Source organism: Eucyclogobius newberryi, unplaced genomic scaffold (genome assembly GCF_026437365.1).
Source record: "Eucyclogobius newberryi isolate DKJ021-1_F unplaced genomic scaffold, fEucNew1.0.hap1 SCAF_18, whole genome shotgun sequence".
NCBI classification, from domain to species: domain Eukaryota; kingdom Metazoa; phylum Chordata; class Actinopteri; order Gobiiformes; family Gobiidae; genus Eucyclogobius; species Eucyclogobius newberryi.
Genome location: NW_027315812.1, coordinates 15,235,490 through 15,296,437, shown reverse-complemented (window position 1 = coordinate 15,296,437; position 60,948 = coordinate 15,235,490). Strand labels below are relative to the sequence as shown.

General features: G+C 39.6%; 1 protein-coding gene across 1 annotated transcript; it reads right to left on the bottom strand.

Annotated features, from left to right (window-relative positions):
- Positions 1-2,013: 2,013 nt before the first annotated feature.
- Positions 2,014-43,412, bottom strand: pmfbp1 (polyamine modulated factor 1 binding protein 1). The gene is made up of 14 exons (XM_072451341.1): positions 43,022-43,412; positions 30,178-30,345; positions 28,080-28,310; positions 27,348-27,554; positions 25,656-25,757; positions 25,446-25,522; positions 25,067-25,211; positions 23,723-23,936; positions 17,068-17,143; positions 14,787-14,898; positions 4,429-4,538; positions 4,012-4,086; positions 3,153-3,246; positions 2,014-2,841 (listed from the first exon to the last, which is right to left on the bottom strand). The coding sequence occupies exons 2-14, from the start codon at positions 30,343-30,345 to the stop codon at positions 2,794-2,796; spliced, it is 1,659 nt and encodes a 552-aa protein (XP_072307442.1). The 5' UTR covers positions 43,022-43,412; the 3' UTR covers positions 2,014-2,793.
- Between the last annotated feature and the right edge of the window lie 17,536 nt (positions 43,413-60,948).

Below are 60,948 nucleotides of genomic sequence, written 5' to 3'. Positions count from 1 at the left end.
TCCCTTCGGCGGGCAAACAGAAAACTTCAAGTCCATAAAGAAGATTCCTGACATGATTTAAAGACTTTGGTAGTGGATAATGTGGTCTTCGGCACATCATGAACCATCACTGCTACAGAGACAACTGAGATTTATGCTCTTCTAGTTCAGAGGCGGTGAGGCGCGGGGAGCTTGGCATGACGCCTGTGTAAACATGTGTTTCTGTGTTTACACGCTAACATGGATGTGTGTAATTAGCATCTAACCCAATCAGGCTGTGGATAATTACAGTCATTAGTGTCAAAGCCAAGATGCCATGCTCTCTAACCCAGGCAATAAACTACTACACTGCGCCGCCGCTGCTGATGCTGCCGCTGCTGCTTCCCCGTTTCCCCCTACGATCTCGCTCTCATCTTTCTTATTTATTGCTTTGGTTTTGCTGTAAATTTTATGCAAGACTTGAGCCTCTCCTCACGCAGCTGGCTTTTTCTTATCTCCATTGGCGTATGTGTGTTTGTAGAAATCCTCCGCTGTGATCACGGGCTGCTCTTAATTGGAGACACGTCGTTAGTGGTGCGACTGATGAAGCCTAATGCCTAATGAGCAGCCCCAGATGGCTCGTGTCAGCCAGTCACCCAGTCAGTTTGGTGCTGCCAGCTAAACAGGCATTCGTCTCCACTTCTTCCACTTACTTTGGAATCCTCGCGATGTTAGTCGTGTTTTCAGGTGGGGGAGAGTTCACGCTGATCGCTTGATTCAATCTGAGGTTAGTTTAGTCGAGGTGGTGGAAAAATTTAAGCGATTTTGGTACTTGTGGTAAGCGGTTGTTGTTGTTCTGCATTTGAAAAGTATGTGGAAGTTAGCGGATTTATGCCACAGTGGATTTGAAACATTATTTTGTTTCTTTAAATGTCATTAGCTGCATGACTGATGAACAGTTTCGGAAGACGCTTGGTTATAAGAAGTACAAACTGTTCAAGCAATAAGACCAGTGGGCTCTATATTTTGAATTCTATATATGCAACATTACAAATAATTCAAGCTGATAAACTAACCAACACTGAGCTACGATAACAAAGAATAGTATGACCTCCTGAATGAAGAAAAACATATTTTTTTGTTTTTATGTTCTGCCCTTTCTGTCCAAGGTATAGAGATTATGATTGAATGTCAAAAACTTCCCATTATTTGCAGCTTTTGCTACAATATAAAAAAGTAAACACAAGAGCTCTGGAACAACCCAATAAGCTGCTGGATCAACTGGTACATACATGCATCACACTGAAGTATAATGAGTACTTTGATGTTTTAACATTAAACTAACTGAAATTTCTATGAGGTATGACGACACAACCCCAATCTCTTAGACAATAAAGACTGTTATAAGAGACCAGACTCCTATGACTGCGAAGTAGCTTCTACCTACTGTTCAGAATCTGCTTTATAATAGTTTCTTACGTTTGTGCTACTTTTGAAAACGCCAGGCCCGCTCCCTCTCCCTCTTCGTCTAACCTTTATGTTGCTCATTGACGCATGGTAACGTCATGAAGTCATGACACTGAGGCAGCCATAGAACAGTAGGCCAAGTAATGATAATAGATCTCTTTAGTAAAGGCACTAATGACAAAACCTAAATGGCATGTTGATTTCTGTCGGTGATAGTGGCAGTGGAAAGACACACTGGTGATATCCTTTTTGCCAAGAGTAATGAGATTATTCACTCGATATATAAAAGATCTTATGACATATCTTTCACCATATAGATGTATCATTTTCATACATATGGCATTTTGGGTCAGATGTGTTTGCAGGGCACGGGGGTTGCAATAATGAAATGAAATAAATTAGGAATTCTGGTAATAAAGAAATGAGAGAACGGATGGGGAGTCACTATGAAGCAGCTTTCATTCACTGTTTTTTTATCTCATTCTGTGTTATTATATTCGCTCAATCAAAACCCCTGTTATGCATGCATCTATATGAACTGCCTTTCTGGCTATGTCCCGTGCTCTCTTTCCCTCTCTCTCCCTCTCTCTCCCTCTCTCTCCCTCTCTCTCGCTCATTCCCAATTATGAAGGAAAGACAAAGAAAAGCGATTCATCTTTCTGTCGCGGCCCCTTAATGATATCATTAAAATGACTGACAGCTTTGAATAGCATTGAAAGCCTTTCCGAGTCAAAACAAATCTGATGCATTTTGGAAACAGAGCTGGGTGGTTTGAGAGGGGAGGGGTCCTGGGACGGGCGTGTGTATGTAAAACGTGACGAGGTGCGAAGGAGGGCGGGGGTATGAGGTTGTTCATGCGGGGGGACCTCAAGGGGTCAAATGAGGAGTGCAACGCTGGAGGCAGGTGCCCCATCACACCAGCAGTCTACTCTGCTTTGTCACTCCCGTCCTACGAACGCCCATTCCCATCTGTGCCACATTCATTTTCGTTGCCTTAATGAACATAATAAATATATCTCCTCTCTATTGATGAATGCTATTTGACAGCCATGGGGGAGGCGATGCAGAAGAGGATGGGCCCTTGATTGGAGTGTAATCATTGTTAAAGGCACAGCGTGAGTCACATATTCAGATTGAGGAGGAAACACTGTGCGCACACATACACACAGGTGGCCAAACCCACGGGGCGTCTCATTCACAAGTTGGCACTTCCCGCTGTTATTATCATCATCAGCTTTGTTTGGGCGAGATTGTGTGTGAAAGAGCGAAGCACGGTGGCCAACGTTTTTGTTAACATCTGAATGCTTAACTCCGTTCAGCGGGTGGGGCGAGGAGTGCGTGCTCGGACGGGTGGGCACACAGGATCACTCACGTTCTGTCATCACACCGGCAAGATCTCTGCTCTTCAAACTGGGCCTGCGACGAAAAACGTAGATGATTGAATTCACGGTCAAGGATTTCTAGTTGTAAAATTCCAGGAATAATTGCAGTAGAAGCCGTTGTAGTATATTAGTAGTACTAGTTGCTTTTACTACTTAATTAATAAGCAGTATTACTGATTACTTGAGTACATTTTAGCCCAAAACATAGTCTCTAAACAAAGAAAGAATTGGAAAAATAGTCATGGCGGTAAAGGATGACGCACTAGTTACTGTTATCTTCATTTGAAATAAATCCTGCCATGTTTATTTTCTCTTCCTATTCTATAGAAGTATCTGTCCTTGCACCTTTAAGTGCTTCATGTCTCGCTCCTTCTCAGCTGCCTCTTCTTTCACCCTCTGCAGCTCGGCCTTAAGTGTGTCATTGGCCTCCTGGAGATGTCTGAAGGGAAATAGAGGCACATTGTATATTATATTCTTGTTAACAAGGTCTGTCCTACAAAATGTATCTCAACAATGAGCCTTACAATCACAAGCATTGTCCCTGTAACTCGCCAATCCATACGTGCATATAAGGGGAAACTAGTATAGTGTGCAATATTTGCAGAACATTGCTTATCTATGTTTACAATAGTGACTACTTAATTCAGTTAGTGTAATGCTATGTTTATTGAAGCATTTAATTCACGGATGCCATTTTTAACCATGTAACAAACTCTTTATGTTGTGAGATACCATATTACCCCTCCCGAAAAGTGTTCCTTCTCCACACCTTCCCATTACCAATAATACTTCATTTAGCACAAATGCACTGATTTCAAAGCTTTACAAGTAAATGTAAGGTTCATCCTCCTAAAATGTACATGAGTACTTCACTCTGGTTAAAGTAGAAGTATCAGTTCTTAATGACTTTCTGTCCCTGAGTGGGGCTAGATGAAGCTTGGCACTGCAGAGCAGAAGGCCAGAAGATAGTTTGTACTTTGATATGAGCAAAGACGTCTGAGTGATAATGCATTAACGTTATTATAGAAACTAGAATACTCCTGTGGATTCTTCATGCAACAACAAAGACAGATATTAAAAACAACTATGCAAGGTCAGAAAAGGTATGTGTAAAATTGCTATCAATTATGTGAACTATTCTATGCAGCTTCCTGGTTAAGATCAAAAGTTATAGTGCATCAAAGACAGAAGTGAATATACTCACTCCATCTCCGCAGTGACCATACTAAGAGCCGTGCTCTGGGCTTTCATCTGGGCAGCCACACGCTCATTGGCCGTTCTGACAGAAAAAGGGGAAACACATTCTTTACAGTATGCTTTGTAAAGCAGAAGTTACAAACTACATGTATTTGTTCAAAAGAATGGGGAAAGTAACAATACATTCATTCATAAGCCACCAATTATCAATACTCGATAGTAGACAACTATCGAGTATTTATTTTTATATGTATATGTATTTATTTTATTGGACCCAAAAGTTTGACACTTGAAATTAAATAGATAAATCATAACAAATGTTTAAATTTAGTAAATATAATATAAGATTTATGTTAACTAAAGAACAACTGCTTGATATAACCACCAAATTAAAAGTGAGAAATGCCTATTACAGTAGACTTACTTTTGTTGTGTGATCCACTGGTCTATGTTTGTCATCACCAGCCGGCTCTCTCTGCGAACGTTTTCATTGTTGTTCCTTACAGTGTCTAGCTCCGATCGCAGTAAGTCTACCTACAGGCAACATCACCCCATTAATGCAAAAATATGTCTTTCCAAACAACAACTTCCCATTTAAAAGCAAGCATAAACACTATTTTATTAGATACAGATTTTATTTCACATGGATGTATAAGTCCGCCCTACACACTATCCCATGCTGGTTATAAATGTGCGAACTAAAAAGGTTAAAACAGAATAAGTGCGGCTCAAATCAATAGGCGGCAAAGTGAGGGTGAAAATGAATGTCATAAATAGAGCATATAATACAGGGGCAAAATTAGGTAAATTGAGAATAATGCAGGATGGAGGAGATGGCCTTTGCAGACGGGGTATAACCAGATGAATGGATGGCGTATAAAGAAAAGAGATGGTGACTTCTAGCTTTATGGGGCCACGTGCAGCATGCTTCATAAGGGCCCTTAGTTTGATTTTCTTTTAATTGGGATTCCTAGTGCTTTAAAGGTGCACTTGGTAACTTTTCTGCTGGATCCTGCTCATCTCAACATGGATAGACAATATCATTGCTTTGCCAACATTTGCAAATAAAAATGCTGGCAAAACATGCATTATTTCAGTCGCCTCTCCACAGATCTGATCAGTAACTTGGCCCAGTGGTGTCACACTTTTTACAACATAGTTCACTACTAACTAAGAAACTAGATTGCATGGTTTAAGTAAGAAATAAACTATAAAAAGCCTTATTGGATAAAGGATAACAAGGCTATTATTTGGACAACTACAGTCCGTTTATGACAAATATGTATTCATTTTTTTAATCATAATCAACAAATAGAATACAAAAATAATGATCAGTTATGGATAGTGGTTGGTGAAGTTGTTTTTATTGAGCAAACCATAAACGGGAAGGTGATGTGGGGGGTTGGTAGTAGCAGGTCGAGGTGAAGATTGAGGAGTATAGTGAGATTTGTGTGTGTGTTGTGAAAAGTGAGAGGGGCTGGCACCGGACAAACTGCTGACTTTTCCATTCGGGGTCTTATCACGGGGACCTTTCCGGGCCTCAACTCTCGGGACCCTGACACATTACTCTTATCGCCATGGTAACACCTTGATATACTTTTACCATCTCCCCACAAAGCTTTGAGCAGCCGCTTAAAAAAAGTTTCCAATATGTGAGGCATGATTTGAAGTGTCCCAAAATGGCATGTGATTAACCTAAAATGAAAAAAATATCAACTGCTGCGTGCGATAAATTATGAGCATGTGACCTTTGAATGCTGCCTACAGTATATACCAATGCCAATAAATTTCATGTTGATATAAATCTGGGACTAAATATTGGGTAGATATGGTATCTTTATACAGTGTTGCATTTAATGTCTAGTGTGACTTTGGCGATAATTTCCAAACTGACAAATTTATAGCTCCCTAACTGCATGTGGCAAGCCTAAATACCCGTTCATGGCGGTTATCCCAAAGTGAAATGTGAAAATAACATATTTTAGTTTCCAATTTGGGAGAAAATGAAGGACTGCGTTGTGTACTTTTGGTGGTTAGTGTTTTTTTTCTTTCTACCATCTGTTGTAGCACTTTCTGAGCGAGCTTGCTATCAAGATCACAGTCATTTAACGTATATACTGTACACAAACATTTGTTGCCTTACTATGTGTACAGTTGGTGAGATGCATAAGTAAGTAAGTAAAATGTATTATACAGTAAAAAAAAATTCAAGATAATCCTATCCCCTGTGATTGTCAAATAAAAAAATTAAATAAAAAAATTAAATGCTTTTAATATTTTAGTCAAATGCTTTTCTCTCACTCTGGTAAGGAATCTGCCAAACCCGATGTAATTGCTTGGCCTGGAATGTTCCACAGTATGCTATTAAACATATCGTCAATGCATTTATTCAGTTACAAGCGGTTTCTATAGCACAAAGTACCTTGAGAAAGAAGGAAAAAAAAGCATTTGTACTGTGAGTGGGGTCTTGTGACCCCACTCTATGTGTAACTATGTGTCTTCATTGGGACACATAGTTAATGCCAGACAATGAGACATTCCAGGCAAAGGAATACAGATAAGCAGCTGGTGGAGAAAAATTATATATAAAGAACTTTTGAGATTATTACGATGTCTAATTCTCTGGATTCCAAGGTAAAAAAAAAAAAAAAAAGCCTATTTAATTTAGTCAACTTTTAATTTGTACCATTTTACTGAAAGTTTCCACCTGAAGTACTCACAACAAATGCTTTCCTTGTTGTTCACATCACTTGTTTTTCATGCAATACTGTTATGTGCATTGAATAAAGTGATGGAACCTAGCCAGTGACACATAATCAATAATTAAAATAGCAAGTCCACTTTTAATTGGATTCCTCGGAAGCAGTGTCCGCATTTGAACAAACAAAGCAATCAAGAAGTACTGTGAGAATGAGAAATTAGATCAAGGATCTCATTCAATTCTGAATCTTTAACTGAGTCAAAGCATCAATTGTAATTATATTTGTCAATATGAAATACATTTGGTGAATCCCTTGTTGAATTCATTTCTGTTTTCCAAATACAAATCATCATTCCAAAGCAGCCCGCATTGTAAATTAACTGGCCCAAACTACACATTAAAGACAACACCGATATTAATTATATACACCAAAATGAAATCATTCCAATCAAATACTGCACCCACAATGCATCTGGGCACACTTAGGAACGTACACACGACGGCTGGATCTGTGGCATGGCGTAATGACAGTAATTACCTGTGGTCTCATATTAACATGTCCCTCCTGACTGTGTGACTGGCTCGCTGGCTGCAGCATGTAAATCGCTGTGCTAGTCCGATGTTGTGATTAGGACTAAATTACACCCCATCAGCCCGTTTCCACTGGTGTCAGGGGAGCCAGAGAGGGGCAGAAGACAGGAGGCGGGGGGCGCTGACAAGAGGGGGACATTTGCAGAAAGAAAGGTAAAAGGAGGGGGGGAGGCGGAGCGGCACACCTGCTTAACATTTAGATTGGTTTTGTAGCACAAATATTTTAGCAGATGATGGGGGGTAAAGGGGCCAACAAAACGCATTTGGGAGCGCACTTAAAACCGAGTTTAGTGATACGGCCGGACCTAGGAGTTGATTACTGAGCTGCTGGTAAAAAATTTGAAATAGTTTCAGCGGCAGCAGGGACAAAAGTGATCATTTTGATTATTCCATCACGCAAGGCAGAAAATGTGCAGTCCATATTCACCGACAATAGACTAGCGCACTTTCTCAGAGCTTATACATCTAAATGAACTTTCATGACATACCACGCGGTCTACCTGCAGAGAGAAAAATGATTTTGAGGACTTTAGCAGTTAATGGATTTTCCATCTTTGCTGTTCTCCATAGAGCGGCGGACAGGCATCACATTTCACATTAACTGTACGGTTTCACTAAAACAGACCAAGGTCATGGGATAAGCATAATTCAACTTTCGTTTTTTGGGGTGAAGCCAGGAGCATTTAAAATAATAATCTGTGACTCATTTTCTTTTGATGCTGACTGAACTTTGCAGAGGGGGCCATTGGGACAGTGCCAGTCCTAATATTACAATGAAAGTGAACGGCATGTGGCACAAAAACTCCAAATCAATACGCAAAACGCAGCATTCTATGGAAGTATATTGAAAAATGTATGATTTTGAATATATGCATCTGTATGGTCAACTACAGAGTTAACAAATGTCTGTATACAGTATATTTAGATTAATTTATGTCAATATCGCCCACCCCTGTCGTGTTTTGTGTCCTAATGATATTTTGCATGTTTCATATTGCATTTACTTGGGTGGTTTATTGTAAAGCACTTATTCTGTTACTCGAGTAATATCAAATCAAATGCCAATATTTGACATACACAGTGGGAAACACAAATGTTGCTCTTGCTTATAGGCAAACATTTGGCCCACTCTTCCCACCTCTAGAACTAAATAAAATAAATGTCTTGTCTAAAAAACATCATCAGCAGAGTGGAAAAGCTGATAAGAGCCATTACGCTGTTGCACTCAGCCCATCAGAGCACATCCCCTCATCAAATTAATGAACACATTTATTGTTAAACATGATTTCATACAAAATTCATTCATTCTGTCTAATTAAAAGGCTCAACAGGCCTGACAGCACTTAAATATGCATACTTATCACTCACAGGCCTCTGAATTAAAGATCTATACTGCACTGTTGCATGGATGTCTATGGGGCCAGTGGAGATGAGGTCCTCTTCTTCCTTTGGACCTAATGGTGATAATCGCGGCATGACCTGACATTAAAAGCGCGCATGTCTGTGTAGTCGTGTGTGCGTGGCTGTGTGCATATGTGCACGTGTTTGTGCGTCTCTCTCTAATGGTGATGATGATGACATGTTCCCCATTAGACCAGTCAGTGGGCCACAGCAGATCTAGCATATTAATGATGCTGATGATGGCTTCTTTAATTACCTTGGTCTGCTGCAGCGCGGCCTCACTCAGTCCTCTCATCTCAGACACTCTTCTTCCTACGCATGCTGCCGGCTTGTTTACCCGCCATTATTGAAGTTATCTTTTGCATTTAGCCTCCACAAGCGTAAAATGACATGGACTTTTGAGCTGCGCAGACAGAGTTTTAGACAAATGAAATGCATGAAGAAATACGGGCGGGGCATCTGGCATAACGATGATAGCCAACCCACTGAAGGTCACAAAGTCACATTTCTTACAGACAGTCCACCACCTGCTTGTCTCCATGGAGATAGATATGTTTAATGTCATTCTGTGGAACATTCCAAGCAAAGCTGTGATAGAACCTCCACCAGAAAAGTTACATGATGCAACTTAGAGAAGATGAGAGGATTTATATTAGAAAATGATATCAATTTGAGGCAGAGGGACTTAGATTTTAATATAAATTTCATGAACTTCTTAGACTTGTCATTATACAATATCAAATCAAATAAAATGTGCTATTGTCAATGATTGAATGATTGTAATGTGAAGTTCTACATCGAAATGTCTTTTAAATTGAGGAAATGCATTCTTTGACTTTCATTCAAAAATAATCTTTTAAGTTTTCTCTTTTTATTGTTGATCATAACGCTTTGAGCTAACTAGTTCCTTTACTTGAAGATTTCTTAAAGAGGAATCTTCAATAGACCGGCTTCACAAAGCTCTTTTAAAAAGCCTGTTACGGGGGCAGTTGAGGTGAGATGATTAAAAACTTTACCTTGAATGCTGGCTTTTCACATACTTTTATGCATTCCCCCATGCTAAATGAGAGCCTGATTTGGTTTACAAAGACAATTTTATGACACTGAATGCTTTAGATCAAGGCCATACTTAATTTTTATCGAAAGTGAAGTGGTTGAACCTTGAACATGCATATAATGAATTTAATGGGCATTTTTGATGAAAATTATGAATGTTCAGACCCCAACGGAAAACTGATGATGATGCCACAAGAAACAAATGTTGGAAATTTCACACGTGCATGTCAACAAATTTAAAGGCGCAATGGACGATTTTTCGGCGATTTGAGAACGCAGGCAGAAGTACCCATGCGCAGTCCTCCGTGTGGACTGATACAACACACACGTGCGTTTGTTTATTAGCGCAACGGAGCGCATCGCATCGCTCGTCTCCCGTAGATTTCTGTCCACTTCTGCGTCAGCTCAAACTGTCTTTCTCCGTCTTCATTTTGCCCCGTACACTGAGGGAACTATATTATGATAGATCCATGCGCTTAGGCACGCGGAAACGTGGGGAAGAGCCTGACGCGGCTGGAGGTGAGCGGTAGGTGCGTTTTATGATTGATACGTGGCAGGACAAATAATTTATCCACGCCACGAGGAAATATGATAAAAATTGCTGAAAAAAATCGTCCATACCTCCTTTAACTATTTTGCAAACGTGAAATCAGATGAGTAGTTTATTTGAGGAATCGTAAGTACCGGTAGATTAATTGACTTTCAAGCATTTCATTTGAACAAAATAACTTACTTGTGGTCACAACACTCCAGGGTAAAGAGAGTTCTGCATCAGGATCTGGCAGAAAACCTAACCAAACCCAAATGTATCAAGTTTAAATCTCTTGAAATCAAGTTAATTAATTAATTCTCTACCGCCCAAACTCACTGGGATAGGCTCCAGTCACCCATCCCAGTGACTTTGGGCTTTAGGCGGGGTACACCCTGGAGAGGGGCCAGCTCGTCACAAGGTTAACAGAACGACATAAGACAAACAGACAATTATAATTCTTGCATTCACTCATTTTACCGAACACAAGGAGAAAAGAAGGTGGCAGACCATCTAAAGGACAATTATTGCACTTTTAAATAACTAGAATCTAGACAATATTCTTGGGAAAAAAACTCAGAACTGATGACCTATGAAAAATAATACCGAAAGATTTTAAAATGATAAATATTGAATTGAAGAAAGAGAAAAATACAAGTAACAAAGGGGGTACTTTTCCACACAGAGGGACAATGAAACGCTGTTGCAGTGCAAACAATGGTCAGGTTGGCTGCATAACTCTCTGTGTGAATCTCAAATGAACCTCTGTGCTGTGGTTTAATGAGCTGTGTGGGATGACAATGGGGCCGCACATGCCTGAACATACATATGCACTCACTCACTGGACAAATACCGAGTCCATTCTACGCTTAAACAATCAGACCGTCGCGCTTCCTCTGCGTATTCATCACCAAAACAAATGAGCGTCATTTGGCCTTCCTCGTTTCCCCCTCATCAGACCTGTGAGAGTAAAAAATTGAGATCTGCTTTGGGTCATTCTTGGCTAATTAGGCTGGACACAAGGCTTTTAGCAGCTGTAATGAGTGGGACCAATGAAAGGACATGGCTTCAAATTAAAACAAACGTAGGAAATATAGATTAAGTCTAGAAGAGAAGCACATTTATTTAAGCAGTTTCACAGAAGAATCTGTTTTCATTTGACTTTCCTCTGTAATTAAAGAATAGATAAGTTAAAGTTAATCCTATAGGAAGCAAACTAAATATATACACATTTTCATTAGTTTAATTGCAGTAACAGTTATGGCTTTCAATTGATGATTTTTGAGTAAAGCAATAAAAATCCCCAATGAGACAAGCAGGCGGCGGACCCTCTACCTGAAAAGTGACATGCACATTTAAATTAAGTAAAGGCTTGGCACATTTCAATAAGTCTAGAGTGAATTTGCCCTGTTTTTAAACATATTTTCAGGCACATGTTAAGCCTGCCCTGAGGGCCTAATTAGTCATAGTTAGGTCATTACAAATGCTTCTTTTGCGACATGAATTTCGTTCTAGCCTGGCATTAGAAATATGTGACAAACTCAAAAGTGCTGACCCTTCTTCAACCCTTGTTGAATATAATCTAATAATTTGGAGTCTAATTGAAGTACAAATGTCCAATACATTATTTTTTTTTATTTTTGGGAAATAATTCTGGTTGGGGACTCATTGCAGCGGAATAAAATCACAATGCAATATTAAAATTCAATAGATGTGTCATTACATTAGGATATTTCTGCTATGATCTAATCAACAAGCCTGTTTCATGGACCATAGTTCACTTTTTCAATAGTTTGTTTAGATTTAAAGCCGCTGTCATTTATTGAAAACAAATTAATTCAGTGGTTACAAAAGATCTGTGGGACTAACTAAAAAAACACGGACCCCATTTGAACTTTCGCCATCAGAAAACTTAACTGCAAATTCTCATTAAAACTGTTTTAAATCTTTCAATCCATGCTTAAAGAGCTTCAAGTCAACACAGTGCTAATGACTGTGATTGTGTGTGTGGCCGAGAGGGAGGGGAGGGAGAGGGGAGACAGAAGAGAAAAGTGGAGATCTGATCACTGTTTGAAGCAACAGAAGTCACAAAAACATGTCTGGTGTTTACCACTATTTGTATTTGAACTGGACTCATGTGGAGGGACAGGCTGGAGCGATGGGGCGCGTGCATGCTAACACCAAATTGCAAACATTAAAATCTATTTTTCCCTAGATACTAAACACATTCAAAGACCGCCATTTTGCACAAACGCACTATATGCAGTAAGATGTACACGGCACAGCTATCTGAGGTTCACCTACTGTGCACCCAGGCAATTTGTAATATAGATTTCCTCTATAGGCCACTGTAGTGTACCATTTACCATTTCAAAACCTTTGATTTTTTCACCAGTGGATAATTCATCTTGCGCTGGTCAATAAGAGCGATTGGGACCTAATGAAGGAGTTATAGTCAGCCAGGACATCACACTGGTGTTTAACTACTCATCAAAATTATCGAAAAGTTCCTCTGATGTGGTGGGAAAGAAGCAAATGTGAAGTACATGCAGTATGCTGATGTAGGAAAAAACAAACACACCAACAAGCATACATGTTTGCACAATTGTCCAAATAATCATGAATGTAGTTGGTCCTTGAGTTCAACAGAATTTTGATTGATTACAGCTAATACAGAATACCTTATTGGTTAAGATTTACTCATTTTGTGTCTACAGTATCTAGCACTTTGATTTAATATTCATTTTATTCCATTTTTGTTGCCACTTTTGAGATAAGCTAGGTACTAATCACAGCAGTACTAGGTTTACTTATATATATATATATTTTTTTTTTCAAATAGTCGGCGTTAACGGTCGTACTGCCGTTCCTGTAAGCTGCAGCATGTCTCCTAATGCATGACTCAGTTTTGACAGAAACATCTCTGACATCATTGTTTGATCATGAAGTGTACTACCAAGGCAAGATGGCTCCAGCAAAAGGCCCAAAGATGAAAGAAAGCACTTTTCCACAGCTGAGAAACACTGGAGATGAAGAAATCTTTTTGAAAGCAGTGTCTTGGCTACTTGGCTACCTAACTGGCTAAAGTCGGTGTGTCTACTGGTCCTGGGTAATCACTGATGTCAAACCCTACTGCACTAATGTGAGGGGGGAGCAGTGCGAAGTGCCATGCATTATTCACAAGGCCCGACAGAAAGACAAAAAAGTAAGGTGAGAGAGTGGAGGACACATGGAGTAAAAAGGCTAGAAAAAACATGAGCGTCGGGGTGAGAGGGAAGCGGAACCAACTTTAAGACGGAATTGAGCAAAATGCAAAATCAAGATCCGAGTGGAAAGAGCACCATTGCGCAGTGAAGCTTAAGACAGAATTCAAAGTTTGTCGAATCTAAATGAACATCACTTGCCGTCCTGGCTTTACCCTTAATTATCCATTCTGCCTTTGTACGGCAGCGGCTCAGCTCTGACAACTCCACTCCCCCGAGAGAGCTGCCCCCCTCCGCTCCGCCAGCACCACCGACGAACCCCTCTCCCATCCCGAACATTAGGGAATAACAGGGAATATTACACCCCGAAATTAATGCTCCCAATCACCTTGCCAGGTTTAGGTTCCCGCAGCACACCTCCCCCTCCTCCCCCATTTGGACAAGATAATCCAGGCTCTAGTACGGGATATATGCCACTAATCATCAAAAAGGTACGGGAGCGAGGTGAGGGAGACCTTGGAGGAGAGAGAACAACACACCTTTATATGTCTATGGAGCAGGCCCAAAGCAAGGGGAACTTAAACCACTTTTATTGCACAATGACATTTAAATGACACTGCAAGGTATCGTCACTACATTATATAGTTACTTAACTTTTAATCTGGCATTACCATTAATTCAAAAATAAATTTTCATTGGAAATAAAACTATTTCGGGTGGATGAAATGTAATCATAGTTCATTTTTTATTAAAAACCGTAGTCTGGGTGCATCAAAAATTATGAATTTAAGCTATAGCAATTCTGGTCTAAATTTATGCTGCGGTTTACAAGTTCCTCAAAGCGCTTTACAATTATAGACCATTATTCCTTCACTCCCCACATTTGATGGTGGTGAGACTTTTGTAGCTGCGACCGACAGAGATGTGGCTGCCTTTTCTGAGTCACAGGCCTCTCTGCACCAGCACCAATCACTCACACAGTGGCAGTGAGTAAGAAATGGCTAGAGTGGCATGTTTCCATCTCTCTACCACTATTAATAAATGTGTAGCAATTTTGTAAAACAGTGTAAAATTACAATTACATCAAAATATGTGGTTCACTTTGTCACAGTTATACTCATTATACTCCAACAAACTCTGACTGATGCTTTGATTTCATAATAATATTTAAATACAGTTACATAAAATATTGATGTATTTAAACTTAATTTGTTTTTAATCTGTGGTTTTATCCGCGTGCAAATAATAAAAACATTTCTTCACATTGGTGATACTGGTGTGTATGTACTGGAGTTGTTTACCTGCTCCTGTGCTTCCTGTTTCTCTGTTTGTGCTCTGAGTGTGAGATCGACAGCCTCCTGAAGTTCCCTCTTCAGCTCGGCTCGCTCGGTCTTCAGCCTCAGCACCACTGACCTGTGGAGACAACATACAGACTTAGATCAAAAAAATATGTAGGTATTCAATTTACCAATCAGTACCTATAAAGAATCTCTGTAGGACTGGTGAAAGCATGTCTATAGATATAAATATTTTTCTATTGTTTAATAATGTCTTAAAATTTCGTTTATTTATGATATTCAATCGTTCAAATATCGATTTTTTTAAAATTACAAAACATATTTTGTGGACCGCCTTCGCCATTGACTGAGTATGTAATCAATGCCTCTGTGGTCAAAGGTTATAACAAACTGTTTATTATAATTTAAACTCTGGAGGGAGAAGCGTATTTACTTAGTATGCATTTATTGCTTATCCGCCTATTTAAACTCTTTTCCAGCTCACCTGAAACTGTAAATATCTTAAATAATACATAGACAAAAACAAATAGATTTAAGTATTTAATTTGCCCATCAATACTGAGAAAATGTGGTGCTGTGGGACTCGGTGTGGGACCAGAAAGTGTAAGCATGTGCGTATAAATGTGTGTGTGGCAGGCCAGCTAAGGGAATGTGAAGGGGATCAATATAAAAGGGTCTATTCCTGCCACGCACTGTGCTCCTGTGTGCTTGTGGGTTCAGCGAGTGTGTACGCACGTGCACGCCGGCCCGCGGTGTGCACGTGGGGCTGCCCTGGCTACAGCCGGATCAATACGACAAATGATTACCATTTCCACAAACCTCCCTGCACAGTCTCAGTGAGCCTCGACATCCCCTACAAACCCTTCACACACACAAGCACACCAACAAACTGTATAGATGTATATACAGCAAGCAAAACAAACCACCCCCTCTGCTGACCTATAGCTCCAATGAAAAATGTAAAAATGGGAAAAATCAAACTTTATGAATAGTAAAAATATTTGGGCCTTGAACACATTTTCTTGCACACATTTTATAACAAGTAAGCTATGAATGTTAATTGGCTTCTTATTAGTAACTGAGATGAAAAATGAATCCAAAAACACCTGTTAAACATCTAACACCTTTTTTATAATTGAAGTATTTTGGAGCGTTAATGAGGAAAGGAAGTAGGTAAAATAAGAACAAACAGGAAAGCTTGTTAAAATTATATGACCTATTGTCTTAAATCATGTTTTACAATATAGCCCTTAAAAAGCTAAATCTATTGCAAACCACATAAATTACAGCAGAAAAATATACCTCGACTGAGTACACTGGCTACATGTTTTAACAATAAACTAAATGAAGCCAGAACAATGGGAGAACTCAGCGGTCGTAAAAGCTGAGATTGAAGCTGCGAAAGTGAAGAGGAAAGAATATGTCTGATAGATAGGGCCACAGAGACCGAACATGATAGGATGGACAGAGCTGTGGAGAGAAGGCGGTGAAAAAGCCGAGGCATCCTGTGGAAACATGGGGATTTCCCAGTGCACACATGGAAGCCATCAGTGTGGTGTTGTTGCCTAAAAACCCTTTATGTCTTTGCACTTATTAGATAATACCCAGTTAACAGCAAACACCGAGATGTAATGTGCAGACTTGACTATTGTTTAACCACTTAAAATTAGCTGAAATGTCATAAAAGCTAATCATTGTGAGAGGAGGCTATAAAAGTTTGGAGCACGCCGAGTTCTAAATTGCCGGGTTGTGGATAAAAAATGTTCCATGGTTCAACTTGACCGAGAAACTCCCTAAAAAGAAAGAAAAAAAAGACGAAGGGAGAACGTTGCAGTCAGTGAAGTCATGAAGCCCAAAACCGCAAACCGCAAGTATGCAAAACAACAAAAAACAAAAACAGCCACTCAAACTGGGTGAGACGTGCTAGCTTATGTCATCACCGCAGCCTTGGGGTCAACAAGAGGTCTCACCCCTGAACTCTGAACTCCGGGACCCATAGCATCTGCTTCCAGACGATAAATCTTATGAAATGTCTTTAAAGGGCCATTCGTGCTGGTCACGATAACTGCTTTCACATCAACTAATACAAGAAAAATATGGCAGTATTCATCTGTATTATTCCTTTGCATGGTTCGGATTTTAAAGGGGCTGATCTGTTGAACACATGTTGAGTTAAACGGCCTACTGTACGCCAGAGAAAAATCTAAATGTTTTTGATTACAGCGCTTCCACTGGGGACAATGGGATAACAGGCAGAGAGCTTCAATCCCTGCCTTATTCTTACCTTATTTTCTCCTCTGCTAGTTTTTCCCTGCCCTCCATCCGCCTCGCCTCCTCTGCACGGGCTGCCAACTCCTCCACTAAGCAAAGACAGTAGAAGAAAAGAAGTTTAAAAAAAAAAAAGAACAGAAAGAAAGTGTAATCTAAAAAAAGCAACAGTTTGCCACAGTCTGGTTAAGATTCATTAGACCAATTTTAAATGCACACATCACAACATAAAAAGCAACCTTCCATTTGTGCTATTGTTAAAAAGGCCAATGGGTTAACTCTAGAATGCTGAGGAGATTTTGTTATTTATTGTATTCAAAGAAAGAAGGCTATATACATGTAAATGTAAGGTTTACACTGCACTTGGCATCCTCCAGCGGGCCAAGGTTAATAGAATGATTTACAAAACATGCATACACAGAGGTGATTATTGATTCTGTTCAAGTTCAGCATGAGTGGGAAAATATGAACAGCAAGTTGCCTTCAAAGAAAGACCAAAGAAAGTGGGCTACAGAGGCTGTGAAAGGCTTTCAGGGACGATGGAGGAAGGAGGACGCACATCGCACCGCTCTGCACCCAGGACGGGCAGCGGCAGCTCCTTTTGTTGGGAGACAAAAGAAGCGTTCCCCAGCTCAGTCAATAGATGGCACTCTTTACCTTGAGCAGGCTACTTGAGTTCATACTGCTGACTCTGGTCCCTCGATCACACTGCCTTTTCAGTCTTCCATTCCATCTACATGCAATAAAACCCCATTGTCCTACACTTACTGCTTTAGCACATTGAGCGGATGCATAATAAACGCTGGTCAGGTTTCTTGGTTTGCTTTGGTTTGCTTCGGTGGCCCATTTTTCAGGTTAAATTTTGAATGTAAAATGTTGTCTCCCTCTCTATTCTCTTTTCAATGTCTCTTCATAGCTCTCAAAACCTTTTCACCAAATTCAGTATTCATTGAATATAACATAAACTGTCAGCCATCGGTGGCCATGGCGAGTGAATATTGAGAAGTGCACACTGAATATGTAGCTGTGTTGAATATTTACGGGCCGGACCTTGGCTTTGTGTGCGTTGAGTGTGTGAAATAAAAAATACAGAAATGTTAAGAGTGCTACTGTAATGCTTTTAGAGAGGTGCGCCGTGTTGTGCTTGTGCATGGACAGATTGAATAAAGGAAGAGTAAAAACCAATACCAAAAGCAGAAGAATACGAAAAGAAAATCTACATGTAATGAAACCATGATTAATTTATGCTTTTGCAGCAGTCAAACTGTTTAAACTGAAGCCCAAGGAAAATTGAAGGCAAATCTGAAAATGCTAAATATTTAACGATGCAGAAACACTTTATTTGTGTGTGGACCTGCTCTACCTTGGCTTTTTCTCAACCTCAAGGTGAGAGTTTTCTATGTATCTCAATAATCAATACAGGCGAGATGTGAAAACTTGAGAGGTGGATCAAATTCACATTTAGGGCATTAGATTGAGGTGACCCCCATGACACCGCCCACCAGGGGAGGCAATTAGCCGCACGCACTGACTGGCTACACACATGGGCAAAGGTAGGCACACACACGCACTCACACAGCAGTGTAAAATTAAGTGGAAATGTAGACTGCTGGCTCCGTGACCTAGAATATGGGGACTTTCATGGTAAGACACACATAGTAATAGGAGCAGACAAGGGCATGCACATAGACAGCCGGGTTGAGTGAAGTCAAAGAGCACAAAAATGTGTAAAAAAGTTACAATATTGTGAATATTTAACTTTTTTTTAATTTATTTTTTACATACTATAGTGAAAGCATCCGGAAGGCAATGATGGGTTGAATTGCAATAACATCTCGTGGAGGGCAACACTGAGAACAATTTATATTTTAAAATGTTGTGGGATTTCCAGATAACAATGAGAAGATATTGAGTCATTTCAACAGTCTTGTTCGATGTACAGGTTAAGGTTTAGTCATCAGACAAATGTGAGAAGACTAGAAAATTACAGACAAAAGTGACGAAATAAGTTTGTTTTGTCCATCCATCCATCCATTTTCTAGCGCTTGTTCCCTTTTGGGGTCGCGGGTGACTGGAGCCTATCCCAGTGACTTCGGGCCTTAGGCGTTTTTTTTTTTATAGACAATGCAGCCAATATTCAAATGTTGCATATCTTTAAAACAACAATCACATACTGTCCACCTCTCATAACCTCTTAGTGAAACCAGAGATACACTATATTTGATACTTAACATCTAAAACGGGGCTTAATATCTGTCAGATAGAGGGGCAAAACATGAACGCAGTACACTAAAGTTCTTCTAATATGACTTCTACATTTGATACAATGATAATGAAATAGAAATATTGCGCAGCCCAAGTTTAAAAGGCCTTTATGGCTCATGTTGTGACCATAATCTCAAATCCTGAACTTCTACTTTGACTTTCTTGACCCGTTTAAAACAGATTCACAACTTGAGGTACAACATCAGTCCATAATCCAACTTGGCCTGTCCCTCTCCACACATTGGCACTAGCTTCAAAGCACATCATACATTATCGGGGCTATAATCACTGATCTGGAGTCAGATTAGCCCATTCTCACAGCTAACCTTTAACATGAGAAGGATGAAAACCTGGCTAACCCTCAATCAGTGGTTGGGGCTAGACAGGGTCCTGCCTTGGCCCCTGTAACAGCTCCACATGGCTTCATATGGGTTTCCTTTGGCTTTGTTGGGGGATTGGTAAGCAGGCTAAGGTGTTCCTCTGAGACATCCCGCACCCTCCCTCGACTCCTTCGCTCGCCTTCTGAAGTTTTGTGGACTTACAACGCTTGCTTTTGGGTAAGAGCCAAAAGGTGTAGGAGCACAGACGCCCGCACATCATCACGAATAAAAATAAAGCAACACAACAGAGGCGGGCTGAGGAAAAACAAAGACTAACGCACACATGGAATCAAAAAGTGGTACGCGCAACCCCAACACACTCCCCTCTTGCTCTCTCCTCTTCTTTGCTTTATTTACAATCCTCTGGCAGCAGTACAAGGGCCCGGGGCTATAACACACGGCACCTAATGCTCAAACTGCCAGGTAATCTCATGTCTGACATCCCCCTTTGATAGAAACTGATCAATAGACTCTTGTAAAGGAGTCATTTTCTCTGATGTTTCTACCAACCACTTCTCTCTATCTCTGTCTCTCTTCCCTTTTCTCCTCCTTCTCTTTTATTAGCCATACATTTATAATTCATATTTCAGTGGGCTTGAGTTTGCTCTAAGACAAAAACGAGGGGAGGGGGGGCTTCTTTGTGTAATAAAGAACAATGCCTGTGAAATGATGGGGAGAAATGCCAGTGTTTGCTGCTGGTTCCGGTGAACAACAGTTTTGGGGATCGATAGAGTGTGAAATGGGATTATAGCTAGTAATAGAGGTGAATTGGAGGAGAGCGGCCTGTGCGCGTGTTCGTCCAGGGATCCAGCACTCACACACACATTAGCACAGTGCACACAGAGCTGTACAGGATAATGATTTCATAATCTTTAGGCAGATGCACATCAGCGGCACAGGGGGTGCTTATATCACATTTCTGTTTTTGTCAGTGGAAATATGGATATTAGGTTTTTGTTTATGCGCTTGTTTCAGTTGTTTCAGCGCAGTTATCAAATTCATTTTACATCAAGGCCAACCTCACAGCGCGTTTGACAAAGATGCACAATGATTTTGACTAAAATGTCATCTGAATATTTAAAGCACTGTCATTTACATTGACATCTGACAAGGTAAAAAAGCAGTTTTTAAACTAATAGACAAATATAATAGGTTTTATTGATGTAATAAAACAAAAATGAATCTCAACTAAAGCCATTTCCGATGCATAATTCTTTGTGGAAACATCTCTTATTATTCAAATGGCATATAACATCCATTGTATACAACTTTAAAGTCTTTGTATCGAGACAATAGAATTGACTTTTGAGATTAATCTTGGAACTCAATTTACACTAAATCATCTCTAAAGTTTCAACAATAATAGCACAAATCTGACAACCTATAGAAGAGAAGCTTCTATCTGAGAGTGACAGAATGTGACAGATTGAGTCATAGGTAAAGTTAAAGGACTTATATTCACTTGACTTTTAATCACCCTCTTCTTTACGTCTCGTCATGCCTCCTGACACGGCCTGATTGAATCCAGCTGCCTCTCGACGCTTCAGGATTCTTTTATGACACTTCCCCAGATTCTTGCCCTTGTCTTTGTGCTTGACACTTGACAAGCTCATGTACAGGCCGTAGAGAGCAACCTCCACGACACATTTACCACACGCTCCAGCAGTCTACTTTCTTCCATTGTTCATTAAGGCTGGTAACAGTGAGAATTAATTATCTTCATCAAAACTTGTATCAGAAAACATGATTGTATAAAAGAAACAAACATTTTTTGTGGTTAAAATGTAATTTCTTTGTAAGAAAAAATGCAAATGTGGTATAGAAACTGGTATTGAGCCAATTCCTTTATTTCCTTCATTAAATTGAGCTTGAAATTTTAGTTTTGTGACAACACAACACAAGTATAGTTTATGTTCATAAGAAAATGGTACAGTACATGACCTTTTGCTCAATTCAGTTTATTTAGTTTCGGTCATAAAAATGTGATAACTACAAATTGTTGACTGAAACAGGCAGAATAGAATTTATACTACTCGGTACCTTTTTATACATTTTAAAGAATAAGTAATATTTACTCACACAAAATGTATTACTCATTTATTCAAGTGGCTAGAATGGAATGTGACAATTTATTTTTAAGTACAAATAAATAACTAATAAATAATACAAACAAAATTTCATAATCGAGCCCCAGCTGAAAATAAAGATATTTCTTCAAGCCCTTTTCTGGTTTTGGGCCAAAAATATACATATATATATATATATATATATATATATATATATATATATATATATATATATATATATTGATGTATGTGTATTTCAGAATATTTTTTTAATAAATCTCTCTTTCCTTGTATAACTTACTCACAGAAAGCATGCGAGAAGTCCACTGTACATGTACTGCATGAGCAAACGCAAAAGCTTCACATTCTCAAAATTCCAGAAAAGAAAAACAAGGACATCTTGTTTACAAAGAGTTATTATACAGAGGTTATTATAAAGAGGGCAAAATAAAGTCAGTGTAATTGGACAGCATACGTGCACAGTAGCGTTTGCAATTGTTTGTCCACATGTCATAATACCACAGAATAAAGCCATGCCTTGTAACTTTCTATCTAGTTCTGTCAATAAGAACTGATGTAGTTTCACCAATATGCATTTATTATGTTTACTCCCGAACTCCACTTGATGCCAAGCTATATGTTGTGTCATCAAGCAACAAAAAGAATCCTCAACACGCAAGGTAATGTTTTTGTATGGCAAAAAGAACTCTCCAAAAGGGCGTCGTGGTCATAAAAGGCCTTTTGTTCCTGACAGTAATTCTTCAAACTGACTCCTCACCCAGTCAATTCAAGCCACTGCTATATCCAGGTAAACAATGTCTCCTTTGTTATAATAATGCATCTTTATTCTTCTTAAGTCGTCACAATGGGCTCTGCATTGCGAGATTGTATTTGCTGAAGGTAACGGCTGAATAATATGTGGTTTTGTGTGGAGCACAGAGTTGAGGGAATGCGTTTTGATCACAGACAAAGGCCAAGCTACACTGCGTTGTCCTTCTGTCTCTATCTTGTTAATGAGCAGTGTTGAGCGCAGAAGCCAGCCACTGTCTGCCACCGAGAGAGACCTCAGATTCATCTCTCTGCGGACAATAGGTGGCGGTGGTGTGTGTGTGTGTGTGTGTGTTTGAACCTCGCAGGGACCGTGTGTATGTGCTAATTAAAGCGGTGGGAGTCGGGCCAGTGGATACTTGTGTGCGTCTGTGTGAGATGTGTGTCTGCCGTGACCATAGATGTGTACGTTAATTCTTAATGAGACATTTCTGTGCCCGGAGAGACCCAGCCATCACCATTCCTGCACTGGATACACCGCGCTACAAAGGCCACTGTTGTGCACTCACACATACATAAATGACATCATTACCATACAGCTAAAGAAGCGAGCTAAATCGAACCTATATCACCAGAGTCTGTGAGGAAGCTAAGAAAACATGCTAACTGGCGCTAACAGCAGGCATGCCCCTACCTGCATGGGTCCAGACTGTAACAATATATTTGAAAGGCATTATTTAATATCAAAACTGGTTTGGACTTGAGTGAATTTATGTTTTAATGGAGACTTAGTAAAGAATTTTATATATTTATAAAAAAGTGGTTAAGACTACTTTCTATATTCTCTAGAAAACTGTTGCCCTCAACCCAGGGACTCTGCACCTATAATGAATGAATGGCATGGTTGCTGTTTAATGGATGTCTCTGTCAACTATGCAACTATTTGACCATTTTCCTGGGCGAACCCTGTACACAAGGTCCATGGTAGCTAGAAAAAGGCTCTGTAAATAACCATTGCTACATATAAATGTTGCCATTCAAGAAAATAATAATTTCACACATACATAAAGTGACTGCTGGAATGATAGTTATGTTGGTATTTCTATTGCAATACTAGAACTCTGATAGACCGCGTGCCCTGAGTGACAATGGAATTGATAAAATGAGTGATGATGCAGTGAATGATTGGTACCTGTCACATGGTGCTTAGTGTGTAGCTCCTCCTGCTGCTTCCTAAGTTGTCGTATGTCTGCGTTGAGCCTGTGTTTGTCTCTCAGGGCACTGCTCCTCCTCTGCTCCTCTTTCTGCAGCTCCACTCTAAGTCTCTGCACCTCCCTGGTCTTCCTCTCCACCTCGTGTCGGGCCTCTCTCAGCTCACCATCTGACTTCAGCAGAGTCACATGCACCTGCAGCAGAGGGTCAAGCAAATCTGTGAGCAGGTTGTCAGTCTATACTCCACTCCGAATGAGATATGAATACACACACTGAATTTAACTGAGTCTCAAATGTGTATTTAGTAGCTTTGACTAAGCCAAGTGTTTAATTATGTATTTATCTAGGTTTGTTTACTCATGTTATATTCATGTCATATTCATGTTATTGCATTATTATCCATACAATGTATTAAGTGGTATGGGCACAATAATACATACAGCACATATTTTTTACAATACAATATAATGCAAACACTCACAGATTTCCACAGGTGTGACATGAGAAAGTTTTTAATCTACTTTATTTGCCCTTTATTTCTAATTTTATGAAATGCAACAAAGTACCGACTTCAGATTGCATGTGTCTGCCTAAACATGAAAGCCTTGCATTATTAAGCATTAGAAAATGATGTGCATAATGACAAAGATTAATAAAGGACATATGCATAATGAATGTAAGAAATGTAAGAGTAGCTTTGCTACATATGTCGGTACTTGACATTGTACATGACACAGTCATTACCAGTATTCCACGGGGACGAGGCTAAATGAATGGACACGTCCTGACAGCTGTTGAAGAATAAAATGTGTGTGTTTGTGATATAACAGAGAGCAGGTGTGTCACATGTTTCTCACTTGTATTTGCCACACAAATTATGTATAAAATCAAACACTCCCACTTTCAGCGCACTAACAAGGCCACACATACACACTCTGAATTATGTGTCTATGACTGCCAGCAGAATTGGCACTTTGCCAGGCTACAGTCACCAGTTTGAGTAATTTGAATATTTAGTGTCCCATTGAGCTCTTAATTGGAGTCAATTTCACCAGCCTTGGCACCGTTTGGTGCTTTAATTAATGGCAAAGCAATTTGTTTCTGCCAGGCAATCATGGGACAATCGTATGAGTGGAGGGTGTGTATGGATTGAGTACTCGTCCTTAAGAGTTTGGCTAAAGCTTCAGTTAATGTTCTTGGCTCGAGAGTCTCACAGAAACAATGTGTGGTGCCGTTTGAATTAGAACAAAAGAACAACTGTGTCAAACACCATACATAATGTGCTGTTACTAAGAGAAAGGAAAATGTGGCCTTCTACCATTACCTGTTGGGTCTCGGCTAGCTCCAGCTCTAAACGTGTTACTTCCTGTTTTAGTCGACCTGCTTCCTGTTCCTGCTGCCTGCGACTGTACAAGTGCGTACGCTGCGACAGAACAAACCGTTTCTGCAGATCCATCTTTTCCTCGGCTCTGGAGGAGCAACAAAAAGAAACTATATAAGCGCACAAAACCAATAAATAAACTGCATAACAAGCAAACTAAAAGAATAAAAATGCACACTGTGAATACTTTTGCTTGTGTTGTACAATAGATTGTTGGAGTTGAGCAGGGGGTGGAGGCGAAAGAGAAGGGCAAAGAGGAGAGACAAGGACACAATCCAAGATGAGCAGAGGAGAATGAGAGTTTTATAGACTCTGTTATTACTGTCTCTCCAGCGCTGACTTCATCTGAAGAATAGCCTTTTCACACTCAGTGAGCTGCCCCACCTGCTCTGCACAGCGCTGCGACACACACACACACACGGGCACACACACGGGCACACACACACACAAACACTGTCAAAACATGCACAACGTGATGTCGACGGTGTGATGAAAAGGGAAAATAAGAATGCATAACAAGTAATAAATGTACCTTTTGAAGTTGCTCTCTTTGTTTTAGCTGACTTAGGTACTCATCATCAGAATATAAATGGCTTTGTTGGTAAACCTTCAGGTCACCTTCAATCAAACGTTTCTGAGAACAGAAAATTAAAAAAGACAGAGAGACTTTGTTGAACGTTAAAATTCATCTTTTAAAGTAATATAATAGCTTAACGAAAATCAGAGCACTCAGAATTTGTGCATTGTAATAAAATCCTTTTCATCTCATTATAGACAGTACACATTGGATTCCCGCCATGATAATAGATGCATTGTCTTTCCTTTTCTTTGTTGCACTAAGCACAGCGACATGGCCTTTAACTATAACAAACAGATTAAAGCGACTTCAAAGGGACTGGTGTTATTAGTGTGTTTTTTATTATGAGAGAAAGTCTTGGCCCAACAACAAGACAAATCCACTGCAGAACTCATTGGCAGTTTTCACTGTTCACTCTATTAAATGATGTCCTTCATTATAAGACTTAAACTTTTAACTCTTATCTTTCCATTACTGAATCTGAATGCAAATGTATTAGAAATGTAGTGATAAAATATGTACTGTTCTGCTTTGCACAATTTTACAGGGAATTCATGATGTCTACATTTTGTGATTTAGTACATACATATTTGAAAACGTGAACACAAAAAGTACTGTGTATTAAATATATCAAATGAATAAATAACATCTTACAGACAATTGGAAATAGATAGTGTAAACTAAATCATGCATTTGCCTTAAATGTTATAAAGGGCAATATCGTATATAAAGCTATATATGCTACAAAGAAATAGGAGAGTAAAGCTAAAAAAGATTTTTTTTTTTGAAAATATGGTTTGCTGTGTTAATAGATAAATACATTTTTCAAAAAAGAAATCCCAAACATTTAAAAATGACAAAGTTTCAGGTTAATACTGGCATGAGTTAGAGAATTAGTGGGACGTAAAGCTCCATAAGAACTCCTAACCTCTTGATAGGCGCCTCACAATCAAAGTCATTAGCCAGCGTAATAAAGGGCCCGAGATACAGCCATTCTTCAACAGTCTAACTCTTTTATAACCAACAGATTAAAGCTGATTGGATTAAAATGACATTCTGCCCGTCTGACCTTGGCGGCAGCAGTTAAGTTCATCCAAATTAAATTTCTCTGTAATAAAGATGATTCATTTGTTGCCTGACGTAGTAAATATAAAACAGAAAAGAAAAAAAGAGAAAAGATTAAGTGACACACACCAGTGCTCACGTGCACATGGCCCGTACATAAGCACGCACGTGGACACAAAGGAAATATACCCTCGCCTCATAATTCATGCACACATCAAGGGCCAACACCTGATTGCAGCTACACAGCACAGTTCAAAGAAAAGCCATACACATTACATTACAAATCCAGTGTTTGAGACCTCTGCTTGGCTCCAATGAAACTGCTTTATTAGCCATAAGCTGGATCTAATCACTTCCATGTGTTTATAAGATCATCTTCCAGCCAAATTTATTGGTTGTTACATTAAAATTACGGGGAACTGCGGAATATAAATGAAATCTAATCAAACATGCCAAGCTCTGATGCGTCATAATTCTGTCTCAGGAAAATAAAATGTTTAGGACTGTTCATTACTTGTGCAAACTGGTGGAAATCTGCTGAGAAAACACAGGATTCGCCGTATTTTCCGGCTGTGTTCGTACCTGTTGTTGAAGCGAGTCCACCTGACCCTGCAGGGAGTGGGTGGTCACAGTTTCGTCCTGACTCTCGTGGAGGAGACTGTGGCAGGACAGTGGCTCGTCTGTTGACTGGTCCAGAGCCGTCCACTGCTCAACCTTCTCCTGACAGCAACGATCCATTTCCAAAAGTTCATCTTTTACAGCTTGACATGCAACTTGGGACTTTTTCAGCTAAAAAATAAATAAATAAATCATAGCCATAACATTATGACCACGTGGTTGTTATAATTCAAATCTTAGTAGTTTTCCATTTTAATTTCTTGTCTCCAATGTTTTTTATCTGCGAACACCCGGCAAGAGTTGAAGTTTCATTTTGTTATTTAGCATTTAAATTAAGATGTTATGTTATATCATATAATGATTTACTATTATCTTGTATCTTTTTTACCCCGTATAATTGTTTTTATTTTCCATTACGGTTACTTGGTCAGTGTAATTTATCATCATTGTACTTTTCTGCTATTATGTATTAAAAAATATTGCTCCAATTGTTGTAATTTTAATGCATTGACTTCCATAGCAAAACCGTTACTTATGTGGTGCCAATGTAGATAAAATAGACGTAATGTAGATTAAATAGACGTATCCATCTGTAAGTGGTTATAATGTTATAGCTGGCCACTTTAGACAACCATTCCAATGACCGGTGCAACAATCTGTAGATACAGGACAAATAAAATACCATTTGTTGTCTACCTGTTGGTTTGAATAGCGCAGCTCTTCTTCTAAAACTCCCACTTGTCCTTGCACCCCGTGAACCTTTTCAATGGCTGCTGTGTACTTTTGTTTAAAAATGCCTATGGTTTCATCCTGGAGCTGGGCTTGCAAACGGGCTTCTCTCAAATGTTCTTTAGCTCCTTTCAGACGCTGATGAAGGAGTTCGATCTCACTCCGCTGCTTCTTTAGCTTCTCCTCAGATGTCTCGAGCTGAAAGTAAAGAGTGAATTATGTGGACAACAAACTGTTCTATACATGTTGCACAGTGGTGTCTTGAGGTTACTGCGCTGGATGCTTTCTTAGCCTCTGTACAGTGGACAAACAGCAGTTTAGTATGTCTTTGAATGGGTAACTGCAAATATATATACAATATATACTGCCAAACACAATTATCGGTCCTCAATTTCTCGAACCTTTTTATTGTATTAAAGATTCTGAGAGCATAAATGGACATAGATTGAATAGAAGGAAACAATACAGCCTAATTACTGCTCCACAAACATTAGTCAGCCAAGATAATATAACGATAAAATAAAAACATTACTGGGAAATCAACAATTTACTATTATACACGTTGAGTAGTTTACCAAGTTTTCTTTACCTTTCAAATTGTAATAATCCATTTTAATACAATTACTTGAGTAAATGTATGTCTGCTTTCTACCTTTGTCAAAAAGGGGATGCACAACACATGTAAAATAGTACTGCAAGTAAAAAGTATGTGTTGTTCCCAGAGTATTGCAGTATATTCTGTCTCTATGAAGTAACCTCAGCCGTAATGAAGGGAAAACCCAAGCAGTGAAACCAGGCTTAATCCTGGAGTTACACACAGAATCCCACTGCAGCACACCTTCCAGGGAGAGAGGTTCAAAATGTTAAACCCGCTCTAACGCTCATCTTAACTTCATCCACAATAATCCAGCAGTAATCTGGATCAGAACACGTGGCTTTAAAACTAATGACAGCCAACTAGTTAGATTTCAGTGGCTCGCTGCAGTTGGTTTAGCCCGGGATTAGCCAAGGCCCTGTGCAAGCTAACACTGGGTGGATGATAGCACGACCGTGAGGAAAATTAGGCTAACGACAGAAGCGAGAGGTGAGAGGACGAACCTTGTAGAGCAGTTTTAATTGAATATTATGAAACTGAAGACATTTTGCAAACGTTGAATAGACAATATCACATAGAAGTCTGAGTTGAACTTCTGGCACTATACTTCTGCTATATACGGTAGTAAGTAACTTCAATTATTGAGCACACTCTGCCATACTAAAACACTAATGGTAGATTTTTCTGTTGCTGGATGAAAGGGTTCATAACAAGGCTTAATAAGAACACCATGGTTTTCTTGTGACCATAATGGGGAGCGTGTGCTTTGAGGAAACAAATAACTCGAATTAAATATGATGGAAAACACATCGCTTTGACCCTCCTGACCTGACGAACCTCATTCAACCTGCAGTTTAATTACAACTGGCACATGACTGTCCAAATCACTGCGCCTTGATAATAACTTTATTTATCTTTTTAGCAGAATGCTTCGCCTATCTCTCTCTCTCTTTGTTTCCTGTTTGACTGGATGTGAGCGGCTGACAAACAAAGGCCTCATTCAAACTTCTAATTCAGATGATGTATCCCACATAATAGGGCTTGTCTGAGTGCAGAGAGTCGCTTGTTTGATTTAAATGTGTTTGAAGGGCATGCGGTTTTTGCTCACAAAGATGTAGTAAATGCATCTTATATTACTCCACTGCTATTTTCATGGATAACAAAGTTTATTAGATTTCACTAATGGATCATGGCTTGGCTGAGTGACACATGCAAATAATGGATCGTATCTATCTTCAGCACTGCTATCTGCTCCTCACCCTGAGCTCAATGACCCCTGCCCTCTTCGGGAGAACTATGAGCAGCCTGGAGTAGTTCTGCCTCAGTCAGCTGTGAAGCCCAATGCTCTCCTAGCTCAAGTGATCCGCATCGCCTCTACTGTGTCTGTTCCACTCCTTCCGGGTCAAAGGTCAAACTGATCTATAGATGAATTGACCTGTAGAGCGCTGCACAGGGAGGATGCCCCTTTACCTGCTGATGGCTCGTACACCGCTGAGCGTGTAACTGCTGTGTTTCCTGCTTCTCCTGCTCCTTAAGGCACTCCATACTTCTGACCTCTTCACTTAACTGACAGGCCTCCTCTTGGTGTCCTTTCACCTTCAGGTTCAAGCGCCACACTTCCCCTTCCAGTGCTTCCATCTGACAATGATACAAAAACACAGTAAGGCATGAATATAAATGTATTAAGTCAATTATTTGTTCGTCAACTTCTGCTGGTGCCTTTTGGGGATTATTTTACAGGATTCTGGCCCTGAAAACATGGTGCATTAAGCGGGGTAAACGATGGACAATGACAACGTTTTTGGAGGACTGACACATTTAGAGTGACCAGTAGACATATAAACTGAAATAAATTAACTCAAGAACACTAACCACTCTAATATCACACGCCCGCTGAACACACGAGAGAAACTCTTGTAATCGGGAGTTCTATTGTTAGATACGTGAAGCTGCCAGCTGCTAGCGTTAGGTGTTACCCGGAGGCCAGAATGGGTGACATCGAAGGAAACCTTAGGATCTTAAAGCGGAGTAGGACCCGTTTCCGGCGAGTCGTGGTTCACGCAGGCGGTAACGACGCCCGTCGGAGACAATCAGAGGTGCTCAAAGTTCAAGTAGCCGCGGTGTGTGACCTAGCGAAGTCGATGTCGGACACTGTAATATTTTCTGGTCCCCTGCCCAATCGGATCAATGCTGAATTGTACAGCCGTCTCTCAGCATTCAACAACTGGTTATCCAGATGGTGCCCTCAAAACAACGTTGTCTTTATTGATAACTGGAGTGCGTTTTGGGGAAAGCCCGGGCTCATATGCAGGGATGGCATCCATCCGACTTCGGAGGGTACATCCCTATTAGTTCGGAATTTGACCGATAGTCTTAGTCGTGTTAAGTGACCATCTAGGGATGAGCCCCAGGTGCAGAGCAGCAGTTCAAGACGCTCCTCTGTCGCCGAACTCTCGCCCGTTCTGTTACCTGTGAAGTGTTCAGATTCAAGACAGATAGAGACTGTGTGTGTCCCTCGTGTCCCTCGTACAAATAATGCCAAAAAGTCACATCTCAGAAAAAATATTTCAGGCGTCAGACCAAATAACTTAAGGAAAATAACAATCACAAATGACACAAATACACAAATGAATAAACACGTAAAATGTGGACTGCTAAACATTAGAGCAATTTCCTCCAAATCGCTCTTAGTTAATGAATTAATTAGTGACTATAACATAGATCTTCTAGCTCTAACTGAAACGTGGCTTCAACAAGACAACTACGTCAGACTAAATGAGTCCACCCCACCCAGCCATGTTAACTTTCAGACTGCCAGGAGCACAGGCCGAGGTGGTGGTGTGGCAGTGATCTCCCACTCAAGCCTACTCATGAGCCCTAAAACTAACAATGCATTTCACTCATTTGAAAGCCTTATGCTGTCAATCACATGTCCAAATATGAAAAACCAAAAAGGAGTTTTGTTCATAGTTATCTACCGACCTCCTGGTCCCTACTCAGAGTTTTTAACAGAGTTTTCTGACTTTATATCAAACTTAGTGTTAGCCTGGGATAAAATAGTTATAGTTGGAGACTTTAATATCCATGTGAACATGAGTGATGACGCTCTCAGTAATGCCTTCAGCGCCTTGTTAGACAGCATTGGTTTCACTCAGAATGTAAATAAACCGACTCACACTCACAAGAACACTCTGACGTATGGAACAGAGATTAGTGACCTCATTGTCCTCCCTCAAAACCCTATATTGTCAGATCATTTCCTAATTACCTTTCAGTTTATTCTTAAAGATCATCCAGTCCCACAAAATAAAGTTATAATGAAAAGGACAATATCTGAAAAATCTATCTCAAAATTCAAAGAAATAATAGAGCCAATATTCAGTGACATGTCATGTGATCCTGCTGAGAACAGTTTTAGTCCCAGTTTAAGTGATCAATGTGTCGACTTGACCATGAATTCTCTGAAGTCTGCTCTTGACGTTGTCGCGCCGTTAAAACAGAAGGTCATTAGGCCAAAGCGCGCCTCCCCATGGTACAACCAAGAACTGCGTTCACATAAACAAAAAGTTAGAAAGTTAGAGGGATTATTTCGTCGCTCTCACACCGAAGAATCCCTAAAAGCATGGAAAAGTTGCCTGCTGTCCTATAAGCAGGCTCTGCGTAAGGCCCAAACCAGATATTATTCAAATCTAATAGAAGTCAACAAAAGTAACACTAAATTCCTTTTCAGCACTGTAGCTAGGCTAACAAACTGTCACAGTGCAGTAGAGCCCTCAATCCCAGCTACACTTAGCTCTGATGATTTCCTCCTATTTTTTAATAATAAAATAAAAACAATCAGAGATAAATTAGATGAAATTACCCCCGCTATTAGCCCTGAACTAGCCCAAGCTGTAAATCTAACGTCCCATATAAATCCACCTGTAAACCTAGAAAGGTTCACAGCTGCTGATCAAGCAGAGATAACTTCAGCCATTATGTCCTCTAAAAGCTCAACTTGTGTCCTAGACCCCATTCCAAGCAGACTCCTCAAAGACATTCTTCCCCTAATTATAGACCCTATTCTTAATATAATAAATACTTCACTCGAAAGTGGCTATGTTCCACAGTCCTTCAAACATGCAGCCATTAAACCTCTTCTGAAAAAGCCTAATCTAGATCCCGACCTATTGGTAAACTACAGACCTATTTCAAATCTTCCCTTCGTCTCTAAAATCCTTGAAAAAGTTGTAGTAAAACAGCTTTGTCGCCACCTGCAGGACAATAACTTATTTGAAGTTTTCCAGTCAGGGTTCAGAGCCCACCACAGCACTGAAACTGCACTAGTTAAAGTCACAAATGATTTGTTATTAGCCGCTGACGATGGACTGGTCTCAATCCTGGTTCTGTTGGACCTCAGCGCAGCGTTTGACACCATCGACCACAACATTCTACTGCAGAGGTTAGAATGTGATGTAGGTGTTGGAGGAACAGCCCTCAGCTGGTTTAAATCCTATCTATCTGATAGGTTCCAATTTGTTAATGTAAACCAGAGCTCCTCACCAAGCTCTAAAGTAATTTACGGTGTGCCACAGGGTTCGGTACTCGGTCCAATTCTGTTTACTCTTTATATGCTACCATTAGGCAACATTATCAGAAAGCATGGCATTAACTTCCACTGCTATGCAGATGACACTCAGCTGTATTTATCAATGAAACCTGATCAGAGCGATCAAGTAGACAGACTTAGTACTTGTGTGAAGGAGATAAAAACCTGGATGACACTAAACTACCTGCTTCTTAACCCTGAAAAAACCGAGGTCATTGTGCTTGGCCCTAAGCATCTACGAGACGCTCTATCTGAGCAGATAGTCACACTGGACAATGTCAGTGTAGCCTCCAGTTCTACAGTAAGAAACCTTGGAGTCTTATTTGACCAGGAGCTCTCATTTAAAGCTCATATAAATCAAGCTTGTAAAACAGCCTATTTCCATTTGCGCAACATCGCCAAAATCAGAAGAATCCTGCCTAAAAGTGATGCTGAAAAACTTATCCATGCATTTGTAACGACTAGATTAGACTACTGTAACTCCCTGCTTGCAGCGTGTCCTAAAAGCTCCATAAAAAGCTTCCAACTGGTTCAAAATGCAGCAGCAAGATTACTAACAGGAACAAAAAGAAGAGAGCACATTACGCCAGTGCTGAAGTCTCTTCACTGGCTCCCCGTCGAGTCTAGAATCAAATTCAAAATTCTACTCTTGACCTACAAAGCCATAAATGACATGGCCCCATCCTACCTCAAAGATGCTATAGAACCATATCATCCAAACAGAGCTCTTCGCTCTCAGAATGCTGGCCTTCTGGTGGTGCCAAGAGTCTCTAAAAGTACTGTAGGAGGTAGAGCGTTTAGCTACCAAGCTCCTGTGTTATGGAATCAGCTCCCGACCCATGTTAAATATGCTGACACAGTCTCTTCATTTAAGTCCAGGCTTAAAACGTTCCTCTTCGAAATCGCTTATGGTCAGAGTAGTTAGGAACAGAAAGATAAACCCACAGCTTCAGCTACGCTGCCCTAGGAGTAACTATGCTGGGGGAAGTATGACAGCTTGAGCACTATCCTCTTCTTCTTCTGACTACTTATGCTATCAAACAATATTTATTTTTTGATTCCACTTGCAAACTGTTCACCGCCTTCTTTTCTTTCTCTCACTCCTGAGGACCTGTGGACCCAGATGCCCCTCCCCTGGTGAAGTGGTCCCTGCCCTGTGTGGACGGTCCCTCATCTGCCTGAAGAGTGGCTCCAGTTCGCCTCAGTCGGTCCCTCATCTGCCTGAAGAGTGGGTCCAGCTCGCCTCCGACGGTCCCTCGTCTGCCTGAAGAGTGGGTCCAGCTCGCCTCCGACGGTCCCTCTTCTGCCTGAAGAGTGGGTCCAGCTCGACTCAGACGGTCCCTCTTCTGCCTGAAGAGTGGGTCCAGCTCGACTCAGACGGTCCCTCTTCTGCCTGAAGAGTGGGTCCAGCTCCAGTCTCCTTGTGTCCGTCTGTCCGTCTGTGAGAGTCGGATCTCTCCTTCACTGGAACTCCTCCAGGTTTCTACGCTTTTTTCCCAAAGAGGTTTTTTTGTAGTTTTTCCTGGCCGAGAAGGAGAGTCTAAGGACAGAGGACCCTGGGACATCGTCCCTCGCCACCACAGACATTGTCTGACTTCATCGCCACCACAGACATTGTTGATTCATTTCTCCCTGTGGCCCTCAGAGGCAACTGTTGTTGTGATTTTGGGCCTTACAAAAATAAATTGATTTGAATATCATGAGAATAATTTAAAGGTTGGTTTTAGGTGGAGAGTGAGCCCCCTGCTAGTGTTGAAGCTTTTCCTAGAATGTTCTATAGTATAGCATTAAATTATAGCATTACCCAAGACTACCTGAGTTTTGGAGCGATCTACTGGATAAATATAAGTTTAACGACATTTAACCAGGGCGGTAGACTAGCAGAAAGGTTACATAGTTTACCTTTAAGTACACAGTCTTATCTACATGTTATTTTATCAAATACAGTATTGCAAATATCTAAAGATTGCACACAGGTATGATTCAGTTTCCATGTTTAGCCTGTAGACCAGTTGGGAGAGTGTGGGCATCGAGGACATGGAGGAGTAAAACTGCTTTTTCTTTCTTTTGCTCAGAGTTTTGAGGAGCCTTTGAGCAAGACGCTATACCTCCCACTGCTCTAATAGTGCTGTTCAGTTTTCAAGAGTAAAACGGCCCAGTCGGGAACTTTCCTGGTGTAGGTGTGTGCAGCGAGGCTATGTGGGTGTAAAGCGGGGAAAAAAGGAGAGAAGACAAAGACCTGCTAACTTGTCTTGATACAAACAATAAAAAGGACCAGAAAAGACATGTATCTATCACTCTGTTCAGCTGTCTTCATTTTGCCTCTCAACTGCAGAATTAGCAACTGTCGCCTTTTAACCTGAACATAAGCGAGCACTAAAGCTAGCACGCATTCGTGATTTATACTATTTGTGTCTAAGAAAAGCATGGATAAAATAGGGAGCCAGAACCTCCAGGTGTGAGGTGTGCAGTTTCCTGTGGCTCAGCGCCAGATGGGCCTCCAGTCACTCCGTGCTGTGCTTCAGGTGAATGTGCTCTCTGTGCCGGGCGGCCATCTTGGCTCAGAGTTCTTCCCTCTCTTCACATCATTTTTTAAAAGCTTTGTCTTGACAAAGCAACTGGAAAAAAAAAAAAAACTAATTAAAACAACAAATAGGAGAATGTCAAAGTGATATTTATGAACCCAGAATGTGTGTACTATTTTTGTAAATATTTTTTTTTTAAACTACACATTTTGGTTGGCATATCGGTGGCTATGGGATTTTTATCTTCTGTTAATGCCTCAAAATGGTAAGTTATCAACAGGTAAATGGTTGTAAATCTGTGTCCCTCTAGAGCCTCTTACACTAAGATAAAAAAAAAATGTAAAAAAGAAATCTGTGATCTTTTAATGCTCAGTGATCAGAATAATTTGGTCCCTGATCCATTTTCAAATGTGACTCAAATTGACAATAAAGCAAAAATGTACAAATAAATAATATGCATACATCAAATTAAAGAGACTTAATGTGTCAAAAAATAAGATAATGCCAAACTCCCAGATGGAGTGCAAGTAGATTTTCCATTAAATCAAGCTGATTTAATGAAAAATTAAATCAGCTTAATTTCAATTTATATTTGAGGAAAATAAATTGAATGGAATTTCATGAGAAAGATCCACAAATGTTCCTGAATCCTGACCATTTATATAAGTGACAATATCATTGAACTCTCAAAACAAAAGCTGAATATTAACTATTGTATCCGTCCCTCATCTCCATTAAATAGTATACGCTTATTGAATGCTATCTGATGTGATCTGAAACAATACATATGTACGTATATAAATGTACCATAGCGTTTGGTATACTGTATTGTTGTGGGCGGATGTCAGAACACTTCTAGAAGCTGTTGTTTATTCCTTCTCGGAGCATTCAGTGTGTCGGCTGATTGCTTGTGTTTATCTGTTACCTTGGTGACCTTCCCTAATTACCCACCTTTGAGTGTGTGCATGTGCCTTTTTGCTTTCATAGCTTTGGCAGACAAGAAATGGTTTCATAATTTCTTTCCTAGCCTTTTTGTTTCTCCTTTATGTTGACTTAAAATGTGCTTTTCCAGGCCTCAGCTTTGATCAAGGTCACTCTAATTGGCCATTTATCTGCCAATATGTACTGCATGGTTTAAGCCAAAGAGGTTATTAATTTGAGTCTGGACTTTTGACAGCAATAACGTCTCACTAAATCTTCAAGTTATATTCAGTACTTGCCCCGGGAACTAGAACAAGACCCTGACTGCTCTAATGTACACTATAAAATTAATAGTGCATCTTAATAAAAGTCAGTGTAATCCCTCATCCATCCAGGAGTGTTTCTACATCTTAATAAAAGCTTAACTAATGAATTCAAAAATACTTACATTTTCAAGCAAATTAACTAATAACTAATACCGGCTGCACCTAGAACATTTTAAGATCTTCCACGATTTTAAGACAAAGTGTCCAGATCAGACATGAGGACATTATTTTTTTTTGCAACAATTATTTATCTTACACTTAAATGAAAGACACCAACACCACACATTTGCAGTTTTTAAGAGTTAAAGGATAAACTGGGTGTCTAATGAAAACAAATAAATAAAGGTTACATGGCGTATCTATAATATATAAAGGTTACAAGTTTACAGCGTTATAGTGAAAATGAAAGAAGAAACACAGAGCACTTTAGTCGCTCTGGTCATTATAGCAGTGATGATAAATTAAACAAAAGTTTGCACAAACTCAGTGTTGTTGTTCTCCGTTATTTCTACAGTTTAAGAGCTGTCACCAGGCAACGGAGGCTGGCGTTGTCTGGCTGCTCTTATTGTTGAAGTTGATCGTAAAATATCACTTATAATCAATACAATATGAAAGTTTACAATATGAGGTTTTGAAACTGTGAGCCACGCTACTCGGGCCACGCCTTCTCAAACTCATGGAGAGTCTTAAAATGAGGCTAAAAATTCACTAACCCTTTTTCAGATAAGTGAAAGCAATAGCAGTAAATGTTCTTCGTCTAGTATTTTAAATTAAAAAAACACTATTAAGACAATGGAGGTAATATTATAGTAATGTCGAAATAAATGAGGAATCATGAGAAATCATGAGAAAAAATATAATTATTGTAAGTACTGTTAATACAGTAAATATTACTATTACAATTACAACTGGTCAAAAAATGAATTTCTACCAAAAAAATAATAAAGAAATGTACCGTTTTAAATATTTGAACAGCTTACTTTTGTAAAAAGCAATATATAAATATATAGATATATAGTTCAGTTACCTATATATAACATAACATTTGCACCAATAATTTATCATAATTTATCATAGGATTTGGAATGCAAAGGACTACATCCTTCCTGTACTTATGCCTTTTAATTTAATTGAATTTGTGCAATACCCTAATTTGATGCAGTAATATTGTTATCTCTCCTCTTTCTTTCTTCATGGGCTGACGTCAGTCCGACATGATCCACAGACTGTTTTGACCCAAGTTGAGCGCTCGTTTGTAACTGTCCGAGGGGATTGATGGAGTTAACGTGGCTTTTTGAACCCTCACCTCTGGTTGTCAGAGGCCTGGTTTACCAAACGCACTAAACATGACGTATCACATGGGAACAAAAGGCGAAAAAACAAAATAAACACTGCATGGTTTCTTCAGCATCGACCAAAGTCACAATGAAACGAATGCATTTGACCGACATCAGGGAAAGTTCTGTCATATAAAAGAAGGAAATATCAATCAGAAGTAAATATCAAAAGTGAAGTTAACCAGAGTGCATTAATACAGGATTAGATAAAAAAATTCAAAAAGGTCAGTAATAGGCTAAGGCCAAATTATGAATTCTGGTGTGGTGTGAATTGATTTTGCTTTACTTTTTTAGGCAATAAAACACGTTTTTGTTCATGTCTCTGCAAAGAGCTCGGAATAAGTTGACGGTTAGTGCGACTCAAATAGCAATTTTGAAAAGAAATGATATTTTACAAGTTTTGCAAGGTAAAGACAGAGCTGTTGAACTCATCGACGCCGCCCGGTTTTTAAACACACGTGACTTAAAAACAGCCACATTCCATAGACGACTTCAATGCCGCGCGGGCCGAAATCAAAACTAAAACTTCATAAAAATGATCTGTACTAGATTATTTCACGGACATCCAGACTGGAAAGCACAAACATGTTCAGACGTACAAAAGATTGACCCAGCAGTAATTTCTTGTTCAAAATAGAAGTCATTTCACTTACCCGCCGCACATACAAGCCTCACTTCCTACCAATTTTTTAGATCTTTGCATGATTTATCTTTAAGTGCGTGTGTGCGTGTGTGTGTGTGTGTGTGTGTGTGCGCGCGAATTCCCAATGTGAGTGTGTGATAGGCAGAATGGATGCTGCTAAACACTGGAGGATGTCGTGTCAAAACAGACAACTTGTCAAAACGACAAGCTAACTAGGTCAATCACAAAGTTTAAGAAGAAAACTTTGGAGTGGAGCTTTGGTTTATGCATATCTCCTCCACGTGGATGTCTACGCCTGTGTTGTGATAAGCCGCTGAACGAATCTGCAGGAGGGGACCACCAATATCGAAGGTATTTTTAAATCAATGAGCTCTTAAGTGTATCTCAGTCTCAATGTGTTGGCACGTACACACACAACACTCGGCGTAGATAGAATCCCCACTGACAGGCAATGACAAGATAAAGAAAGTAGGGAGAAGGCTACAGAAGGGGTAGAAATAGTATTTGAACAGTCAGGGGGGGGGGCCAGAGGCAGAGGGGGATGAAAGGCAGGAGTGGCAAGGCACGAGAAGAAATGAGCAATAAGAGAGATCAAGTGCAAAAAAAAAAAACGCAGGGAGAGAGAAAAGTCGCTAAGCTATTCTGATAGTTGTAAAGCAGGACCCGTGTTTGTCCAAGTGTTACCTTGAAGACTCCAACAGCCTTCTGCCGCGACTGAACCGTCATTACAACACTGCCTTTGCATTTTACTTGACCTTACCTCTCAAACCACCTTATAATAGGCATTCTAACTTCTTGACTCTCTCTGCATTGTGCGCGCGTTGGACTTTAGAAGCTCCAGGTTACTAATTATATCTGGAGGAGAAGAGCATAGAATTTGAAAATTATCTTTATACAACACAACAGGACAATGGATGTTCTTCTACTTGTAATTTGCATTCAGTGTACAGGGATGGAAGACTTTATCACAAAGGGTCATCATAGGCAGCCCTGAGCAGTCTTTCTCATCGATTTAGTTATGAAAGGACAATTTTTAAAAGGGAAAATCTATGTATTTAATTGCAAGGTCTTAAAGCCATTGTATTGCATCAGTAAATTATTGTTACTTTATAAAGGTATTGCCAACTTACAGTAGGAAGTGTCTGCTTGTGAAGTCCCTTTGCATTTGACTTACCTAAACTTTTATGATCTGTGAACCAGGAAGTGATGCTGGTGAGCTGAAAGTTGTGAAACTCATTGTGGTGAATAATAATTAGGATACTCAGAATGCGTTAAAAAGCAGTTCAAGACTTCCACAGCAAACTGTTCTGTTTCCCACGTTTTAGAAGATGGTAAACATCGGCTACAAACTTTAACTTTGACTTAAAAATGAGTTTGCACCATCACTAGTTCAATGTATTTTGGTCTGCGCGTACAAAACCTCTCTAAGATTCAACACATAATATAATACATCCATGGATTCAACACACTCACGGTTACGACATGGACTCGTGAAAATATGCACGGTCAAATTATACATTTATCTTTATGCTAAATGCGCAACACATTCTAGCTGACTCAAATAATTTTTCAGATTCATGTTTGGCTAGAGTGAATATGGTTAAATATTTCCCTAAAGAAGTGGTTTGCTATTCTTCTCTGGAAACTTGTCTGTGAAATGTCTGCGAGAGAATGAGTCAGCACTAGTAGCTTTTCGGCGGCGGGTTGACAGTATTTGTTCAGCTGTGCTAATGTTAGGACATTTGAAGCAGCAGAGAAAAATACTTAGTGCGAGTTTCTCTCAGTTTCACTTAAATTCAAGTGGAAGCAGGAACATTCCCTTTCTCTCACTCACACATTCGTACTGTCATGCGACGGCTCAAGACGCCACACAAGCCAGCAGTTGTGTGTGAGCGGGTATTTGTGGCGATGTGGGGACTACACACTGCCACTATTATGGGGGACAAAAAACATGTTTCCAAAATGTATATTCTTTATTATTCGATCAGCAGCATGATTTAAAGATCATTTGGTTTGTATTAAGGTTAGGTAAGAAGTTACTGTGATTGTGGTTTGGATCAGTCGCCAGGAAATGAATGTAAGTCAATGTAATGTCCCCGAAAAGCATTGAAACTCAACATGTGCGTGCGTATGTGTGTGTGTGTGTGTGTGTGTGTGTGTGTGTGTGTGTCTGTGTGTGTGTGTGTGTGTGTGTGTGTGTGTCTGTGTGTGTGCGTGTGTCTGTGTGTGTGTGTGTGTGTCTGTGTGTGTGTGTGTGTGTGTGAGTAGATCAGAGGGCCAGCGTTTGGGCTTCTAAAGCAAGACCAGATGTGCAGCAGAAACCAGATCCCCCAGCGCTGTGTAATGATCCATAGGCTGACTTAACCAATCCAAACACGAGAGATGGAACGCAAACCCGCACTCGAGCCAACAAATGCATATCCACAATTATTTCTCCTAATTAAAATAAGTGAAGATGTATTTGAAGTGGAAGGAGCACTCAGGTAAAGATACTGTTACGTCAAAGCAATAAGTAGGACATAGATAATACTCAGGTAATGGCAAAAGGCACTTGGCATAAAACTGTTTTTTAATTTGTAAAACAGCTACTTCAATTGCTACTACTATTACCTGTGTTGGGAATACAATGATAATGTATTTAGTTACAGCCATTCAGAAAGATAAATGTATTTAGTGAAGTATGTTGTACGTATTGTTTGCTGTAATGTTGTTGTTGTTTTGCATTTATAAATAAGAATAATTAGAAAAAGAAAACAACACACATTCACTCATCACAAGAGCCAGGTTTTCTATTTTTCTCATCAATACCACGCAGTTTAAAACCTAAATTACATGACTAGTTGCCACAATGTATTCCTTTGATTTTAGGAAAAGTAAGTGCATTCTGAAAACCATCAAATGGCAACTACAACTGTCCCAGAATACAGTTACTCACAATATGTCGGTGTAATCCCTCATTCGTCCAGGCGTGTTCCATAGTAGAAAAAGCTTCAGTTGTAGTCATCTGGACTCAGTTTGAAAAATATATTTTTCAATATATATATATATATTTCTAACTGAGTCCAGATGACTACAACTGAAGCTTTTCTTACTCACAATTATTACTCTGGATTTCTGAAATGTGTATTAAATTATTTCTCACAATTATTACTGTTGTTAACCTGATACTACTGTTTTTATCGTTACTGCTATTACAAAAATACTTTACCGCCTTTGCTTTAAGTGACTGTCATGGATCCATATGTAAATAATCCCATGTAATAATGGTATCTTTTAAATATGATTTGAATCTGTATAATTATTGCATGTTGTAGCGTACGGTATATTGAAACAATTAACAAACTACTGTCATTTCAGTTCTGAAGCAAAGCACTAATGTCTGAGTGAAGAGTATCTTTCCAACCTCAGCTAATTGAAGGTTAAACTCAAACCACTATTCATAACATACTCTTTCGGCACAGAATCAAAAGGGCTTGTTAAAGAGCAGCACAGCACATGAATATGAGAATTGTTGCTATCACACGGAAAGAAAGAATTAAGAGGGGAAAAAATCTAAAGCCTTTTCTTCATCAAAAGTGTATGCATTTAATAAGACTCTAAATATCAGAACATCCCATTACCCATTATCTAAAACCTTATTATCTGCACTATTGTAGAAATAGACAATGCCTGTCAGTGTGAATATTGCATAGGGAAATTGAATATTTAAATGAATCCATCACCTGTACAACCTCTCTTATCAGCACTATTGTAGCAAAGACAATGCATTACATTAAAGTGAATATTACATTTAATCTAAAAAATTATAGAGTTTTGATTGTGTAGAAAAAATGCGTCGCTTAAAGAAGATTTCCTTTGGCCATGACGCTGTTTCACAAGTTGTAAAACATACTTTCTTCAATATGTAGAATACATTGCTGTTGAATTTGTAAAGCAATATTTGAATTCAGACCTTGGGGAAGAAACCAATTTACCTTTTTTTCAGTGCTCAGGCGCAAATGAATTACTTCTTGCTGGAGACGCTCCACCTCTTTGTTAGCAGTTAGAAGAAGCTTTTGTATATTTTCCTTCTCTCTTCTTTCTCTTTCCAGACTTCGTCCAACCTCGTCCGGGGACTCCGTGTCTCACTCACCACCCGCTCACTTATTTGCAACTAAAAACAAAAATACAAACAAATATTGAAGTTGTCAGAGCTCTCCAAAATGGCCAAGGACGGTTGGGACTCAAAGAGAAAACAACGTGACAAGATGTTAAGGCGTAAATTAGGAACACTTGCCCCAGCCTCGTCGCCATAGCACTGAAAAGCAGCACCATAAAGGCTTTGTGTTAATCTGGGGAGCCCTACACTTACCACTTTGTTTCAGAACCAATAAAACTGCCTGACTACACATGATAAAGTCGTACCCCACAAGCTTCAGCTTTTCAAATGCAAATCCAAACTCAGAATGTTAAGTTACAAAAAGTTGGAACACTTTAAAAGGAATTAAATAACGGAATGTGTTCGTCATAGTAAGCGTTCTTAAGCAGTTTCAGATACGGAAAAGTGTCTTTTTCCATGTTGTGGCGCTGAACAACATAGAAATAAAAAGAATTACGAAGAATTAAAAGAAAGACATTTTAAGGATGACAAGATTAAACGCTTTTATCTACAATTGAGATTACAAAATATAATATGCTATTGTTTATTTATTTTTTAATGTTGGATGCAAAGTTATTTCATTTAAATCACTAATATTTAATAACCAATATTCCTAAAATATAACAATTTCATATTATATTTTATATGTATAACAACACTGTGAATAGTCATGGTACCATAGATTGTGAATACATCATGATGTTTCTTCCCACAACTATAACTCTAAACATATAGTAACATCCCTGTTCCAAACCAAATTCTCTTGATTTTGAACGTTGCCCTGTATTTTATTTGGTTACGGGTTTTTTTGTAGCTTTTAATATTTGTAACGTTGTATCATATTCAAAACAGGGCTGTTCTGCTTCCACTTTTCACTGGTGAAGTAAGAACTCGTCTGTTCAAAGCACGCCGAGGTTCAGAAAGTAAATTTCCCCATAATCGTATTCCCAGAAAATTGAAATATTAAGAATTTAAAGGAAAGGCGGAGGCTAATGTGATAACTAATCCCCATAATGTGTTTTTTAATGTCCAAAAAACACATTTAAAACTTAAAATCCAGCAAAATGTTTTTTAATAACTGATTTCTATAGTTACAGAGACAGATTATAAATAGAATTGTAGGACTTGTGATCATTAGTCATCACAACACTTTCAAACCTTTTAATATCATATTTCTATTTCATGTTTTTTCTTTTTTTATTAAGTCAATGGGACAATTACTACGGGAACCTTGACAGAGAGTGACAGGTTTGACTAATCTCTATCACTTTGTCGATCTCTTCAAGTTAGCTCTAGTGAAAGTAATAACCTAGTCTCTATTTGAGTGTGCAGGTGTTCCTTAACTCGCGTAACTTACATGCTTTTACACTAGTATTCCATTAAGTCGACCGACCAGGCAGCAATAAACCACCAATGGCAAATAAATGAGTCAGATTGGTCAAGGACACGGCCAATGGGTTAATACAGGCCTAAAACACATCACTTCCACGTAGCATTCCTACAGGGGAGATGCAGGGAGAGTAACACAGGGAGCAAATTAGAAGAAAGCGAAGGACATAGGAGAAACCTAAAGGCCATTCAATTCATCATGCCTATGACTCTTTAATGTCCTCATTCATTACCGTTGTTTCTCATCGCAGCGTGGGCAATACCAGGCAAGAGAGACGCGAGACATGAGGACGGATAAAAAGGCGCAGAGTAAATATTTGAAGTAAAATAATGAAAGCGGATAACAAAAGCAGATTTTAACCCCTCCTCCGGCCCTGTTCGTTCTCTTTCTTGCTAAGTGATATTCATATGAACACGCTGCTTTATTGTACAATGAGCCAACCCTCTGCGGAGCGAAGATGGTGGCGATGAGTTATTAAATATGGAGAGAGGGTGAGAACGAGAAGGCGTGGGAGGAGGGGAAGAAAGACGAATGATTAACTGTGAAGGAAGTCAAAAAAATGAGCCCAATTCCCACATGTACCTGACTGGATCTGATTTAGAGAAGGTTGCCCAATCCTGTTTCTTATTTAAGTAGTGCTGTGTGCGCATGAGTATGAGAGTTGAATACCTTGCTCTGTAGTGTTGCTCTTTGAGTGGTGCATTGTCCTGGGAAAGCGCTTGTGGGTGTTTCGCATTCACGGCTTTGGTCCTCTTCAGAGAGTCCCGGGCGATTTGGACAGTGACCACATCCAGGTCCACACACCGCAGATATTCTTCATTGGCTTTCATCTATGGGAAATACACTGGGAGAGACGGATATTTAACATAATATGAATAATTGTACCACAACTACACCATGTGAACATTTTTACTTAAGTTAAACAAATATTAGGACCTCATTGTCCCTCTTATACATTCTTTCATGCCACTGGGACAACAGGAGTGGAAGATTGTGCAACTGCAGCGCATGCATAGAGAATAAGTAAATTCAAATGAAGTAACTGATTATATGTGACCAACAAAGCCCCTTACAAAAGTAAGTTTCAAAAGAGTTTCAAAATAACACAGCTGGACTTACTGGAACTTACTACTTACTAACAGCTTTGTTCCCAACCAGGAAGCTTCTTCAGGGCATTAAGGATCATTTCAGCATTTATTCAATCACTTGTGTTTTTTGTTTAAGTTTTTTAAGGATTTTTTGGCCCATAAGTTTTATTAGACAGAACAGCTTAGAGGATGGGGATGAGAGCGAAGGGAGGACATGCAGTAAATTGATGTAGCGGGGATTCGAACTCATGACACTTACACTTATTATTATTGTTATTATTGTTATTATAATAATGATATATTATATATTACTGTTTTTACTGATAAAATAAAAACCATGCATCTCTTACTGTGAGAGTGCGCGCTTCTACACTGATCTAACCTGTAACTTCCGTCGGACTGTTTTCCACTTTTCCATGCAATACTGTGAAACATCTATATTGAGACAAGCAGGGGGCGTATCCTTCACAGGAAAAGTTACCAAACAGTCCTTTGTGTATAAGAGTTAAAATATATATCATTATAGGTTTATTTTGTTATCACTTAATATTATTAATACTATTTTATTTTTTCAAATTCTTCCTACATTATGATTCTCTATCACATGTTTGACCTGAGATTTTATGTTAATAACACCATTGTAGCCTTATCTCATCGAAATGAGGCTTACCAGGGAATGAATATTGACATGAATTCAACATTGTATTAGTTGGACTGTTCAAAACCGAAAACATAAATAAATTAGCAGTCTTGTGATGATTGGAGCAGACACGAGCTGAACTTCTCACCCTGGTGCATGAGAGTGAGCGTGTGTGGCCTGCTGGATGAACTCTTTTCCCAAATCAAAGCCTCTATTCATTAGCACGGCTCTAAATGAGTTCTGTGTTGGAGGTTCAGTTAGGAGGCCGTTCACATGGACAACACATGGTAATATATACAGTAAACTGTGCTGTGAACCATGGCTATAAACAAAGACAAACCTGTCAATGCAAATAATTGACAAAAATGATAAAGAATCAGAACAAAAAATAAAACAAGAAGCAATGAAAGCATGTGGCTGGTCTTATAGCTTGAAGTGGTGATGTGAGTAACTAGACTTGAAGTTAATTTTTTTGTAAGCTGCTTGAATAGTCAGTTAATAGTTAATTATCAGTTAATAAGGCTACTGATCTAGTCATGACAAACATTTAAAAAGGAATTGGTTCTTTATAAGGGAACATTTTTCATACTTAAACTTAGCAACAGCGGTATGTCTTTTCTCTGTCTGTGTAGTTCTGCCTTGGCAGAGTCACAGCCACTGCCTCCGCTCTCCAGACATTCCACCAAAGTGCATATATCATCAAATGTATTGTAGCACTGAGCTAAAGGTTTTCTTTTATGGACTCGACTCATCCAAACTATAGCTAATGGCTGGAACAATTACAAGCTGTGAGGCATCCAGTGTTGTGACACTGAATTTAATTATACTTTTATCAGACTGTGCCACAGATCTCAGACTTACTATTGGGAAATTAAATAAGTTTCACAACACCAGAACCATGCATTTTAATGCTTTAGAAGTTAGGCATGGAAAAGACAAGGAGACAGATCAAATAATGAGCAAATGCATAAAAATAAATGTCAACGTTATTTTGCATCAAACTTGCAAAGGTATTTACTGAATCCTAAAATACATGTTTAAGATGGTTTTAAAAGTTTATAAGATGGAAAGGATTCAGGAAGGGCATCTGATAGAAAACAAGAGAATTAATGAATCACCTGACGTCTTATACCTGGCCAAGCATTTGTTGTGGCAACGCCTCAAGAAAAAAGAAAAAGGACAGAACGGGGCAGAACTATTGAAACTCTTTAGACTTGCATTCCAATCCAATTAAATCTGTATTGTCCAATCCATTTATGAGCTGGTTCAAGAGCGCTTCTCACAACTGAAGCCCAAGGTCTTTCTGGCTCTGCTGACTTTCAGAACTCCATAATATTGTTACATAATTAATACATTACTATGATTTTTCTCTCATTCCCAAACCTTTTTCCTATCAGAAATGATTAAAAGTTCCCATGAGGGCTGTGTGAAGATTTAATTCTCCAGTGGGGGAGTATAGGACCTTAGCTGGAGGTCCGGAAGAAAGAATATCAGATTTGCGATTTTATTTCAAATGAGTGCTTAAGCCTTAGACTTTCATATTAGTCGAACCCCTATTGAGAGAAACCTCAATCTGATCAAGTCTCATTACTTTAGCAATCAAAGTTTCACCCGTGGGGTCTGCTGGCCTCTCTCTCCACCTCCCGCCATCTTTTTATGTCTTGTGTTTTTGCCACTAAAGCACTAGAAAAGAAAGAAAGAGTGGCTTTGGCAAATCCTTCATTGGCCAAGATATCCTCCATCTCGGATTATGAATAGAAATAGAACAGTTGAGGACAAAAGAGGGAGGGCTGATGTGGGGACAGACTGGGTGTGAGTTCGGGAGTTATGGGCACAGAAAAAGAAGAGAGAGAGGATGGCTAATATAATTGAATTAAAAAGATGGAGCGGGGCCATTTCTAAGCAGGTGGGAGTGTGGAGTGAGAAAGAGCAGGCGAGATATTAACTTCTAATAAAAGACAGATTAGAAAGTGGCTGGGAGGACGGCTCTGTCTTTACCTGTGGGAGTGACAGCCCCCACATAACCTTTTCACTGCAATATGCACACTGATATTGGCCACCATATTCTGATCTCACCTCATGGACAAAATCCACTGAATCTTACCAGCAATGTTGGCTTATGACAGACAACGTACATGGTATTTATTGAGAAAATGACATTTGAAGACACACATATGGACTTTATCAGCTATTGATTAACCTGCAATGAGACAACAATAAGCCTATTGTTGTATTAACATATCGATTAAGTCAAATGGACACTGTAAATATTTTGTATTTGTACAAAAGTGTTGCAGGGATTTTTTTTTAATCCATCCAACATCCAACCCAATTCCAATTTGGGTGCATGTCTATAGTTCAGCAGTGGCAAAAGGGATTGGCAATGTATTGGTAAGATATCGGTATCTGTGATATTTGAGAGTTTTCCCAGACATTGTAAAAAATATTTATCTGATATTGAAAATGTAGCTATATTTGGCATAAATATTTTTCATATTTCTAAGCTGCCCCAGTCTCAGTGTGCCATGTCTCATTCCTAGTTGGTCCTCAGAGCATCAAATTTGTCTTTTTGAACAGACTAATGAGTAAAAAGGGAAATAGAAGAGCTTAAATGTGGCTGTATGTTTAGACAATCATGCAACAGCTTATCTTATATTCTAGATAAATACATTTTGCTTTTATAAAAGTAAATTTTGCAAACTTTACTATAACGTAACATGAATTTGTTGGCCTTGCTATGGTCTGATATAGTGACTATAATTAGGCCCGAGCCCCAGCAGGGCGGAGGCCCATTTCTTCTGCTACCATGCCGATAGGCAACGGTCTTGGCATTTTTAGGGTTAGTATTATTTGTTCCTTTTGGTCGGGACAGTGAATGTTAATGAACAAACTAAGTGCTGTAAACACACCGGATTGTTGCCATGGGCTAATTTGCCTCCGTCGTCCTGCATTCACTCTCACAACACTTCCATTACAATCCCATACACCAGCACATAATATGGACAATGGAGAAAAGGTGAGTGAAGTGTCTTGCCCAAGGACACAAAGCCAGTATGCACCACCGCCCTTCTGTGGCACCTGGAGTTCCAGAATATCAGCTACAGCGGCAAGAAAAATATGGAATATCGGTGTTGGCTAAAAAAAAATCTATATGGAAACATCCTAAGCAAATGGACAATTTCCAATTAGTACCCCAAGTGAGTGTTATGATCCCGGAAGCAAAAACCCAAAAGCAGTCCAAATCAAGGCAAATTAGAATTTATTTAACAAAAAGGTCAAAATCCAAAGGTAGGCACAAAGGCTCCAAAAGTCAAAAAACACAAAATATCCAAATTTCCAAAAAGCCGGAACTGAAGAGTACAAACTTGCTCAGGTAGGCAGATAAACAAGGCAGGCGCAGGACAGGGCAGGCGTACAAGCAGGAGTGACGTGACGTGACGAACGGACACAGAACAAAGGGGAGACAGAACTTAAATACACACAGAGAAGCAGGTGATTGGTGGGAAACAAACAAGTGGCAGGAGAAACTAATTAAGGTAACAAGAAGACTGACAGCAGGTGTGGTGGGAGGTGACTGGGAAATCCAGGAAGTAACAGACAGCAGGTGAGGGGCGGAGACACAGAAACAACCATGGGAGCACATGACAAACACAGGGGCACATGGGAAATAGAGTCTCTGCAGAGCGGATACTAACAGTGAGGTTCATAGTCAAAGTCATAGTCAATTAGATCTCACCACAATAATAAATAATAAATAGCTACATTGCTGGCCTGTTACAAGTTACAGCAGATGCAAATGCAAAAGCATGTGACATCTGAAGCCACACACACAAACACGGCCTCAGAATATGACAGAAATGCATTATCAGCTCTATCCAACACGCAGCCGCCATCAGATAATGAAGACACAGCTCTTTGGGAAGCTGCTGCTATACAGACAATTAATTAACTAATTGGTCTAACGAGCTTGTTAATGCTGTGCTTTTTTTTTGGCAGCTGGCATGAATACATTAACAAGGCTAATTCAATTAAGCAGGTGCACATTTCACAGGCGGCTCTCGAAGGGCACACACACACACAAATCCTACAGGTGTTGTGCACAATCGCGCTCCGTTTGATAGTGATGTCTCTCTCAGTGAAACCTTGGCATTCGATCAAAAGCCTAATGATATGCAGATCAAGCACAGCATGTTGGTGTGGCAGTTTGTGTGTGTGTGGCTGGCTGTGTATCTCAATGGGCCCGTGTGCCTTTGAATTAGAGGTAGCTCAATACACTCCTCTCAGCATTAGTAACCTGTATAATTGAAAGACTATAAAATAAGTGGGTGGAAAACTGATTGAAGCGCTGTGATAGCATAGTTAAATTATCTTACAGCATCCCAGGGGTCAGCCAATAAAATTAGCCAACGCTTCAGATTGCAATGTAATTTTTAATTTGCCGCAAAGCATCTCAGTAATATGTACTTCTGTTCTTCAAGGTCCCCACTGCAAGGAAAGACTTTCTTTTACGTTTTTTGTTTGCAAAGGTTTGACACAAGTGGCGGTCGGTAGTGGATTAACCCACTGACCTGAAGGCCGCTGGTTCAAGCTCCACTCCCACCAGTGTAGACTGTTGTTGTATCCTTGGACAAGGCACTTAACGGACTTGCCCCCAGAGTCTGAATTGAGTGAATGAATAGGTAAATAGTTCCTCATGTAAAGTGCGTTCCTGTTAGACAGGGATCAGCTGGTATGGCCCTTATAGTTCAACATCATAAATTACAATGTAACTAGTAAAAATAAAATGTGCTTTTCTGTCCTCTCTCATTCAAGCATAACAGTCTCACTGTATGAGTTGTAGTACATGTTTAACCCCTGGTTAACTTGTTTATTAATTTGTTTTGCATGATAATGATTTGTTATTCTAGCTGCAATATTAGCTCCTCCTCTATTGGCTGACTGAATGGCTAAGGTCGGTGGCTAGCAAAACTACCATACAGATAATAGTACTGATTAATTTTCTCTGTCTTCATTGTCCCGCCCCTCCCCCTTCACATGTCCACCTCTCCTCCCCAAGCTCTGACTGCTGAATATTAAAACAGTTCCTTTTTTAATTTCCAGATAACCGCACTTCATTTTTCTCCCCCTGTCATGCAGCTGTGACACAAAGGAGCTGCCTATATGTGCTCCGTGTGAGTTATTGTAGTAGTATTCTGCTCATTTATTGCCTGTGTGTCATATTGCAGAGTATCCATTGCTAAAGCATTACCTATATGCGTGGCAGTCACGCCCAATAACAGTATTAGCAATGTAAACTTGAATAAATGCAAATCACATGAAAATTATATTTTGATTAGTTTTCCAATAATCATGAAATATGCACAAGCATGTAATTATTATAATCATATACCCATTTATTTTCAACATCTACAGAGAGCCCAAGCACTAGTGTCAATGTGTAATGGCTTTACAGGAAATTTCATCTCAATCTATCCACCACCCCGTGGCTGTCCTATGTCACTAAATGAGACTATTTTTAGTTTAACCTACATAAGGGCTTCTCGACAAAGTGCTCAGGGCCATTCAAACCAACAGGAGAAGTCCTCTGTTTACTCATATGAAGGGCATCAACAGCTGCTCTCACTTTTCAGTTTTTCCAACCTGCTTTGTTTGCTTCCCTCTCTCATATTACTCCACATCACCTGATTGCATAGCCTGGAACCTCGCCCAGGAAACTGGGGAAGTGGGAAGTGATTTGGAAAAATGAGGGCAATAAAAAACACAGGGATGAATGGAGAGATGTGATATAAGGTAATATGCTAACCCAATCAGCTGGCTGCTGTTTGCCGACAGTATAATCAACATATCGGCCTAATGTCATTACAGCTATATGAGAAATAATATTGCGTGAAATGATATTGTGCAGCGTGCACGTGTGTAGTGCACATATGAAGGAGGAAGTGTTAATGTATATGTCACTATCATGTTCCAGACAGACACACCTGCACACACAAGGTGACACACATCAAATTACAGCTACAAATTACATATCGAAAAAGGATGTTCCTTTTTTTTTTTATATTGTCAGCAAATTAGACAGAGGGGAACATGTCCAATCTTTATGGTGATGAATTGATTGATTTTTGAATCCTATTTAGTTTCAGCATTGTTTCCACCAATGCTTTTATTGCACCAAATACTATATGGACAATTACTTTTCAGAAAAATAAAATGTGTTTAAAACACTGACTACAAAAAATGCATACAAGCACTGTCTGTCATACATTTACATATTTACACACAGCCCGGCGGATGATTTTGACAACAAAGGAAATTAGTTAGTGTGTGGCTTCCATATCCTGAATGCATAGGCCACTGATGGCCTCTATTGATGGACATTGGCGTGAAGCCATCACTCAAGTTATGGAGCTTTAATTGGAGACAGCATAAAACGATAAACCAAGAAACATGCATGACTGAACAGCCCAATGTAAACCATTAATCATAGCACAGGCAAAGACAAGTGGCCAGCACACACAAACACCTTGGGTTTGTGCATATTCGCACACACGCACTTGGAGCGTGGCAGAGACAAGTGTCCCAGTCACATATTCTCATGATAGATGACCCATTTAACTTTGATTTCAGAGAGAAATGAGCTCAGCAGCGATACAGGGTTACCACACACACAGCCCATTCACCGATACCTACAACAGCTGCATTTATGGAGCACTGTACATTTGGTTTATATGTATATAACAGAGGCATTATCTATAGAAGCACATGCACGCCTCCTCTCCCCTTGTTCTTGGTATCAGCACATACACTGTGACACTGACACTCTCACTCATTTACATGGGAGGTTATAATAGGGGCATGATTTGTGATGTAAGCAATCACAAGTGAAGTACTTCATCAGTGACTGTGTCACATGTTACACACGTCTTTATGGTCATAAATACAGCTGTACCTGCGCGCGCACACACATACTACACCACTGAAGCAAAACGTTACGCCAGTAAAATGACTCAGGTTCTCATGTTAAATGATAAAAGGTTCTGCAGGCTGCAAGGCTGAATCCAATAGATCCATTTGGAAACAAATACAGTATGTACAAATGTTCTGAAAAAACAAGTTAATAAGAACTACTACATACAAAAGTAGAGAAAGTTAAGCCTCTTAAGTGAGGGAGTGAGCAGTTTCCAGATGCCTTTTCCAGACCAACAAAGAAGCCTGTAAAGAGGAAAAAGTATTGTTTTTGTTTAAAAGTGAGATTTCTGCCAAACACACAGGCGCTTCTGCTGCAGCCTGGGTCCCGGGAGCAATAAGTGATAATGTTGTAACCTAATTATTTTCTTATTTGGCCCAAGATTAAAAATGTTAATGCCTCACTGCCAGGCACAGCATCAGTCACTGTCCATTGACACATAAGTGTTGATACTTGGACAGATGGGCGGTGCAAGAGAGATAAAGAACTTTTCAGATTCACACATGCACATATTGTTGGCACACCCGTTGTATAGCACGGCCCCAGCCCTCTGCTCTCCTCTGTCCTCACATGCTTGGTTTCCTCGTCTAATTGCTGCCATTCGTCAGTGTGCGCATGGGTGTGTGCTCCTGTACTTTGTATTTTGGGCTCCTTTCGTGATTCTGTCATTGCAAATTTACAAACAACTGCAGTGAAAAGTGAGAGATTTATGGATAATCAGACGGACAGGTAAAAATGGAGGGAGGGAGCGGTGGAGACACACACATACAGAGCTGTCACAGTGCCATGGGGCATACTAAACCTGTCAGTGTCTGAGCCTGCTGCTGGCTTGTACTCAGGCTTGCCAGCTGAAATTAGTCTCACGTAATGTGCCTGAAAACAACAAACACTGACTATAGACAAACAATGGGATGTTTAAATGCCATAAAACACCAGGAAGTCCACAAACAACAGCAGTAATGCGGAGGAAATGAAAGCCTTTGGATGAAGGGGATAAAAGGGAGGTTACCATGGTCCTTCCAAGTTAAGTTAAAGATTGTTGCATTATTTCATTTTGCCTTAGTTTAGCTCATAATGAAAAAAAAAAGAAAACTGTTTCAGCAACTTCTTTGTGGGTTTTGCCATAACAACCCAGTTGCTTTTGAAAGAGAAATTATATTACTGGTTATAATATACGTACGGCCTGGACGTGATCGAGCGCAAGAAGACTTTGGGTAAATGACCCAATAACATTGACTTAAAATGAGATTTTTTTGCAAACATAAGATGTATCATTCAGTCCCAGTAAATGCACAACTTTTTCTACAAGCTGTGATACGTTTGTATAAATGTATTTCCTCAGGCCCAGAGCAGTACAAATAATTATTACTGTACATCTCAGTACACCTAAAAATATATATTCTGCTTGTGTGTCACCTGTGATCCCACTCAGAGCCAGTTTAGATTGAAGACAGGTATATCCTGATGGATTATCAGAGTTTGCATAGCTGGTATTTGTTGGATTATAAAATAAACATAACTCTTTAAGATTGAGCGATAGAGCTTTGGCCAAGACCAGCCTCTAGTGGTTATTCTGATTTCAATGTCATTATTATTGTCAACACATATTTGAATTAGATGAGTGCACTTGAGGGGTGCACACTGTCCAAAAAAAGCTTGATTTGATTGATTAGAAGTTAACTCGAGTTATCTCCAAAACATCATATAAACAAATGAGGATGATTACAGCCGATTGAGCCGAGATAAAAATATGAAAATGCCACAGAAATGATGTGTATAGGATTGCGTGCTTGATGAGAATCATTATAACATTTCTCCTCTTTAATATGTGTGGTGTGTGTGTGTCCAACATGATAATTTGTCAGTTTATGTTGTGGAGGGGGGCTAAACAGATAAGCAATCCACGGCTCAATCCTTCATCCTGCTCTGATTATAAATCAGCTGGAGCTCTCAGAAGCAATCAGCGAGAGCAATCTGCAGCCGCCTCCGACACCTTATCAATCAGAGGGGACCATCGCAGAGGCACACGCACAAACAACGGGCCCACTGACATATTCATAGGACCCTGCACCCATCCTCACACACATGCACATACAAATGCACCTGCTATTGTAATTTAACATCCACAGCCTTAAGCCCTTTTTATAACTTCCTTCTTTTTTGTCTCGAAACGGGATCCCAAAGTCGCTCCCAAAGAGTTTTTCATCGAAGGAACTGCCTCATGGGCACGGCACGGTGCGAGACACATCACTCCTAATTACACTCTGATATTAATAACAGAGAAAAATATTAATCTTGGAGGTAAACACTAAGCCGCTTAAAGGAAAATTGCAAATAAATCAGATTATGCTATAGAAATATCCTCCGAATGGGCCGAGGGGGTAATGAGAAACCTGGGTCCTACCGCTCGCTCACCCCTCCCTCCTCCTCTAACTCTCTCACTCTAATTTCCGACTCCCTGTTCTCCTGCGGGATAGAAAAAGGTGTGACTGCGTGTGTCGTGAACCACATATGTGCATTGACAAAAGCACTATTTCTTTACAACCAGCAACTCCTCTCCCTCTCTTTCCTTTTCTTCTTTTTTTGTTTTGCTTTGCTTTGCAATATTCATTTTTCACCTCCAATTTTATTTTTTCATCAGTCGGGGGGCGCCGCCGAGCAGATTCAATTAGGGTTTTGTGATTGGGCCGCTGGCATTCAACGGGGTCATATAAAGGTTAAAGAATTCAGTGGCACAAACATGATTATGGCTCTGTAACATTTGATCAGAAGTAGTGTTTGTCACAGCATAGCCAAAACCCTCTATTTCTTCAAGCAGGACCACCGGAAGAGTGGACTGGACTAGTCTATGCCCTGGTTTGCCTAAATCAACCAGGCAATGGGAATTACATGTCGGAATAGTAAACACAGGGGCATTTTACCCCCCTTATCCACAAAGCGTGTATGACCAAAGAAACTACATCTTCTGCATCTACTGGGCTTTGCGGCAAAAGAAGTACGAGTCATTGAACGGTACTGCATACTGCATCAAATATTTACAAATGTGGGTTCAGAGGAAGTTATGATGTAAGGATTAAACAACGTAGAGCTGTCCGATCCAAACTATTATTTACATGTGTATTAACTGTGTAAAATGACAACTGACAGTGAAAATACATTTTTCTGTGTATCAATGAACAACTGAACTAATTATACAGAGTTTGCATTTAACTAATTTTACATAAGCCAATTTTCCTCGACTCCTATAGGATCCCTAGGAGCAAGGATGGCTCAATATCAAATGTTTGCGTTACAATTATTTAGAAATATATGCAAGTTATTCAACAATTAAACATGTATATCTATTTCTACAAATTCATAATCAAAATAATGCCGCAGTTCCATTTTGAGAGTCAAGAAAAAGGACCACTGGCTATAGCAGAGATCTAAAATCCAACAACAGATACATAATTTAAACCGCTATTTCTGCTTCATTGTGCAAGTTTTTTTTTTTACAATACAGACTTTGGTTTTTCTATCCTCTTATAGTCCTTGTCTATTTCTCTGACACAAAGAGAGAACATGTTTGGAGAGTAGAGGAGTAATAAAGCCCACCCTTGCAGTGAAATTAAAGCTAGTAAATGACAGTGCATGCTGAGTACACACTAAATCATTTTTATATCCCGATGAAACAGCAAACATAATACCAGTGCTGTATGTGTATCCAATATCACCTGGAGACTATGAAAAGAGAGAGGGAAAAAAAAAACAACTAATCAAATATCATATTGGATGTGTGAGATGCATGTCAGAACAAGAGATTAATACTAAATATAGGAAATATAGTACAATAACACTGCGGCATCTTTTTATATTCAAAATGACCAGACAGAGGGCACATTATGAGATATTGGATTGATAAACAGGCCGAGATGCTGTTGTTCACTGAATATAATAGAACAATAACATTGCTCCTGGGTTAGCAAAGATTGCATTATGATTTTAATGTGTTTTACAGACACAGGCCCTTCACTGAGAGGAAATTATGTCGATAAATAAACAGCCACACATTTTAAAACAAAGGGAATCATAGTCAATGAAAAACATGTGGAATGGAGAGTGATGTTTTCTTATTATGGAATATTGTACATGAACACGCGTTCGCAATCTGATGAGAGCAAAGGCACGGCACAGACCATTTTCTAGAAACTGAATCATTTAAATAAGACATAAGAAATAGGATTGCTTTTAATATAATACTTTGTCAAAAATAACTTCTGCACAAGGATGAAATAATATGGTCTCAATCTAAAAACTTTACTGCTGACCATTCACATAAGTTTGTCCTTTTTTTCGACAGTACGAGGATACCAGTTTCCCCAGAACCCCTTCCCTATTTGGAGGTTGATGCTTAAAAACATCTTGAACCAGAATCCACCTGTGAGCAGCTTCACGTTGGCAGGGCATGTCAATCAGGGCATTTGGGGAAAATCCGTCAATCATTTCCTTCCCTCAATCACCAGAAGCCAGAGCCGTCAGGAGCTTTCCTCTGCCACTATCTGCCACTTCAGGTGAGCACACCAGCGCGGCACAACCAGTCAATACAACTGCTAAGCACTCTGCTCCCTCGCTGTGGCCTAATTTCTTGTGCAGCTCCAAAATATTTCCTCCTTCTCCAATTCTGATGGACCTCACACTGGCTGAGTAATCCCAATTCTATTCCCATGAAGTGTATTCACATGCCCTGCGCAGGGGCGAGCAAACAAGCTCCTCATTTAAAAGTTCACATGCTAATGTGTGACATTTAATCCAAACTTTACACGGGAAAGGACATGCAACAATAGATTTTAATTCCTTTCTTGTCGTGAATTTCAACATCATCCTTCCATATTTATGAGCCGAAAAGGCAGGACACCTTAGAGGCGAGAGAGGCAGAACAGGGGATCATAATGTTTCAATATTGTGATGGTTAGTGATATTTACGCTGCTCAAGTTTTGTTGATACACACAAATTGAGGCTTGATGTCTTTATTTGTCTTCCACAGCCGATCTTTTATGGGTCATGGGAGGCTGAAGCTGTTCAATCTGTTTAGAATATTACTTCTACTCCTCTTACAGAGAAAAACTTAAGGGCAAGGACTTGACATGTTGAAATGTTGTTGGAATATTAATCTGAGCAATATTTGGTATTTGGTTATTTTATTTGGTGCCTGTAGGACACAGTGGGGAGGACAATGCAGGTACAGGCCTTTTGATTATATAACCTTTGTACATACAAATCAGCTGATCAATATGATACATTTTTAGTTGTAAAAGAGGAGCAAATGAAAACGAATCAATAATGCAGTTATGAAAATATGATTTTCTTGCACCTGTGTGAAAAGACTTTCCTTCTTCAGCTCAAACTCTTTGCTCTGTCGCTCCCTCCACATCCTGCACACCTCCATCTAAAGAGAAGATATCAAGGGAAAAGAGTTCAATATGACAGAAATAATCATAAACAAAACATTTATAAAACACCTAAAGCGTATTGAAAGCAGGCGCACACGTGGGATCGACCAGGACAGGCCAGGGTTGAGCACACCCCATCTGATCTGTGGCCCGTTCATTCATTAGACCCATGCTCTCCCCTATTGATTTCAGCTTAAGTAATGAGAAAGCTTATCCAAAAATCTTTAGCATTTGGGCTCCAACTTAAGGGAATCGATGGGGCCATTTCCCATTTTGAACAGCACATACGCTTTGGGTTTTATGTACGGTGAACGGGACAAATCCCGATGCTGATAAATCAATAGGCCTTTTTGTCGATGGACAGGCATGCTTGCCCACACACATACATGGACACACATGGTTGATGAATGGTATTTTTGAGGCAATTAAAGTGAGCTGTAAACATATGAAGGCCAATCAATTGGTCAGTGAGGTCTATTATCATGACTTTAACACTGATTTAGAAGGGCTTTAAGGAGCCGCTTCTTTAACTGTGGGACAGTTGTTTTATGTAGATCAGCAGTTAGTGACCTGCACTGGCCACACGTGTCCACACGACTACAACTCATACTTTAGTAGATGTTTACAGTTAATTACACTTTTAATCTGTAGAATTTAAAATTCTGGACACATTTTTCATTCAATTTTCATAAAAGACATTTTATAATTCTGGAGAAAAAAAGGTCTGTATCTAAAAAAATTGCAGGAGAAAGCTATAAACTGAACATTTTTATTTTAGTAGACAAGCTTGTTAGGAGAAAAACGAGAGACAGACAACATTTCCCTCAGGTAATTGGTTCAACATTAATATTCATTTGATTTTGTATTTGCAGGCTATGACAGGCTTCTGTGCTTTGAAGATGTGTGGCTAAATCCCAGCGTCCAGCAGGCAGTTTGACTATATAAGCATTAAGCAGGCATACAGAGGCACATATTCCGCTACATTTTCCTGATTTTTGAATACTCCAGCACAAGCAGATGGAGCCCTGCTAAAAGCCCTCCTCTCCTCTGAGTGTGCCACTTTTGTCTTTGAATTCTCTTATTTGGACTTGTACAAAGTGACCTGCTTTTCAGGCTGGCTGATCGGGCGCATGTGCGTGTGTGTTGCTGAGGCATGACATTTCAATTGTGTGTCCAATCAAATGGGCAGAGAGGCAGCTGGGGAGTGATGAGGGGTGCGGGGGTGTCTGAGGGCTGCTGACCAACCGTTGCCATGGTGAACCACTTCTGTAAAAACCACCAAGGTCACAACTGCTGACCTGCCGAGGTACAGGACTTCTGAGCAACACAAAACCATGATATGAGAAGGCTGAATTTGCTGTTATTTCTGCTCTTGTTCTCTATTAGGTCTGTTAAAAGAAATACTTGATCATATTAGTTAACATTTTTTGGACTGAAACATGAACTAAAGTATTGTGATTTGTGTTTTAAAATCAAGATTCAGCACACAGGATGCATTTTAACCGTGTTCAAAAACATTGACATTTGAGAGAAGACTACTAAACCGTTACAAGAGTCCCAGGCATTTCACAACATGTTCGCTGATGTCTAAAAAAGGTTAGCACGTTTGACACAAAATACGACGGGATGTTTAGTTGTTTATAGTGGACATTATAAAACCAATATTGATTCCATTGTGATTAATCTTGCAGCTTTAATTTTAGCCATATTTACTTCATTTTTTACATTTCACGCTGACTAATTGCACTATTATGTGACCAGTGCTTTGCTGAATTAATTATATATAGGCTGCTGGCTGTTGAAAGTCATTACCATTCGGTTTGCCAACACCCAGCCAGCCATTGTGCTACTATGGGGTTAGGGGAGATGGTATGATAAAATATTGAGGGTGAGCAAGGCAGCTGCAGATGCTGGCTGTCATGTGTGAGCGAATGAATGTTATGACAAGCGTGTTTAAACATTCATGTGGGGAGGAAAGTTTAGGAGGGCTTTTCATTAACACCAATATGTCTTCGTCTCCCTGGCGCAGACACTGCCGGTGGAGCCATGACAACAACAGGGAAGGAATTAAAATCTCAAGAGAAAACTGGCTCAAACAAATATGTGGCATGCTGTGAATGGGCTACACAAATGTATAATGTATGTCACACAGGTCAAATACAACACAGTGTCTTTCCTGAGCCTGCTTACACGTATGCTTTAAGGAGTCATTTGGTAAGGTAATACTACATAATTGGTTACAACAGCA

Coding starts and splice junctions, on each gene's coding strand:
- pmfbp1 (XM_072451341.1), bottom strand. CDS start 30,345: ATGGAAGCACTGGAAGGGGAAGTGTGGCGCTTGAACCTGAAGGTGAAA. Junction 17,144..23,722: donor CACTAAGCACCATGTGACAG/GTACCAATCATT, acceptor GTCTTTGCTTAG/TGGAGGAGTTGGCAGCCCGT. Junction 4,087..4,428: donor CAGTGGATCACACAACAAAA/GTAAGTCTACTG, acceptor TTTTTCTGTCAG/AACGGCCAATGAGCGTGTGG.